The 71931-nt window shown below is 46.1% G+C and overlaps 2 protein-coding genes and 1 long non-coding RNA gene across 6 annotated transcripts; 1 reads left to right on the top strand and 2 right to left on the bottom strand.

Moving 5' to 3' along the window:
- Positions 1-5740: 5740 nt before the first annotated feature.
- LOC142775210 (uncharacterized) lies at positions 5741-8667 on the bottom strand. The gene has a single exon (XM_075876553.1). The coding sequence runs from the start codon at positions 8006-8008 to the stop codon at positions 5741-5743; it is 2268 nt and encodes a 755-aa protein (XP_075732668.1). The 5' UTR covers positions 8009-8667.
- A 19224-nt stretch (positions 8668-27891) lies between these two features.
- LOC142775213 (uncharacterized) lies at positions 27892-30250 on the top strand. Its single transcript, XR_012886698.1, has 2 exons — positions 27892-28070; positions 28389-30250. It is a non-coding gene; the product is annotated as an uncharacterized LOC142775213 (long non-coding RNA).
- A 6685-nt stretch (positions 30251-36935) lies between these two features.
- On the bottom strand, positions 36936-62711 carry LOC119176024 (uncharacterized). 4 transcript variants are annotated; one of them, XM_075876556.1, is made up of 11 exons: positions 62520-62711; positions 62335-62409; positions 62201-62239; positions 62062-62116; positions 61897-61986; positions 61751-61826; positions 61582-61640; positions 55907-56015; positions 53751-53927; positions 52729-52922; positions 36936-37102 (listed from the first exon to the last, which is right to left on the bottom strand). In XM_075876556.1, exons 1-8 carry the CDS (start codon positions 62560-62562, stop codon positions 55946-55948), a joined length of 507 nt encoding a protein of 168 aa, XP_075732671.1. In that variant the 5' UTR covers positions 62563-62711; the 3' UTR covers positions 36936-37102; positions 52729-52922; positions 53751-53927; positions 55907-55945. The 4 variants fall into 4 exon arrangements, with proteins under 4 accessions (XP_075732671.1, XP_075732670.1, XP_075732672.1 ...); XM_075876555.1 differs by having other exon boundaries at positions 53751-53906; positions 62520-62710; XM_075876557.1 differs by lacking the exons at positions 55907-56015; positions 61582-61640; positions 61751-61826; ... (3 more) ...; positions 62335-62409; positions 62520-62711 and adding an exon at positions 41207-41306 and having other exon boundaries at positions 53751-53906.
- Between the last annotated feature and the right edge of the window lie 9220 nt (positions 62712-71931).

Genomic DNA, 71931 nt, shown 5'->3' with positions numbered 1-71931 from the left:
TTCTTTGTATATTTGTATCTATCTCGATTTTTCGGTCACCACCAACGAAGCCAAAACCAGAATTTCTGCAAAACGATATCTTTAAAACTTTTGCCAGTTAGTCTGAAAATATGGCATAAATGTATGTCCAAAAATATGCCATACATGTGTATTTGTACCACTAAATCTTCAAGAGGACAACTTTTATTTACTTAGATTAAATAGATCATACTGAATTTTTACATTCGTTATACTTAGGTCTGAGCGATAACACAAAGGGCAACAATTGTTTGTTAATATGTTGCACTGCCTTGTTAAAACGTCATCGATATTTACACCACCTAATACAATCTTTTTAAACCTGAAAGTTTCCTAATTGAGGTTCACTCATATGCACCAGATCATGCCTGCACTTTACGTCAAATGCCACTTATTTGTACGGGCATCCTGTAACACTAATCGGCAAGAAATATTATAAACCCGGGACCAATGCTTTCCCACTGTGGCCGCTCTGCTACCTCAGCCAAACAGGACGCTTAAACATTGAAGCGAGATTCAACAGCCTGAAGTAGGCTATGCTGAATATGGCAATCTTAATTTAAAGTTGAGCTCGTTAAACAGCACATTTGTAACGACATGAAGCAGAACTCTGATAGAGAACCTGAAATCCTGAGCATTAGCGTGCAAGTAGTTCCACATTTGTGTAAAACAAGTTACTGATATTTCTTGTAAGCACATCCTTGTATTTTTGTCATCTAGAATTTTATTGAAAAGTATTTGATCGTGAAGATGAGCGAAGGAAACGCCCCAGAGGATGCACTGCCAGAGTGAATGATTGATTACTGCAAACTACACAGCTTAAAGGTATCCAATGAATAGCTTGTATGGTCGCACTGCCCATCACACATATTCAGTAGGGATGATCGTATACAGATATTTATAACTTGACTGCCAACTTTTTGCGCGCATTACTGTACTTGTGCACAGCTCAGTCCATTGAAGGTTTTTTGCGAATATGAATCGCTCCTTACCTGCAAAACTGCAAGCACGATTATTAACATTGCAAAACTATAAAAAAAAAGATTAACTTTGTGATAAACCCTTATAGCACAGTCTTGCGAAAAGAAACGCAATCAACCAAGAAGACTTCCCAAATGCAGTTTTTCTTTTAAAGTTTAGCACATTAACAAAATCCTACCTGCCGAACGGAGCACACACAGACACTGGCCTTCTTGACAGAGTCCTTTTTATTCGATGTTATTGCATTGACTGAGAATTTTCGCCATGGTACTGACACTTCTGCTTTCCATAACAGCTGGCCATCTGCGAAAAGGAGATAAGATTTCAGAGATCGATTCCATCACGAGCATATATATGCGAAAGTCCCACGCACGCCTCCGTCAAACGGCTTACGAAAGCCTTCGGGTAACGCCTCAAGAAACGACCAGAATATCGATAAAATCGTTCGATAAATTGATATTCGAGTGCTGCTGCCGAAGCTTTACATAGTAAATTTTCAAAGCTCACCCAAGACGACCTTGCAAACAGAAAGACAGTGGCCGGATCCGCAATGCTTCGTCATCATGGGATCCGAGGCCGCCAGAATATTGGTCGGATTCATGGCGTCTGGAAGAGATGAACAATTAAACCGTTCAATCAGTGGCCGCGAAACTGCAGCACAAAATTCTTACCGGTGTTTTCGCCCTGCGGTAGCTCGGCATCTCCCATACTTCTCAGCGCATCGCCTGAGCTAAGCGTCGTGCTTTCTTCGCATGGGATCATCGAGCCTCTCCTACCTGCCCTGACATGGCGCATGCTCGCAGTCGAACTGTTGTTGTTAGTGGTTCATGAGGAAAAGGAAGAAGGCACCTAATTTCTGTCTGCCTACAGGCGACACGGCGCAGTGCCTTTGGGGTGGGGTAGAGGGGGATGAAAGAGGATAGGAGAAATAGTGTGTGGTGTGTAGGAGGGATGTCCGGTCCGCTTCAGCGCAGGCAGCAGGCCGTCGGCAAGGGCAAGGGCACCAGGGCTCCTGGGGTCAGCGGTAGGCAGCAATTCCTGACTCCTCCACAAACTCCGCCAGGCTGCGAGTGCTGCTGGATGTGGATGAGACGGGAACAGCAGGTTTTCCAGGGTGGAGACGGGCAGACCCTGTCTCCTGTAGGCCGCGTAGGCCCACAAGCGTTCCTGTGCTAAGCCAGGGCAGGCACAGAGGAGGTGTTCGATGGTCTCTGGGTCTCCGCAACGACTGCAGGCCGGGGAGGGGCAGAGTCCCTTGGCGTGGCGGCGGGCCGCCGTCCACACGCAGCCAGTCCGCAGTCGCAACAGGGAGGCCCGTTCTCTCCTGGTGAGGCCCGTCTCTGGGAGAGGCTTTGGTCCTCGCCCGCTGGCCACCCTCGGGTCTGGGTGGACTGTGATGAGGAGCCTCTTGAGACGGGCCTGTGAATAGTCCCTGGCCGCCACGGCACAGGAGTAGGGAGTACCAGGCTGGTGGGCAGCCTTGGCGAGGGTGTCCGCCTTCTCGTTTCCAGCGATGCCCACGTGGGAGGGCAGCCAGTGGAAGGAAACGGACACCCCGGCGTCGGTGAGGGCGCGAACCTTGGCTCTCAGGAGGCAGGCCGTCAGTCCGGCACGGCGGGAGTTGGCCAGGGTCTGCAGGGCCGCCTTGCTGTCGCATAGAACCGCGGCCGGCTGAAGGGGGATGTCCTCAGCCAGCAGGTCTACTGCGAGATGCAGTCCAGCCAGTTCCGCAGCCGTGGAGCTCGCCGGGAAGGGAAGCCTGCACTGCCGGCTGTTGGTTCTGGACGGGATTACGCATGCGGCCGCTGCGGTCCCGTCTGGCATCACAGATCTGTCCGTGAACACCTGCAGCCGTCCCTCCAGTTGTTCCTGGAGCTTGCAGAAGGCCGCCTGTTGCAGTGCGGCTGCAGGCGTTCGTCGCTTGGTTGCCCCTTCCAAGCAGAGGTGGACCTCTGGTGGCTGGTGGTGAGGCGGTGGAGAGGCAACCAGAACTGGCGGATCTGGGACCATTTGGTGGTACAGCAGGCAGAGGCCTCCCATCCGTGATCCTGGCTGGCTGCGGAGACGCTCCAGGAGGGCCCTGCCGTCGGTGGCGCGGTGAAGGCGGTCAATGTGGCCCAGCGCTCGTTGCAGCATACGTAACGACAGGGGCCACTCTCCTGCCTCTGCGAGAGTTGCTGCCACCGGCGAGCTTTTGGGAAGCCCCAGGATGGCCCTCAGTGCACCCCTGTGGAGTCCCTCCAGCAGGCATCTCCTGGCCGGTGTCAGGCTCACCAGCGGGAAGGCGTACAGGAGGACCGAGGACGCCGCAGCCTGGTTGAGCCGGAGGGCCCACTTGGTGGAGCAGCTGCGGCCACGCAGCTGCAGCCTGCTGATGGCGCCCTGGACGCGCCGCACCTTGGTGGCAGCAGCCTTGGCAGCCGGGATCCAGGTGAGTCGGTGGTCGATGGTGAGGCCTAGGTACTTCACCACCAACCTCCAAGGCAGGCTGCGATTGCCAATCCTCAGCCGTCTCACGTGGGTGCGTGCTGCCGCCAGCGGGTGAATCAGCAGGGCCTCGGTCTTTGTGGCAGAGACCTTGAGCCCGATGCCTCCGAGGTAGGCTACCACTGCATCGAGGACCGCCTGCAGTGATCTCCTGATGGCGGGGATGGACCGCCTTGGTCCCCGGACCCAGAGTGCCACGTCATCTGCGTAGATAGAGCAGCGGGCCGGGAACCTGGTGTCTGTTGGGAGGGACGCCGGAAGTCCTGCCAGTGCGATGTTGAAGAGGAAGGGGCTCAGTACTGAACCCTGTGGGACACCAGCAGTGATGGCCCTGGGTTGGCTGGTTGCCCCTCCAACGCGGACGCGGAAGGTCCTCCCGGACAGGAAGGCGGTCACGAAGCCTCGGAGGCTACCGCTGACACCGAGGCGGTCCAGGGCCGCCTCGACCGCCACGTGTGGGAGTCCGTCGAAGGCGCTCTCCACGTCCAGCAGCAGCAGCATGGCCACGTCCCCGCTGCTCCTGGCGTCCTCGAGGGTAGTGACGACGTCCGAGATGGAATCTGCCGTGCACCGGTGCCGCCTGAAGCCCGTCTGCTGCTCCGGAAAGAAGCCCAGGTGATCGGCAATCCACTCCAGTCTTTCCAGAGCCACCCTCTCCATCACCTTGCAGGGCGCAGAGGTGAGAGACACTGGCCGGTATGAGGAGAGAGCCGTGGCCTTCCTCCGGGGCTTCAGGATTGGCGCCACCACCGCAGTTTGCCAGGACTCGGGTAAGGCTCCGGTGCACCAGACGTCATTGTAGTATTCCAGGAGTCGTTGACGGCCACCTCCATCCAGGTTGCGGAGCATTTGGAAGGTGATGCCGTCGGCCCCTGGAGCACTTCGTCGCTTGGTCCTCTCGAGGGCTGCCACCAGCTCATGTATCGCTATGGGCTCTTCGCACAGCTCCCGCACCTGCGCGGACACCCATCTGGGATGGTGACAAGAGGTAGGGCAAGGGAGGGCAGCAGGCGGTGGTGCAGCAGGCAGTGGAGCTCTATCTCTGGCAGCAAACTGGTCAGCCAGCCGTTCTGCCAGGTTCGCAGCCGTGGTCGACAGGTGAACAGCCAGGAACAGTCCCTGGTTCAAAGCCCGGGGCGCCATCAGCAGGCACTTCAGCAGGCGCCAGGCCTTCGTCCCATCCCGCGAGCCGTTGATCGAGGCGCACACGCCCTGCCAGCCCTGGTTCCGGCACCTGCGTGCGTGGCGTCTGCAGACGGCATCGATTCGCCGGAAGACCGTCCAGAGCTCCGGTTGGCGTTTGTTCAGGGCTTGCCGCTCTGCACGTCGCCGTGCCGCCCTCAGAGCCAGGTGCCGGATGTCTGGGACGGGCTGTCCCTGCTGAACCTTGGCAGTGACCGTTGCTGCCCTCGCACTGTGGGCCACCAGTTGCAGCAGGTCCCCGCTGCTCGTGTCCTGCTGGAGTAGTCGCTCGTAGACCTGCCAGTCCACCACGCGGTACTCGCGGTCCCGCGGAGCCCTACCTCTGAAGGGAGACAGCAGGATGGGCAGGTGGTCCGAGCCCCAAGTGTCCGGGAATGGCGACCAGGCATACTGGCAACCCTCCGTGGCAACGCTGAGGTCTATGGCAGTGCTGGTGACCTGCTGCCCACGACGGAGGAAGGTGTTGGCACCCGAGTTGAGGATCGCCAGCCCCAGCTGCTGGAGGACATCACGCAGCTCTCTGCCTCGAGCGTCAGTCCTGCGGCCGCCCCATGCTGGGTGTTTCGCATTGACGTCCCCGCAAAGCAGGAACTCCTTGCCCAGGCGATGCGCCAGCTGACGAAGGCATCTGGGGTCCCAGGGCTGGCCCGGCCGAACGTAGATGCTGGCCACAGTGGTGTCCTGCCCCCCGATGTGGATGCGGACGGCACAGCATTCAAAGGGGCCTCCAGCCAGGTCAGCCACCTTCACCTCTGCCTGCGGGAGCTCGCGCCTGGCGTAGATAGCACACCGGGAACGTCCTTGCTGGTGGCTGTCGTTCAGGCAGGGGGCATCAGGGCAGGTCGCCAGAGTGCAGCCAGTCCTGCTGCTGTATCCGACGTACCCTGGCAGGCGAAGGTCCTCCGCCTGGGCATACACCTCCTGTAGTGCAAGCACGTCGTAGTCGCTCCGCAGGAGGTGCTCTGCCAGGTCGTCTCTTCGCCGCCCCAGCCAGTTTACGTTCCACTGCAGAACGCTAGGGCGTCGGCCTCGGCTCGTTCCGGGTGGGGAGCTAGCCATGATTGGTTGTGGGGAGTGGAGAGCCTCCCGTCTGTAAGCAGATGGCTCGAAGAGGGTGGTCCAGGGGAAGAGACTCTCCCACAGACCGCAGGGTGTTCAGCAGGGTGGCGACGATTTGGTAGGCCGGGTCAGCTGGAGGCAACTCTACTGTTGCAGCAGGCGGGGCCGCAGGAGCCATGGGCACAGCAGGCCGGCCTCCGGGGGCAATAGCTGCAAACTGGGCCGCGAGAGTGGCAGCTGCAGCAGGAGGGGCCTCAGGAACAGCAGTGGCCACTGGCAGGGCCATAGGGGCAGCAGCGCTGGTGGACTGCAGTCCCTGGAGTGGCTGGCGGCGAGATTTTCGAGGCGCCGGGATGGGTCTGGCCGGAGGGGGGGGCGGCGCGGGGTGGCCCTTCACCACGCTTGCAAAGGTCCGCGCCTCCCGAATCTCTTCTCGCACCGCTGCTGCCACTGTGCGCCTCGAGAGGATGGTTGGGGAGGATGCCATGATTGTGGCAATCTTCCGCTGCTCCTGCCACCGAGGGCACTCTGGGGTGTCTGCAGAGTGAGGGCCCCCGCAGTTGACACACCGGGTCTGCTTGCAGCTCTCTCCAGGGTGGGTCCGGCCGCATCTGATGCAGCTGCCTGGCCAGCTGCAGCTCTCCTTCACATGGCCGAACCGACCGCATTGCCGGCACTGCAGAGGGCGGGGTCTGGCTGGCCGCACTGGGAAACGGACCAAGAAGAGAGACACGTGCTCCGGCGGCACAGGGCCGGCGAAGCGGAGCGTCACGGTTCGCCCCTCCCTGGCAGCAGAGAGCACCGGAACGGCCGACTGGATCCCAGGCAGCAGGCTGTCCACCGCAGGCTCCCCGTCGACACCATGTAGGTACCCAATGCTGGTCTTGTGGTCAGCGGGTTCCTTGGCAGATACGGGGATCCCCTTTAGCTCCCTGATGTTCAGGAGCTGCTCCAGGCACTCTCGCGTGGTAGCGTCAGCAGCCACAATGTTGCGTTTTTGGTTTACGCGAATTGCGGCCACCCCGGGCCTCGCAGAGAGCGCCTGTGCGAGGATGAGGCGTGGGGATCCACTGAAGGTACCTCCGGGGGCTGACGGCCGGAACGGAACTGTGCCCACAATGGCAGGGTCGACCGGGAGGGCCGCAGCAGCAGCAAGGTCCCTGGCACGGCGTCGGGCACTTCTGGTGGTGACCACCTGGAAGCCCTCTGTGTCTGGGGGACTCCCCGCTGCATTGCTGTGCTTCCTTGTGTCCACTGCAGTGGGGGCCTTGCTGAAAGGTTGGGGAAGGTTGGCAGCTGTGCCCTCCAATGCAGTAACCGGGGGTTGCTTCCTGGTGGGCTTCTTCTTCCCCTTCTTTCTGCGGTTGGTATGTGTGGCCCCCGCTGACGATGTGAGGAGGAAGTCTTTCGCAGTATAAGGGGCTTCCTTTCGGGTGGTGCCCCCTGTAGCGGTACGAGTGATAACCTCTTCGACCACCTCCATGGCAGCTGAAGCGTCAGAGGGTGGGTTGTCGGGGGATTCGGTGGTCCCTCCTGTTGCAGGCGGTAGGTCGACCGTTGAGGCGGTAGTGGGGTGTTGGCGAGTGCCTGCACCATCCGAGCTCGTTGGGTCCGGGCCGCCTGTTGGGGCAGATGTTGTCATGTCCCCTGTGGAGGACGCCCCTTCGGAATTCACCACGGTTCTGAACTCGCTCCCGGACATCTCCTCTGAGCCCTGTGAAGCGTGTGATTCCTCGTCGGGGGAGGTAGTGGCCGTTTGCTTTCGGGGAGCGTGGTCGTCCTCGTCCCCACTCTCTTCCCGCAGCCTCTCCCGTGAGTTGAAGAAGTCCATCGACTCGTCGTCCTCATCGGAGCTCAGAGGTAGGGGAACACCAGCAGGCCCCTGTGTCTGCCCAGGAGCTTCGCTCTGCGTTGGGCTTTGTGGTGGCTCCTCTGCAGTTCTGGTGGCTATGATGGCAGGTGCGGCCCCGCTGGCGCACTGAGAGGCCGGCATGGGGGCCTGTGTGGGGGCGACAGGGTTGGCCTGCAGCCACTTCTCCACTATGGCTTGGATTTTTTCGGTCGCTATCTTCTCGAAGAAGAGGTGGCGGTGTGCCTGTACCTTGTTGGTTGGGAGGCTCTCCGATCTTCGGTGAGAATAGCGACGCCTTGTGGGCTCTTCAGGAGTTCGGGCAGCAACTAAAGCGCTGTCTGCCGATGGGGGGGATGCCACGATGGGCGAGCGGGCGTCGGGGGCGGTGTTGCGCCTAGGCGAATGCATGGTTACACTCGCGCACGAGTTCCCAGGGATGCGCGACACCGCTCAGGGAAAACAACACGTCACAATTAGTGCAAGAGAGAGAAAAGAAGAAAAACGGTTGCACTAAGGAGGACTGCGAAGCATCACTGTCAATGTTCGAAAAAAAAAAACGCACACTGCACAGGAATGGTTGCCCAATAGCGTGGTCGCGCGTAATGGACACTAGTTGTTCGTTATGACTCAAGCGCCTGTGCACCGCACACACAGGCGCGGCGAAAGCGCGTCTAAGCTACGTGCAATGAGCCGTGGCCCTACACCACGACATACGCCGGTCGGCCGGGTACAACACGCGAAGTGAAAAGAAATTAATTCACTAACCGGCAGTGTAAGGTGTGGGGGGTTCCGGGCAGTCCATGGCAGGCTATTCCATAGCAGTTGCGACCGCAGATCAGTGTAGATGTCCGTCACTGTCGCAGGAGTGCGAACGCATTGCTGCGGAGGAGCCGTACTCCTGACGAGCGCGGCCCGCGAGCGACCGCACTCAGCGGGAGTTGGGGAGCGACCCAGTTAAGTGATTGCAGCCTCGACTCAGTCGAACTAACCTCGCGAACGTAAAATTAATTCTAAACCACGCGCCCGCGAGCGCTCCAGCACAGCTACCACGCGCAACAACACGTCCCCCCCCCCCCCCCCCGCCATGACAGCGTTTCTCACGTGACCATAAACACTCTTACCTGCCGGATACAGTGTACTAGAATAGAGGCAGTGTGCTCACAGGCGGCGGTGGGTGACCCACTTCGTGTCGACGCCGAGAGGCGGCGCGGTTCGCAGCGTCACCTGAAACTCCTTTGCGCGCCGAAGTAGAGAGCCACAGCGCAATTGTTGAAATGCCAGAAATTATGCAACGTTCGCGACATGCAATGCACGACACTTCTTTTGGGGCATCTTATCAGTGTGCAGGGCGTGAAGCAACTGAAATCGTATTATTTTCCGGCCGTTTAAATGTTCAAAGTGGTTTCGCTAATGCAGCGGTCATGTCGACTGCGGTTCCGAGGTGCGAAAAACACTACGCACTTTTTTTTTTCGCAATATCAGAATTAAAAATTTGGAGTTTAACGGGCCGAAGCCACACTTCCGCTATGAGGTGCGCCATAGCGGAGGGCTGCAGGTTAATTTAGATCCCTTTAGAATTTTTAACGTCAGCCGAAATGCCGACACACGGCTTGTTTCGTTTTTCTCCTCCGTCAGGAGAACAGCCACCGCGGCTAGGATCGAACACAGGTCCTTGGGTTCAACAGTGCAACGCCTTAGAAAGCCTCCACGCCGGGTTTTTCTTGATTACGTGCCTGCTGCAGGAATGCGCGCCCTAAACCCAAACTTTAACCACCATGACAACCACGCACGACGTTTAACATTCTAGCATCGCTGCTTCGAGACTTTAGGTGATGATTGGTGTGTGGCGTGATTCTTGCTGTAAACAAGACGTAGCATCATTATTATCAACAGCCTGTTAGGTCCTGCAGGACGGAGACATCTTTCATTGATTTACACCCGCTCCTGTCCTTCACTGCCAGAGTCCATTCCATTCATTGCCTCTGAATTTTCATATTTCGTGTATCCATCAAGTTAATGACGTAGCAAATTAAAAATAAATGATAAAAATCCATGTAAATTGACGAAATAATGTTTATTTACAAATAAGTGATGAAAGAATTTGCACAAGAAATATTAGTGTAAAAAAAAGGCTGAATAATGGCAAATCGAGACATTTACACATTGATATGCACCATTACTTGGAAGGAGTCTTTAAACAATAACAAAACGACAAGCAATGCTCGGGCTCCGCTGGAACGTCATCCTGTGTGAAGTCGCAGTCCTCCCCTGAATCACCAATACCAGCCCGTGGAAATTCACTACAGTCAGTCTCGAGAGCACTTCGGCTCTTTTTCTTTGCGGCTGCATGGTCATTTTTGCACATCTTCCTTTTAGCTCTCGCTTTTGGCATCTTCTTCGTGAGGTACTGCGGCAAATTTGGAAGAATCGTGGGGACGGCGTTTTCCGACAGTATCGGTTTATCACGAGGAATGCGTACCTCTTTGTCATCTATATGGTACACGAACTCCTTGATAACGAACCTCGGTTAGAAATGCAGTTCGCAGACCGCAGAAAACTCATCCAGTTTCTTATCTGCACGGTGGAGATTTCTTTCCCACTCCTTCCGCCGTTCTTCATCACGCGGGACGCTGAACAAAGACGCCTATGGTGCATCCTGCACACGACTGTACCCGGTTCGACAACCGGGCGCAAAACAGTAATTTCGACGGCGGTTAGGCATCTTCACGAACACATACTACACAATGATCCAAGCATAAAGCACAGAACACGCACACGGGGTACCCACGTTGATCCAATCGAAGTGAACTGAGCGAACCAGCCCCGTCAGCCAACACGGCCAACACGAACCAAGAGAAGTTTTTCAGGTGCGTCAAGCGTCAGCGCCCCTGGTGGGCATCGTGAAAGTCGACACAGAGTGCGCTACGGCGGAGCGCCGCAAGGATAGGGCAGTGAGCACACTGCCTCTATTCTAGTACACTGTACTGCCGAATTATCGGTGGCACTTTTCCTTCCTCCGTGATCGGTGGTTACATGGGAAGCGGCCGTCGTCGAAACTTTGGTGATGACGTCACTTAAGTAGAGGTGTCATAAAGTAAGTTTTTGCGTTTTTGGAGCTTATATGCAGCAAAAATAACGTTAAAATGTTTTTTAAAAAAACGTACACGTAATTATAATTACTCTACGTAAATGCCGCCCTTATAGATGACAGGCGTTTTGCGCTAACTCAACAGGCAACCCTTCAGTACAAGGCATAGCCTCCAAAATCTGTGCCAAATTTGCCAATATTAAAGGCTAAGTACAAAGACTGTTACCCTTACCAGAGTCCCTTAATACCGTTCTGGTCACGAAACTTCTCCGTCACTCTATGGGAGAGCTTGATATGGTGCCAAGAGCGGCCGCTACGCGGCGCAAGCCGTCCTAGGGGTGCCATCGCCCCGCTGCGCCCGGCGGAACGCACTGGCCGCGGCGGCATCCCGAAGGCGTTGTGTGGTGGCAGCTCGCGGTTTCTGCATCAGCGAAACGCGAACTTCATGTGCCAGTGCACCGTGCTCAAGGTGGACGGCATGAAAATTCGAATGAACAATGCCTAAGACGTGCTGTGTGATGGTTGCAGCTCCGGATACCGAAGCAACAAAGAAAAGGCGTCGCTCTTCTGTTTCCCAAGTAGCGCCGAACTCCGAGAGAAATGGAAGCGAGCTATACCGCGGTTGGAAGCTGGCGGTTTCAGCTTCGAAAGTAAGAACGGCTAGCACTGGCCAAGCGGCTAGCCCTGGCATCAAAAGGAACTTCCAAATTAGGCTGCTGTACTTCCGTTCCCGGAGAAATCATGGGTTGTCGGCCGGTAAATAATAATGCCCTAAACAGTAAACACAAGGAAACGTCAAGCGGCGGGTGTCCCATGTAAACTGCGTGGAAAGAAGTGATCAATCAAATGTTGGGCACGTTTAGAGCGGTCGCGAAAGCCCTCGGCATCGAAAGTCCCCGCGTCAAAAAAGTGATCGGCGCTCACAAACGTGTGTCCAAAACAACTGCGCATTTGGGTATAAACTCAATTGAAAGGTCTAGAATAAAACTTCTGGGTCAACCATTCAGTGCATTTGAATACTTGGGTAGTAGCGCGCGAGAGGCGAGCCGGATATAAACCAATGTGATTGCTCCTGTACTACCCAGTCGTGTTTCATTTCGTTCACCTTTCTCCCCCTATTAGCGGCCCTACCAGAATATAAAGCTCACCTACAGCATAAACATAATCGCCCTTTGGCCGGGCGCAAATACAAACATGTTGTCGAGCAGATCAAGCAGTAGCTGCTCGCATCAAGAGCATGGAGCATAAGCATCGTCTTTCAACACTTGCGAGCTATAGCTCGCAAGTACCGCTTCGAGGCATCGTAAGTATGCATATAATTGGGCTATGAGACAATTATTGACACAATGCGTTATCGCGCGATGTGAGAACACTTTTAATGCGCTGCTGTTTATAAGGTGGGCCCGCACTTCCAAGTAAACTACGCGTGCGTTCCAAAGTAAACAGCTCTCATTCGTCGTCGACACTCGATCCCGTTTCAACTTATTTATCTGGTGACATTGATGCATTCAGAGACGTTTAAAAAAAGGTAACAGGAAGAACAGCACGCACATAATCGCGTCGAAACGTCGGCCGCAGTGCGCATACAAGCCCAGCAGTGGCGGCGGCTTGTGGCCCCCATACGACGGGTGGCGCCTCTAGCGACAGATTTTGTCCCTATATCAACCTTCGGGCGGAGTTTCGTGACCAGTAAAGCGTTGAAGGACTCTGCCCTTACGTAGGTAGCGTCGCCATAGATGATGGGCGTTTCGCGCTCATCCGGCAGGCAAGGGAAATCTAGAAGGGTATGACATATTACCGTGCTGCCAATAGAGGTTTGCGCCGAGGGGTCCACCTAGAACATTCTAGGAGGCGCTGGGTCGCCGCGCCGCCGCCGACGTGTTTAGTCGGAGCGCCATTTAAATGAGTTCTTTTTTTTTTCTTCAGCTTGCCTACGTTTATTTTGCACCTTCTGTCACCAGTCTGGCCTTAATTCTGTCCACTTCGCAAATGCATCAAAATTGTTTCACCTGCCATTTCAACTTAAATGGGTGGACTATTAAAAAAAAAAAAGAAAACTTGTCGAGTGCTCTTAATAATGTTGGATTATATTTAAACGTGAATTTTAAGATACTTTTGAGTTCACTATATTTCAGCAAATCCCGTTCAGTGACATCGCCAACGGTGGTGTTTTGCGATTACTGTCGACATATTCTAGCTGACGAGGATATGTAATGTGTGAGGTGGGCTTTGAACAATGATGAAGGGTGGGAAAGTCGGTAGTGGAATATTCATAATTATCACTGTGCAAGCGAGTCGAAGAACAAAGGCAGTTCAAATGCGAAGGGTGGGGCCCAGAACTGCGGACGCGCAAGGTAGAAGCGCGATGTGTATGGAAGATATTGTTATAACTGAGGAAGGACTAGCTGTTTAGGGCATATTTACGGGAAAAAAAATCAGTTAAGGAACTGGACTACATGCATGGCCTTTAATGAACAAAGAGGGGAAAATGAAAATTAATATACGAAATGCTCCATCAAACAGAAACGATCTCACTGTATCGGCAGGTTGAGCAAGATCAACAATTGAATGAAATGGTGATCACCACAAATTAAGTTTGTGTAAACTGTGAAGTAACCCACAGAAGACGAATGCGGACAAAACACTGAAGCGTGGGCTTGTATTTTCAACGTGCTTTGTCCTGCACACCGTTCGGCCTCCACGCCGCGTTATCAAATCAAGTAATCTGCGTTTCCTTCAGTTATTATCTCGGACCTAAATGAACTAACTATAGATGCTGATTTGTCACAACCTTGTTTCAAAAAGGACACCACATACGTAGCTTGCTCGGCGAGTTGGTTTATAATATTTTTGGAAGAACAAACTAAGGAGCTCCAGCTGACAGGGCATCAAGCGAAATGTTTATGGCGGAAAGTCTACAAAGCCATGTACCAGAAGCGCATTCAAGAAAAATAGGCTGAGGCGTTCCACAGCTGCACACCTAACACTACAAAAACAAGAAGCATGTCAAAATGGTACAAACAGCACACTTCCATGATCAACGCCACGTGCACCCGCTATCTAGCAACGCGAATCCCTTATATAGCTGTAAGGACAACTGAAGGATCACTTATACATGCGTTGCACTTTGCCCTTTTTTGTTCTTTTTAGGTTTCAAAATCTTCGCGTTCAATCTTTTTCTTCCTTTGCCAATAACACTGATATATTGGGGACGCAGAGACTAGCGGAGAGGTCAGTTTTCTGCCAGAAGGATGTTCACACTACAGGCGTCGACCTGTCTGATCTCTGTAGACATGGCCGCATGACAAATGAATTTCTTTCGAATCATTGTATGTCATTGACAAAGTAAAAAAAAAAAGATTGAACGCGAAACTTGTGAAGCCTTCGAAATAAAAACAGAGATAAGTGTCATGTGCGATTGATCCCACAGCTTTCCTCTGAGATAAACTTGATTTGATATTTTGGTGTTCCATGGATATCGGCTGCTTCATACCACCACCTTGAGACATTTGTTGGGCAACTGTGATTAAGATAGCCTTCTCAAGCATGTGCTTCTGGTTAATTTTTGCAGGCGCTTTCTGTATTAAAATTTAGTTTTAAGTCCAGCACTTGCCTTTTCTGGTTTCTATGCTGCATTCATGTTTTTCGTTGATTTCTTCTTGCGTAAATTGGGAAATATCATCCCTATTATCGTCATGTGGGCATAGCAACCACCTTTCCACTTTTTCTCATTCTCCCATATTTCAGCATCGTGAACGCACACAAAAGGTCTTCATCAAGGAGAACGAGAGATGTATTCCCATTATAAATCGGCAAACTCTCTGATGAGTCTATCAGAGGAATTCAGAGACTCTGATTGAGGCGTGAGTCGGAGTCTGAGTGAGTCCTCCTTAGTTATACTTAGGTAAGCCTCAGTCCGAGTGAGCCAGGCTGGGTTTTACCACGGTGAGTCTGAGTTTGAGCGAGTTCCTAGTTCGATTCAGCAAATTTTGGTTAGTCTGGGTCCTTGCGAGTCCTAGGCGAAAAAAAAAACTTATTTAATAGGGCGGCATCTTTTTATTTTGCTGATCTATGGTTACAAATATTTATAGTCTCTCTTTATGACGTGCCTTGTAATTGTGTATGCGCCGGCTTGTAAAGCCACAGAATTATTTTCCAAATTGTAAATCTGTCTCATTCCCCACACCCTTGAAACTTGTTCCAGTGAAGGTCCTCAATAAAAGCCACTTGCTCATATCTTCGAATAAAATTGCTAACCTCAACTTAAATGCACGGAATGAAATGGTGACACAAAATGCACCACTGAGATTAGATTTCAACATCATAAAATGCTAACGTGATTAAGAAGCTAATGTATATTGCCTATTTCTAAAGTGCATAGCTATTTGTAAATTTGTTTGCAGTGTATTTGGTCACGGAGCCATTGCCGTTCGCGCCGCGGCGTGATTTCACAATTTGAAATTAGAATTTCCAACAAGACGTTAGGAGTATCTCCTAAAAAACTCATAATTTTGGTGATGTAATACTCATTTTATGCATCGCACTGGCTTCAACTTTATTGCCAATAGGTAATGCGTTTATAGAGTACACCGTTCACAGACTCTGACAAAGTATAATGATCAATGTATGGTCATGCATGCTACGAAACTCGTATGATCTTTTCTCAGAGAATAGCGCATATCAGATTGCGATGATAACGAGAGGGAAAACTGAATAATTATCCGTAACTTCATTATTATGTATCTAGTGTAATTCACAACTGTACGGAATAAATGAACATGGCTTTAAGAGGGCATGAAAGTGGGTTGTGCAGAATGTTCTGGCTCATGTGCAACTCCCAGGAATTTCATTACGCAACATCGTGACTTACATTGAGGTTGATCTGCAATTATGTCCCCAAACCAATGGAGAATGAACACTGTATTCCACCTTCCCAAATCATGGGGCTTCCAAGGCGACAGAGCAGCACGATTCGCGAGCATCGAGTACCCCTACGCTCTCCCCTGCATTGAACTGCTTGTCCTCAGACGCGGCTTCCGCTTTTGTATTCATAAATGTGGCGATTCAAAAAGTACGGAGCGCAAAACAAAATATTCACAAGAACGAAAGAGACGGGACGGGCTCTTGTGAAGGCCCTTTCGATGTATTGTTTTGCGCTAAAAAAGTTTACATCTCGAAGAATTTCAAGTTTTTTTAATGTAGTGACAACACATGCTGTCTGTTTTATATCATTTCCTGCCATGTGCTACGTTGAAAGCTTTCCGAGTGGATTCCAAGGAGGAAGGGGGCAGGAATTAACACATCGCTCCTGCTGTGCGCGACGCTTAGTCACTGGAGAAAACAAATTCCTTCCAACTGTAATGCTGTCAAAGATTTTGTGACCCCTTGAGGAATGGAGCAGCTTTTAAACATTTCGCCACAACACCTGCTGTTCTGGACTCCGTATTGACACAGCATAGCAGCGCCGTTTTTTTTTTCTTTTGTATTTTTTTCTTACTCAAACTCTCTTCCATTCACAGTCAGGTTTGACACGTGGAAGCAATTTCGGCGGTTCCTCACCTGCCATTGTGTTCGCCCAGTCTACTCTGAGAAAAGCTTGGTGACACGGGCTTTTTTCTAATGCTCAAGTTACTCATACCTGAGCTTTTGCGTTCTTTGTACGCCCCAAGGAATGCAGACAGGCTATATAACGCAGCAACGAGCTCTACTCTCCGGGTTTAGGGCCTGCAGCATAGATATCTGTATTATTTCAAAATTGAGCATTCGGCAGAAGCCTCTACTTGGTTGGGATAAAAAATATTTAAAAAACCAGAAAACATTAGCCAATATTCATATTAAGAAACCCGATGTTTTGAAGCCTGACCGGCTTTTCTCTTCAGGGGTGAGTAGGCCCAAGATGTTTACCACCACTCCTTGCAAGCGCTGGAAGTAGAGAAGGACAGTGTCCCCAGTGGTGAAGTTGTTGTCTCCCACTATCTGATGACTGCGCCAAGATTCAAAGCGGTGTCGCCGGCGAAGGTTTCTTTCCGTTTAGATCACCGCGGTGTCGGGACTGGTATGGCGGCCAACCCGCTTACAAGTTCTGCCTCTGCGCTCGGTCCACTGCTCATTTGACCGATGTCATTCCTGTGCTGCCACATTTTTTCAAGCTGTAGGACCACTTGATGTCTCCTGCAGCCCCACACTTCCAAGTCTTACGACTCGGGTTACCCTTCCATCGGCCCCTATCCGCTTTCCCTCTACCAGACATGGCTGTCAGATTCTTCCAAACCTTCTCCTTTAACCTACTTCGAATCCCCCCCCCCCCCAACACGCTGAGCTGTGCTCCCGCAAGGGCTTCAACCACACACATACATTCAATTTTTTCATGGAAGTTCTTGGTTTAGTTGGTGCACGCGATCCTGCACACGACAACTTGCGCTTTTCCCGCAGGTCTTTGAATCAGCGGATGGAACTGCCGATGGTGGTGGAAAGCTTGTTGGAACGTCGACTCCTCCCTTTTTAACTTCTATGGCGCCCAAGATGTAGGGGATCCACACGTGGCGTTGTTGCGGCGCGGTGGTGTCACATTTTCCCCTTTTCTCTTACGGAGGGCTCTGCGAATAAACGCCTTTCGAAATAACCGTTAGTGCCGAGGTCACGGATTATTTTCTCCCTTCCTCCGCTATGGTGACGAGTGGTGATTGGATGATTGGTTATTTTGATTGGAGTTTTCACGTTTGTTCAATTTTTTTATTCTTGCCCGAGAAAGGTTATTTCGAAAATTTTTGTACGGGTATGGTTGCTTTTCATGGGAAGCCAGCAGTAACTGGTCTGTGAGGCTGGTCATCATCATCATCATCATCATCATCATCATCATCATCAGCCTGACTACGTCCACTGCAGGACAAAGGCCTCTCCCATGTTCCGGCAGTTAAACCGGTCCTGTGCTTGCTGCTGCCAATTTATACCCGCAAACTTCTTGATCCCATCTGCCCACCTAACCTTCTGTCTCCCCCTAACCCGCTTCCCTTCTCTGGGAATCCAGTTAGTTACCCTTAATGACCAGCGATTATCCTGTCTACGCGCTACATGCCCGGCCCATGTCCATTTCCTCTTCTTTATTTCAACTATGATATCCTTAACCCCCGTTTGTCCCCTAATCCACTCTGCTCTCTTCTTGTCTCTTAAGGTTACGCCTACCATTTTTCTTTCCATTGCTCGCTGCGTCTTGCTCAATTTAAGCTGAACCCTCTTTGTAAGCCTCCAGGTTTTTGCTCCGTAGCTAAGTACCGGCAACATACAGCTGTTATATACCTTCCTCTTGAGGGATAGTGGCAATCTACCTGTCATTATTTGAGAGTGCTTGCCGAATGTGCTCCACCCGATTCTTATTCTTCTAGTTACTTCAATATCGTGGCTCGGCTCTGCGGTTATTACCTGCCCTAAGTAGACATAGTGTTTTACAACTTCAAGTGCACTATTACCTATCTCGAAGCGCTGCTCCTTTCCGAGGTTGTTGTACATTACTTTCGTTTTCTGCAGATTAATTTTATGACCCACTTTTCTGCTCTCCTTGTCTAACTACGTAATCATGAGTTGCAATTCGTCCCCTGAGTTACTCAGCAATGCAATGTCATCGGCGAAGCGTAGGTTACTAAGGTATTCTCCATTAACTCTATCCCTAACTGTTCCCATTCTAGGCTTCTGAAAACCTCCTGTAAGCACGCGGTAAATAGCATTGGGGAGATTGTGTCCCCCTGCCTTACACCCTTCTTGATTGGTATTCTGTTGCTTTCTTTATGAAGCACTATGGTAGCAGTTGATCCCCTGTAGATTTCTTCCAGAATGTTTATATATACTTCATCTACGCCCTGATTCCGCAGTGTCTGCATGACGGCTGATATTTCTACTGAATCAAACGCCTTCTCGTAATCTATGAAGGCTATGTATACTGGTTGGTTATACTCTGAGCATTTCTTTATTACCTGATTGATAGTATGAATGTGGTCAATTGTTGAGTAGCCTGTTCGAAATCCTGCTTGTTCCTTTGGTTGATTGAATTCTAATGTTTTCTTTACTCTGTTAGCAATTACCTTTGTAAATAGCTTGTATACTAAAGAGAGCAAGCTGATCGGCCTGTAATTCTTCAAGTCCATGTTATCTCCTTTCTTAGGTATTAAGATGATGTTAGCGTTCTTCCAAGTCTCTGGTATTCTTCCCGTCAGGAGACACCTCGTAAACAGGGTGGCTAGTTTTTCTAACACAATCTGTCCTCCATCTTTCAGCAGATCTGATGTTACCTGATCCTCACCAGCAGCTTTGCCTCTTTGCATGCTCTCCAAAGCTTTTCTGACTTCTTCTATCATTACTGGTGCGGTGTCATCTGGGTTACTGCTAGTTCTTATAGTACTGAGGTTGTGGTTGTCTCGGCTACTGTACAGATCTCTGTAAAACTCCTCCGCTATTTTAACTATCCTATCCATATTGGTATACCAATAACTATAGTTATTTTGCCTTCTTTGTCCCTTAGTGCATACATCCGACTTTCGCCTATCCCAAGTTTCCTCTTCACTGCTTTGACGCTTCCTCCGTTTTTCAGAGCGTGTTCAATTTTCTCCATGTTATACCTTCTTACATCGCATACCTTACGTCTATTAATCAACTTCGAAAGCTCTGCCAGCTCTATTTTGTCTGTTGTACTTGATACTTTCAGGATTTGACGCTTCTTAATTAGGTTCTTCGTTTCCTGCGAAATCTTGCCAGTGTCCTGTCTAACTACCCTGCCTCTAACTTCCACTGCACACTCCGTAATGATACTCGTCAGATTATCATTCATTGTATCTACGCTAAGGTTGGTTTCCTCACTAAGAGCCGAGTACCTGTTCTGAAGCGACACTCTGAATTCCTGTACTTTCCCTCTCAGTGCTAGCTCATTGATTGGCTTCTTGCGTATCAGTTTCTGTCGTTCCTTCTTCAAGTCTAGGCGAATTCGAGACCGTACCATTCTATGGTCACTGCATCGTACCTTGCCAACAACTTCCACATCCTGCACGATTCCTGGGAGTGCACTCATTATGAAGTCTATTTCGTTCTTATTTTCGCCATTATGGCTCCATGTCCACTTGCGGTTTTCTCGTTTTCGGTAGAAGGTATTCAAAATCCGCAAATTATTGCGTTCTGCGAATTCTACTAGTAGCTCTCCTCTGGCGTTTCTAGTACCGATGCCATAATCTCCTACTGCCTGGTCTCCAGCCTGCTTCTTCCCTACCTTTGCATTAAAGTCGCCCATCACTATAGTATACTGTGTTTTAACCTTACTCATTGCCGATTCCACATCTTCATAGAAGCTTTCAACTGAAGCGTCATCATGGCTGGATGTAGGCGCGTAAGCCTGTACTACCTTCAGCTTGTATCTTTTATTCAGTTTAATTACGATACCTACCACACTTTCATTAATGCTATAGTATTCCTCTATGTTGACAGCTATATTTCTGTGAATTAGGAACCCCGCTCCCAGTTCTCTTCTGTCTGCCAAGCCCCGATAGCAAATGACGTGCCCATCCTGCTGCACCGTATAGGCCTCATCTGTCCTCCTAACCTCACTGAGCCCTATTATATCCCATTTAACACCCTCTAGCTCCTCGAATAGTACAGCTAGACTTCCCTCACTAGGTAAGGGTCTAGCGTTAAACGTTGCCAAGTACAGGTTCCAATGGCGGCCTGTCCGGATCCAGAGATTCTTAGCACCCTCTGCTGCGTTGCAGATCTGACCGCCGCCGTGGTCAGTTGCTTCGCAGCTGCTGGGGACTGAGGGCCATGAGTTATTTGACGTATGCATGTGGGAGGTAGTGGCCAGATACTGCACCAGGGTGGCCAATCCAGGGTGAGGCTGGTGGCATCAGCCAAAACTCGCCTCAGCCACAGCTGGCAAGCACAGAACAAAACTGAGCGGCGGGTTATGAGAAGGCATGGAGATAGCATAGGAAGATGAAAAGACGGGATCTTTTGCGCAATGAAACGTTGCTAAAGCGTTTGCGGCAGACATTTAATTTACAACCACCCCCACTTTTAGCTGTACATTACGCCCACTCCCCCGCCCCTTGTCCCCAACACATTGTGATAGGAGATAAGACTGGTGCGCGTCATAAATAGCCCCTATTTTTTGGACTATAAGGCAAAAGGCACTTACGCAAAAAATGTCGCTTTTTTTTTTGCAATGCACGGCAAGAAAACTCGTTTGCTTGAGCGCGCGGTGTTTATCGTTGAATTCTTGGTTTCACAGAGCGAGGTTCCACAGGCGGGACCCTGAGGGATTTTCGCCTAGAGGAAAGGAATCCTGGGTGTTCGTGCAAAGCTAACTGGCTAGGTGGACGCACAAAACAACGTGCAAGTGAATCACCGCGTCGACAAGTCTTTTCAACTAAGGTTTTGTTGCCGCTCCTGTGATCTCCTCTCTGGCGATGTAAATGTGCGTGACCCGTTCAAAGAACGTCGCTGAAGCTCGAACACCAGCCTGTACAAGTCTGCCCCTTTTTTCGCTGAAACGGGACTCACTCGCTAGAATCCGTACCGCCCGGTTGTGCCTTCGCGATCTCAGACGACAGCGCAGCTCTGCCCGACTGGGCTGGTCCTACGTCACCTCCTGCCGCCGGTCCCTTACGACGACGTCAGCGAAGCTCTTTCCGACTGGATGAGCCCTACGCCACCTCCTGTCGCCGACAAGAGCTCTCGCAAGTGATGCCCCGTCCTCGGACTCCCGTGACCGTGTTCCCATCTTTTCTGTCTCTCCTATCTCTCATATGTCGCCACTCGCTGGCCTTGCGCATCTTTCCCTCTCGCTATACGTTTAATCCTATCCTTTCAATCCCTCCTCCCCCCATCCCTTGTGAGCTATTGTTGAGGTGTCGCACGCTGAGGCAGGCAATTACGGGGCTCACATTTCTCTTATTTTCCCTCTTATAACCACAATGTCGTTGAAATGGTTCGTCAGAACCAGCCATCACAATACTAGTGACGCGGGGGTTGGTTGTTTGTTTACCCGGATGACGAAGGCATAATTAGTATACCGTTGGGCGACACGCGATTCAAAATTAATTTTGTATACGTTCTGGGTGAAAAGTTTTGTTTACATTTCGTAGATGATGTGTGTATCTACACAAATCTATTTGACAGGTTATCTCGCTTTCAAAATTTTGTTGCAGTGCTCCTTTTAAGAGAAAGAAAGGGGGAAGGCGTATGGGCTGGTATGTAGATAAAGAGGGGTCTCAGAATCAAACGAGACTCAAGCACCGCTTCCCCTCTGCCGCTCCTCCTTGCGTCTTACAAGAATGGAGTCTTTTTTGAAAATGGAAACGAATAAAAAGCGCATGTAGTCCCATATTAATTTCGCTCTTTTTGCATTTGTTGCTTTGTAGCACTTGCATGATAAGTCGCTGAGCAGTGTCCCCTTATGGGAGACGAATTAGCGCCTTTCTCTTGTGTTTCATGAATATGCCACTGTGACCTACATAAATTCCCCACTTGTCTGTTAAAAAAAAAAGCAGTACATTACACACGAAAACTGCGAACTCCACTTGCCCCTATATACCCGTAGAAAAATATGTCGTCGCTCTCTGACTTACCACATCATGCCTCTTTTTCTCTCTCTCTACACCTTTATGCCTATCCTTTTAATCCCTCCTGCCCCTTTCATCCCTTGTGAGCTACTGTTGAGGAGTCGCTCGCTGAAGCAGACAGTTACGGGGCTCACTCTTCTCTTCCTTTCTCTCTTAGAGCCACTTTGTGAGGCTCAATCATTAATAATTTATGCATTTGTAGCCTCAAAGCCGGAAGGCATTACAGAGGCAAGTGGCACATTTGATAATAAATATAAGATTAGCAGTTACTTAAAAGTAAAAAACAATATAAAGTACAAGTAGCTAAGAAAAACTACCTAGCAGATATAATAGCATCGCTGTGATAGTAATAAAAATGGAATTTCTCGTGATACAGTGTTACCTATGTGAATAAATGGGGCGCACTGAAAGAACATATTTAATATGTGTGCTCAAAAACAAAACATTTACGGAACGTTTGCCAGTTCTCTTGCATCTTCAAGGTGTTCTGTCAGGGATTACTGTTAAAAGTAGTGAGTTTCAGCTAAATAAGCAGAACAAACACAGTAAAGTTGCTTTTTTTTGAAATTGTAGTTTCAGTTTCCACGCCGCCGCCGCCGCCACCGCCGACGAAAAGTGGCCGTGCCCCGCCGCCGATCACTTTGCACGGCATGCGCCGCCGCCGCCGCCGCCGACTCGGAACGACCTCCACGCCGCCGCTGGTCGAAACCGCCTTGGCCCACACCTCTAGCTACCAACCTGCGGAGTTCCCTCTCTGGAGAAACCTTGGATGAATGGATGGATTGATGTGACTGTACCCTTCTGATCGGGCGGCGGCTAACGCCAGCTAGCCGTAATACTTAGTGAACCAACAACTAGATTTATCTTTTTTTATAATAGTGAAGTATAGGACTTTTACTTTGCAGTAAATGCATCGTTCAATTTTCACTTGTGTCTTGACTTTAGCCACCAATCAGATAACCTCCTTCTAGTTAATTCTACCCGCTTAAAGTCTATTTTGCCCTCCTTGTCTTAAACCCCAGTGCTTTGAAAAACTCTGCGCCATCATCCTGAACTATAGAAGGAAACCCTTTACAAAACATCATAAGTGTTCGGCAGTTTCCTCCTCTCCGCATGCACTGCATACCGAGTCTACCCCTTCGTATTTGGCCCGATATATTTTGGTTCGCAATACTCCTGTCCCGACCTCAAACAGTAGAGAACTACCCCGAGTATTATCATAAAACCTTATCTTGGCAATTTCCTGCTTAAAAGTTCGATAGATCTCTAGTGCGGACTTCTTAATCATGCCCATTCTCCACATGTCAGTCTCCGTTTCCTTCACTTTCTGCTTAACCGATAGTTCTTTTTGGTTTGGCCACCTGCTGTTTTCTAGGTATTTACCAGTCAACTTCCTGGTTCGCTTCCTCCATTTTGTATCGACATTCTTCATGTACAAGTAGCTGAAAACCTTCCTAGCCCAACGCTCTTCCCCCATTTCTCTCAATCGCTTCTCAAATTTTATCTTGCTGCTAGCTTCCCTGCCCTCAAATGATGTCCATCCCATATCACCTTGTACTCCCTGATTTGGTGTATTCCCGTGAGCTCCTAAAGCAAGCCTACCAATTCCACGTTGCTTAATTTCTAATCTTGCTTGAACTTCTGATCTCATGCACAAGACCGCATTGCCGAACGTCAGCCCAGGGACCATGACCCCTTTCCATATTCCTCTCACAACATCATACCTATTGTAATTCCACAGTGCCCTATTTTTCATGACTGCTGCATTCCTGTTACCTTTAGTCGTCACGTATATTTCGTGTTCCCTCAGATACTCGGTCCCATTGCTTATCCATACGCCCAGATATTTGTATTTATCTGTTATCTCTAGCGTGACCTCCTGTATTCTAAGCTCACTACCTTCGTTGTCATTGAAAATCATGACTGCTGATTTTTCCTTACTGAATCTAAAATCTAACTTATCTCCCTCATTACCGCAGATGTCCATCAATCTCTGCAAATCTTCCTTGTTGTTGGCCATTAGCACTATATCATCTGCGTACATTAATGCTGGTAGTGCCTGATCAATAAGTTTTCCTTGTTTGACTAAAGAGAGGTTGAAGCCCTGTCCACTTCCCTCTAATTTTGCCTCTAATCCTTGTAGGTACATCATAAATAATAAGGGTGACAGGGGGCACCCCTGCCTAAGCCGCCGTTTTACCTCTGCAGGCTTGGATACCTGTTTTTCCCACTTTATAACTACCTTGTTACCTTTATAGATACCCTTTAAAAGATTAGTGACCACATGCTCCACGCCTAGTGTGTCCAGTATTCCCCACAATTCCTCTTTAACCACGCTATCGTACGCTCCCTTGATATCCAAAAATGCTAGCCACAGGGGCCTGTGTTCCTTTTCTGCTTTTTCGATGCACTGCGTCAGTGAGAACAGATTGTCTTCCAACCTCCTGTGTTTCCGAAACCCATTCTGCAGTTCCCCCAGCACCCCCTCATCCTCTATCCACGCCTGGCACACGTGCAAACGTGTGCCAGCGCCATCTGATAATTTCCTCCCAAGGCGTTACGCGCTAGTCGGCGCGCTCATCACACTTCTCTATTCTAGCCACTGTACCACAGCTCCAAAGCCGACATCAGCCACATCGAACTTCAAAGAATGCCCGTAACAGTAACTACATTGTGAAAAAAAAAAATTGAGTGTGTCAGCCTCCGGTCAAACTTCAATGAAGATGGTCATTCTTAAAGCAACTCATTTTTATACTTAAAAAACAAAAACAAACGTATCAAAATAAAATTTTAAACAAATAAATAAACATCTGGCCACAATGTTCAAAAATTGTCACAAAAAACAGGCAACACTGAAAAACATATTATTGTTCAGAAGAATGTAAAATAACAACACAATATTAAAACAATTTTTGTTATAAAAACTGTTTTAACGTTTTTTTAAAATTTTGTTAATAAACATATTAGTATTTCATGTGCTCAATAGAAATCTGGCAACCAACAAATTTTGAAAATCTGGCTACATTGAACATATTTTACAATGTTTTTTTTGTATGCTTACTATTATCTTGCCTAGTTATTTAACGCGTTTTCTTTTTTTAAAACGTTGAAACTATTCACATATTTTGAGTCATATCTATATTTGCGACGACGGCCACGAGGTGTTCGCTCGTTAGCGTATAGGTTGCGGTACAGGTACATGGTAGTGTATAGGTGTTCTGTGCAGAACAACAGTGGAAGTTGGCACCAACATGATCTTCGTCTGTGTACTGGCTCGCTCCTTGTGTGAAAACTTGAACGCATGTATGTGGAATACAGGCTGTTGTGCAGTGGACAGTGGAAGTTTTGTCAGCTCGTGGTTGGTGGCGCGTCTCTGTTGGATGCAGACTAGGTAATAGGCCTGTGAATTTCTTCCAAAAACATCAGCGTCATAGGTGGCCGTACATTGTAGCTGCCGATACGCGCGGTTTCTGTAGCTTAAACTACGCCATGCGCTTTCCGTTCTGTATCGGAAGTTCCCGCACTTTAGTGCAAACTTGCTTGTCTTTCGCATTGTACGTGTCATTCCCTAATATTGACTCGTGCAAGAGAACTCGCACAGGTGCCAGCACCCGAGCTGTAATGCTACATTATCAATCAGCGCACAGTGACGCTAAAGCAATTGACGAATCGTTCTGTGCAATTGTGATTCTGCGGCTGCTTCTGTGCGAAGTGATATCGACGCGGCATTATATCGACCGTGATTTACATCACACACGTGTCATGATTTTCATGCTATGGCCCGTCGCAGGTCATAGTACATGAACTGAGGAGTAAAAATAATAAATAAACCTTTGTGTTTATCAGCTTCAGGAAGGTTTCCACTAGAGATTGCTGGGAAAATACCGGTTGCACACAAAAAGCTTTGTGTGTGTGTGTGTGTGTGTGTACCTGTTATTTTTGCGTACATCCAGTAATATCTGCTATTTTTTTGCCTTCGTAACTGTGCCGTTTCTGATAGTACACCCTCATTCCGCTACACCGAAAAACCAGCGAAAAGACAGTTTGCATTCAAACTTACGTCAAAAAGCGGAAGTTCCCGCACTTTAGTGCAAACTTGCTTGTCTTTCGCATTGTACGTGTCATTCCCTAATATTGACTCGTGCAAGGGAACTCGCACAGGTGCCAGCACCCGAGCTGTAATGCTACATTATCAATCAGCGCACAGTGACGCTAAAGCAATTGACGAATCGTTCTGTGCAATTGTGATTCTGCGGCTGCTTCTGTGCGTAGTGATATCGACGCGGCATTATATCGACCGTGATTTACATCACACACGTGTCATGATTTTCATGTTATGGCCCGTCGCAGGTCTTAGTACACGAACTGAGGAGAAAAAATAATAAATAAACCTTTGTGTTTATCAGCTTCAGGAAGGTTTCCACTAGAGATTGCTGTGTAAAAACGTGCTTCACACAAAAAGCTTTGTGTGTGTGTGTGTGTGTATGTGTGTGTGTGTGCGTGTGTGTGTTAATTTTGCGTACATCCAGGCATATCTGCTATTTTTTTGCTTTCGTAACTGTGCCGTTTCTGATAGTACACCCTCATTCCGCTACACCGAAAAACCAGCGAAAAGACAGTTTGCATTCAAATTTATGTCAAAAACTTATGCATAGCGCAGCGCTATCAACAATAAATTTAAATAAATTAAAAAGTCAGTTTTGCGTAAGGGCGAACCAATGATCGGGTAGCAACAGCTTTGCGACGACAGCAAAGCACGCACGCCTGCTGATCTTGGAGATGGCACGCTGACCACGACCTTTTGATCTACGTTTGCAGTTTCTGCCCGAGCGGACGCCCAATGCCGATGAAGCCCTGGACGTAGGTCCCCAGCCATAGAGATTCCCATTTTCTTTTAATAGAGTTTCCACCCTCCAGCGAAATTTCCCCTTTCTGCCATTGCGTGCTGTTTCGCGTCTTGACAAGTGTAGGCATGTGGTAAAGTAAAACGCAACGGCAGGGGTATGGTATCATCTGATGAGAATATCTAACCTCTGATTAATTTGCACCATTCATAACTATTTTAGATGCGGGGCATCTCTTGCTCGGGTCTATGTCCCGCGGCGTCGGCGTCAGCACTCTCACTTCCCATGAGCAACTCTCCTCCTGCCCCCTCTCCTACGCTCTCGCCTCGCAACGCCGATGCAGGGAGCGTCTGCTGACCTATGCTCGCTCCCCCCTCACCTCAAGGCATTCCTCCCCACGGTGTTTACACCGCCATTGCGCAAGCGCGTCCCCCCTTTCTCCTCTCTTACGCTCCCCCTCTCGCCTCGCAACACCAACGTAGGCAGCATCTGCTAGCGATTTTCTTGTTTGAAAAAACCGACTGCTCCCGCTGCATAATCCTTCACTGGTAACCCAATATATATATATAGGCACTGGATGTTAATTAACCTCCATGGTAGTGCTGGTGGGAGCTTTCTCCTCTGCGTTGTTAAACAATAAAAATTCACAGCATAAGCGTTAACTAAAAGCGGACTGTAGGTCTCTGTGCTCAAACGGGGTCCTCTGTCTCTCACTGGCTATTAACCCATTATTGCCCCTTGTTGCATATCTGCAACACCCATGTCCGTGCCCTGCCGATTGCAAGGATCCTAATGCACCGGTATAAGTTGTTCATACTATGTTATTTTGAGGGTTCTTCGTTCCACGCAGTACAATTTTCAGCCGCTTGGGGGCCACATTCGTCGTATCTGCAGTTTTCAAAATGGCAGCATCCATGTCGTCGTCGAGCTCCGCAAACAAGGTACTGTAAATGTTTTTTTATGAGCCCTCAAGTTAACCTGCGCTGCTTTTTTCACTGAATGTGTGTTCGAAACACTCTTGACAGTAATCTAGAATCCAAAAGTTAGTTTTTTGCTTGCTCTGTTCGAGAAAATATTTTTTGCACGTGGTGTGTTGCACATATGCAACAGTTGGCACTAAATGCCACAATTTTCTTTGTTGCAAATATGCAACATGACTTTTCTGGTTAAAACGCGTCTTACATATCGTGACACGCATTCGTTTGGAGTGTGTGAACGGATGTTTGTTTGCTAATTTTGCTGTTTTAACAATTTTTCAGGGACATACTGCAATTTCAACCTCAACATTCTATTCTGTTCTAAAAGAGAGGCCGAAGCGTTTTGTTCATGCAAACCTGCTGGATGTTATCGACGCTAATGAGAGCGATTTTTCCGCTGATGAAAAAAAAGTGACGAAGAAGTGTCTGGAGACAGCAGTGATGAAGGAGATGCCATCCAAACTGAGGTAAAAGAAGCTGAGGAAGAGGTTGCTACCTCGACGAATGCGCCTTCTGTAGATCGGACACCGCGGAACATGAAAAGGCGGTACACATGGGTGAAAAAGGATTTTGATATCGAGGCAGGTAGTTTCGAGAACAACTTTCCGCTGGCACCTGCAGAGCCGCTGAGTGCAGTGGAATACTTTGACGTGTTTGTTTCTCGATCCACGCTAAAGGCTGTCGTTGATGAAAGCAATAAGTACTACTTTCAAAAACATGGAACCACTCTAAACCTCACCGTAGAAAAACTTACACCTGTGCTGGGCATGTTTTTCAGGATGGGACTTGTAAACATGCACAGGGTTCGTGCGCATTGGGAAAATGAAAGTAGATATGAATTAGTAGCCCAGGTAATGTCCCATAACAGATTCGAAAAGATCACAAGCCACCTGCATTTTTTCGATAATGAAGCGGCCAATGACAAAGTAAAAGAAGACAAATGCTGGAAAGTGCGCCCATGGCTCAGTTCCTTGCGCAGCAACATGGTTGTCTTGCCTCAAGAAAAAAAATCTGCAGTGGACGAAATCTTGATCCCTTTCTGTGGGCGGTGTTACGTTCGTCAGTACATGCCTAATAAACCAAAGAGTAAATGGGGTCTAAAACTTTGAGCACGTTCCGGGGAATCAGGTCTGTGTTAGGATTTTGATGTCTACCAGCGCTGCAACAAAGGTTTTTATGGCAGCCAGGGTGGCTACCAGCTTGGGTTGGGAGCTGCTGTCGTGCTCCAGCTGTGTTCCAGCCTACCGAAGCGCGACGACAACCTAGTCGTCGCTGATAACTTCTTCACAGGCCCTCAGCTTGTAGAGGAGCTTTCAAGAATGGGAATTTTCTATATTGGTACAGTTCGTGAAAACAGACTGAGCTGCAGCAAGTTGATGGAGGAGAAATTGATGAAAAAGCAAGGTCGGGGCACCTGTGATACTTCAGTCACTTTGTGTGACCAAAAGACAATGGCGGCAGCGAAGTGGCATGACAACCGCACTGTTACTCTTCTTTCGAACTGCATTGGTGCTGACTCGCTTACATCAGTCAAAAGGTGGGACAGCAAGGAGAAAAAGCACATTTTTGTCGATTGTCCAGCGATCACTTCTTCCTACAACAGATCAATGGGTGGCGTGGATCTTCTTGACAAAATGGGCTTCTCCTATCGCTTTTCTAACAGGTCTAAACGCTGGTATGTATATTTGTTTTGGCACACGCTCAAAATATCAGCTGTTAATGCATGGTTCATGCACAAGAAAATTCTCCAGCAGCACAAACGGCCGCCTACATCCTTGAGAGAATTCCTCTCCGAGCTCGAAACAAGTCTGATCTTACTCAACAAACGACCACCAGGGCGCCCTTCGATTCAGAATGTCACACCATTCAAGATAGTGTGCCTAAATGTCCCCCGGGATGTCAGAAGAGACAGCAAGGAGCACTGGCCCACATGGAATGCAAAACAGAACCGCTGTAAGGCATGCCCAGGAGGGTACACTTATGTTTCGTGTGCCAAGTGTAAGGTGATGTTGTGTTTCAACAAAGACCGTAACTGTTTTGTTAGTTTTCACCAGTAGGCACCAAACAGCTATGCTTCAGTTTTGTGCTTTCTTCAATTTGAAAATTCGCCAAAATAATTGGTGGCAATAAAAAGTTTTTTTTCACTTGGCTTGGCCTCCATTTTATACACTACTGCCCATTGTTGCACATATGCAACATCCCATTAATAATTTACAGACTATATCTTCAAGTTTTTTATTGAACATTTGTACTCCTAGTGACTCTAAGAGCATGGCCAAGAAATATTTTGAAGTTTGAAGAAATGTTTCTCATACTGGGAATTATTGGGTTAAGCAGCAATTGGCATGTTCTAGTAGGAAACACCGGTTCATCACTGCGTGCTCTCCGCCTCTTCAGGTTTTTCTCCTGCACAACACTGCGTCGAGCGCCACGGTCAGCGTTGCTGCCAGTGTAAACGTTAGCACCCGCTGCTTTGCATCTACGCATGGTTCCTTGTAGCAGGAGATGGTATAATTTTTTGGCTGTTGCAATGCTCGACCGAGTGATGTAATACTTATCGTGACCATCATGAATTGGCGTACATACATACACAAAAAGCAATAGAGCAATTCTTTTAAAAAAGTATTTTTTTTTTTGCCAAACGGAGATGCAGCCTTGAACCGAACGCGCTGGAAGAATGCACTGCTCAGCCATGCCCTCGAAGACCAACTGTGGGCCGTCCAGCGGGCCGAGGCCGCCGCCAGAGCTCAAGGGCTCGTGGCCGATACCTAGGTGATGATATATGCCCAGATTCCTGAATAACTCGCCGGACTTTTTTTTTTTTCTTGACTGAATAAAGTTTCATCTCTCTGCCTGCCAGGGTGAGATTTAAACCATGTATGCACAAGCCAAAGGTGAGCATAGCAAGGGGATCGGAAAGGGACCGTAAGGGAGCAGAGGATCAAAAGAAGGCGAGAATAATAAGAGTGATAAATATAGAATTAGGAAGAAAATAACGAAGTCAGAGGTAGAGATATAAACAGAGAAAAAAAAGATGGAAAAGAAATGGGATCAAGCATATAGTACAGGAAAGTGTTGTAAGAGAAAGGTGACAGGGTAGAAGCATAATCAAGCCAACATCAGCAAGGTGCTCGCCAGCTAAGCTGTGTTATGAATCGCCTTGCACAACTTTTTGCATGCAGCGCTAACTTTTTAACTTGATTTTGAAGTGAACAAAATTTCAGTGGTGAATGCAGTACTACAGAACTGAAAATGTACATAATATACTATTTATTTATTTATTTTATTTAGCAGTACTGTAGGCCTTTGTACAGGTCCATACAGGAAGTGGTTAGAAAAAGTATACAAGAGCATGTACATATTAAAATCACAAACGAAAGCAGAACACAGAATGCCTCAGTAGATAATGCTACAGTAATAGATCAAGAACAACACACAAAAAAAATGAAGAAATGGGAAAACACATCAAGAAGCACCATACATTTGACAAGCTTCTGCAAACATTTATCTCATGAAGTACGTGCCTATATACAATCGAGAAAGAATTCCAGTTTGGCAAGAAATTCATCCACAGATCGGCATTCAACAATTTCACATGGTAAAGCATTCCAAGTTTCAATAACCCATGGAAAAATAGAATATTTAAACGTGTCTAATTTGGCCCTATAAGACCTGCTGTGTTTGTTGTGACAAGTTCTGATGGAGTGACGATGCGGTCTCTGCACGTAATCTTGCTTGTTTATGTCTATGCCGTTGTGATAGAGCATAAAAAGAAACTTCATTGCGGCCACAACACGCCGACAGCCAATGGTAGGCAATGCTGCCTGATTTCTAAAGGCACTTACGCTTTGATGTCAAAAGCTCTACTTCGAATATATAAAGCCTAATGCTTTATTTTCTATACTTTCTAGTTTTTGTATAAGTTTTTTCTGGTCTGTGTTCCACACAATATTACCATACTCAATCAGCGGCCTCACTACTATTTTATATGCGGTTGATTTCACATTTGATAGAGCTAAAGACAGTTTTCTTCGCAAGAATCCTAATGTTCTGAAAGCCTTTGTGCACATCTTTTTAATGTGAATATTGGTCTTCATGTCTCTTGTAAAGGTCCCGCCCAGATATTTAACTGAACCTGTCATTACTAAATCGTTACCCATTAGCCTGTATTTGAAACTAAGAATTGTCTTTTTATGTCATATAATCATGCATGTAGTTTTCTTAACATTAATTTCCATGCTCCATCTGTCACACCAATGAGCTATCTTGTTAAGTTTATTGTTCAATTAGAGTTGATCATCGACTCTCTGTACGCAGTGTAAATAACCAAGTCATCGGTGAAGAGCCGTATCTTTACTCCTTCTTCTGCGCAATCAGCGATGTCATTAATGTAAATGTCGTGACACCACGGACAATCGTGCCCATACAAAGTTGGGTGACTTAGAAGTGTGGCAGGTTGGGCTAGTTGGTATGGCATGACGATAGTTATAGCGCGAGAACAAAACGACGACACAGAGACAAGAAGGACACGAAAGACACGAGCGCTAACTTCCAACTGAGTTTATTGTGCAGAGCACGAAAATATATAGAGGAGACAGTAACCATGTGATAAAAACCATATGACACAAAGAGCAGAACATGAGTAAAAAAAACAAAAACAAACAACGCAAAAACAAAAGCACTGAAAAACAGCAAAGAAAAATCTAGAAGAAATCGAAACTGAAAGGTAAAGATAATATAACTACCTGCCCGCACCGAAACCTTCGAGGAACCTGCGTTCCTTCTCGGACAAAGCCACGGAGGGCTTGCTAATACAAGGCACCTGTTCGCGTGCCATCTGCGCGGCCTCAACAATGACTCGGGTGCTTTCATCTCTGTGTTTGTACAGCGTCGCTGTGTCCTTGAAGAGGGGAACACAATTGCACTCAGTGCAGTGCTGAGCAAGAAAACCATCTTTCCCGTTTCTAATATTGTTCGCGTGTTCTCTCAGCCGATCGTTCAGACACCTTCCGGTCGTTCCGACATAACAAGCACCGCATGAAAGGGGGGTCCTATAGACAACTTCCCGGGAGCAGGCCGCATACCTGTTTCGATGTTGAACTCTGCATTCAGTTGATGATTGCGTTTTCAGGGGGTTTGTAGATTTGGTGAGGCTGATTAATTTGAACGGTGCCGAGAACAGGACACGAACTCCAACACATTTTCCAATTTTTTTTTTGAGCCTGTGTGATATCTGGTGTATGTATGGAATCACGGCTATCCTTTCACGTTCTGTATTCGTGTTGCTCAGATTCTGTCGCTTCCTCTGTTCTGCCTTATTAGTCCGCAGGATCGTCTCAGCAACAGACGCGATAAACGCCTCGGGGAAACCTGAAGCCTTAAGCCGGGAAACTTGAGCTTTGAAGCTCGCAGAGATATTGTGGGCGCACGACCTATTTAAAGCATTCTCCTTGCTGTGAGCGGAAGAAAAGGGAAGTAGAGGTTTCTGCGCACGTGGTTCATAACACCACTAGATGTGCTGTGAGCTAAAAACCAGATTTAAATCCAAAAAGCGTAACTTGTCATTATCGGGCATTTCATGTGTCAACACAAGAGGCTTTAAACAATCTTCAAACACACCTATAGTTTGAGTCGCAAACGAGTGAAACATAGAAGAATTACAATTTAGAAGAACCAAGAAATCATCCACGTATCTGAATATTTTGACGACATGCGAGCCTTCTAACTTTTCGAGCAGTTTTTTGCCCATTTTCGCCAACAGAACATCACTGAGGAGAGGTGCTATGCATGAACCAATTGAAACACCCTTTTTCTGCGGATAAATGCAACCATTCCATTGAACGAAAGTAGACGTAAGGTACAGCAAAACCAGGTCAAGAAAATTTCGCGAACTAATGCCAGTTTTTAATTGGAAGTTCAATTCCCCGAAAATTTCTATGTTATCCCTTATACATTCTAATACCTCATCGTGAGGCAGAGAGTAGTATAGGTCCTTTATGTCAATTGAAAAACCGAAAAGATTAGATTGATTTGACTGTTTGAAAAATTCTATCAGAGCCTGCGAGTTTTTGATCACAAATGGGTCATCAATTTTTAGACACTTTAGATGGGTCTGAATAAACAAGCCGAGTTGCTTTTGCCACGTACCACTTTCTGTCACAATGACACGGAAGGGCATGTCAACCTTATGTGTTTTGGCAGAAAAAAACATGCTGAGCCCATTTTTGTCACTTTTGCTAATGTGCTGCGCTAACTGTTTTAAGTCTAGTTTGGTGGTAAACTACATCTGGGGTACCAGTATATAACACTAACCCAGACCAACATAAGTTACCCAGACAGGTTGGAAATTACCAATTGTGTTTTGAGAAACCAATTAGAAAATTTCGGTGTCTAGATCTATAATGATTTTTTAGGTTTTGTGTCCCTCAACCGCAATATGATTGTGAGGGACACCGAAGTGAAGTACTCTGGAAAGTTGCACCACCCTGTGTTGAGAGGGACCCACCCATGTGCATGTGTGTGCGTACACGCACAAACACACACATTACGCGTTATTATGCGTAAAAGTCAATTTCATCACAATCCGCAGGCCACAGAAGTTGCATTTCGGACAATCATAGGGTCGTAAAGCTAACTGTCTTTGAAATTTAAAAAAAGTGTGTCAATGAAATGAATATATTCATCCAAGTGCATTTTCGGCATTTGGTCAATGCATCGATCCAATCAAGCACTAAAAAGTATCATGTATGATATAACTTTTTTAAAATAACTCCAGATGTAGAGGGTTGAAGATGTGTGAGCTCAAAGCAAATAACTCTAGGAGAAGCTCAGAACATTCATTAGTTGACTCACTGCATTGAGAACCTTAGGCACGGCAATTCTATAATTTATTTTCGGGTCCAAAACGGTGTTAATGGAGCCCACATCTCTGCCACATCTATCATCTCCACGTTGGAACTGCTGTTTTTTTTAATCAGTACATTTGCGACTGTAGAAAAGCGTAAAAAGCAGCTTTGCTGTAATCCAGGAATCCAGTGAGATGAAGCAAGTGAAAAATATAATGGAGCTACTTTTCATTAGATGTGTACTGTCTGAGAAATTTGACTATAGTGGGGCGTGAAATGCCACGTTGTCTTCATTTGTTGGAATGTATGTTTACCAGTGCATGTATAATATGACAATTGCAATATTTAATTTGATGATCACTCAAATGATAATATTTGCTGGAAAGCTGCAAGTAACTCTAAATAAATGCGACAATCAAGTGAAGAATTCTACAAGGGACTCGGTGAAAAAGAAAGCCCAAATTCGCTCATTACGAGTGGAACTAACAACTCTGGGTCAGGGCAATTTATTTCTATTGTGCATAGAAAATATATTCTAGGCACTTTACAATTACATTGCCATTAAGAGTCCGACTTGTTAATCTCATTAGAGATGAAAGCTTTGAGATGTTTCACCATCACGATACCAGAAACCATGTTGTTGAATTGCATGAACTTCACGTTAATAAAGATTACCTGTGGACAAATACATAAAATGAAAAATTGCTCCATGGATGCCACATTCATTTCACTAAATGCAAATCATGCTCACCATGCTGGCAATTTTGGCCTAGTAACATGTACCAGGTCTTGACAACAAACAGGTAGTGTTTGCAGCAGTCTATAATGCAAAGATGAAACCAATGCTACATTTCAGAGATCATTACAGTACAAGAATATCTTATCTTGAAAGCTATTGTGTAATTGTAAATATATATTTTGATGCGTTATTATCTTTACCAATTTCTTAGCCTTACCAAGTTCTGTGGTGTTCAATTCAAACCATGGTATATCAGCAAATCTAATTTGTGTAATTTGTTTGAATTACCATAATAATCACTCTGTGTGGAGTTCATATCAATAAATTTTATCATGAAATGATCGATTGATCAGTCAATCAACCTGACCCCCTCATACATATCTGTTGAATGGGGCACCAGATGGGACAGATACCAATTGGGCATGTAATGAGGCCCAACTGGAGTTTTCTTATAAAGCACTGATGCAATGTTCCCCAATTGGTCTCATATAACAATGTCAAACTTGAATGCCTGATGTATTAACTAGACTCGTAATAATGTTCAAACATTCCGATCGAAAGAGCAAAGTTCCAATATTAGTTGACCCTGATTGCCTAGTGAAACACAAAAAGCGTGCATACATTTAGGGTAAATTTTTCGTGGAAGTTAGTAACGTCTCTTAGATATCCATAGAAATCTAAATTGTCAATGTTACATGTACCTGCAACTATAAAAAGCTCCACCATGTTAGGTTGTACGTACGGTGTACAAGGACACTGTGGACATGTAATAGTCATACATAGACATTGTCGTTGAGTAAATGAAAATATTTTCTGTGCACTTCGCAGCCTCTCTGCATGTTGGTGTGTCACACCTGCGGCCACACTGTAATTTTGCTCACTGCCCATGTAATACATTACAGATAGCATCAATAGTGCGAGGCTACATTCCCACTGATTACTGTAGTGATTATATTATATGACAACAGCAATTAGTAACATCACATCTTTGATACTTTCTATAATGTATAGCACAGCAGCAATGAGAAAGACTGCAGTGGGTCTGCTGGTCTATATCTAATAGACCAACTCCATGCAGCAAGAATGAGAAGTGCATGGGAAAACCCTCTCATTCACAAAATTTTAGCAATGTTTGGCATGTGCGTCCCAAACATCTTGATATTATCATCACATGCAAGCTTCTGTTCAACCGGCATGCTTATGCAGAATCAATAAGATCTACAAGATTTATTGCAGCGTATAGAATATTGTTTTCAAACACATTTATTAAACATAAATTCAGTCAGTCTTCGAATGTTGAGGCAATGTAACTGAAGTTATAGGAATGAAATAATGCTGAACAGAAGTGTTCAATGCAGTTTCCTTTGAAAGCTTCAAGCTGCAGCATAGCTACTCATCAAAGCCACTTGCCCCTGGAAACACAGCAACAAGAGAGTCAGTGTAAGCTGCAGAAAAACAGTCTAAAGAAATACTATAATACTTTCCCAGCAAGAGCGGTACTGTACTCATGTTTACTATGGAGGAACTTAGGTAATATACTCACTGCTCAACATAATAGAAGAAATTAAGAAAGGTGGCGATCCATATTACAAAAAAACACTGTAAATGCAGCTGACTAATGCATCGAAAGCAATATCAACATTACTAATTTCAGCATACTTTAGTATGGCTATTCTTAAAAGCTAAAGAGCACCATGGAAACAAAATCCTCAGATAAAGTACAAAAACATTAATGTTTACTTCTATGTCTAAGTAAAGAAAAAGCGTGTATGATAATTCAGCCCCATCAGTAAGCAAAGAAAAATTTAACGAAGTGTCAGTAAAACTTTTTACTTATATTAGCATTTCACTCTGTCATATTCTTGTGCTTTGAGGGTATTAGTTAATAAATACATAAAAAATTCGTGCTTCGCTCTAAATTTTAGCTTCGTGACATCACACTACAAAGCGTAATGATTTCATACCAAAGTGCTACAGACAAATGGGCTCGGCCAACTACACTATACACACGTGTGTTTCCAGTTTATGCCTAATTGTCTGCCCCATTGTGCCATATCGTTATGGGTAACAATTAACTTGCTGAACAGTACCCAGAGGCGAATTATTGTTCAAGTATAACTTGAGACAACACTATACTAAAGGGACCAACAATCATTCGGCACGTGTCACAAGATTCTAGCAAAAATGGGAGGACAATAAATTATTCTGAATATATTATTTATGTTGCTTTTCATTAGGTAGAAACTATATGTTTAAATTGCCACAGAAGTTTAAAAAAAAGCACTTCATGGCTTCTGTTCAGAGGGCTAAGTAGTATGTGATAGAAAAGTAAGATCACTATGTGAGGTAATCTCGTCATTTAGTACAACATATTTCTTAAAAGCTGCAATCTTTAAGCTATGAAGCCATCTGTACTTTATTTTATAAACATCAAAAGGTGTAAACATACTACGAGACGCGAAGCTGCTATGGCAGTGAGTGGAACAGCACACATGTTGCAAACTGTGGTGTTTCTCATTATATAGAAATGCACTTGAATGCTTGAATAGGTAGGTTTATGAGCGAGTTTGCATAGTTCTGTGTTCTTTCTAGAAAACACCAAAGACCATTTCATTTTTGTGTGAATGGGTGCTAGCACTAAATTAGCACCACTGCTGATTGATGTATGCTACCATATTCCACAAACACTGGCACATGATCGTCATCACTCACATGCCTGTTTCACTGATCCTACCAAGGTCTTCTGATTTTGGAGCAAATTTTGTCACAGAAAAATGTCCCGCATGGAGCACTTTGAAGCAAGTAATTTTGCATCTAGGAGCACTCTGGTACAGGTAAACGCACATCATAAAGTACAGAGGAGCAGCTATAGTTGCATTCACATTCAAGAACATGAAAAAATATTTTGAAGCTCTTGTGAAAGGATTAGAATTATTTTCATTCATTAAACATATTGCTACAAGCCAGTGCATGGAGTTGAACAAGACAAAGCAGATAGACTGGAGCGAGCTAATATGTGTGGCTGGCACAGCTCGCTTAACCGGCTGTAAATACATCAGTGACTACCCCTCCGAGTCGGTCTCCTTCTCGTAACATATTTGGTGGAGTTGTGCGGTCCCCGTCCTTGCCACGAAACTTTGAAGCGGACGCTCTCTCGTGGCTTTCAACATGACCACTCAAGACTCGGCTACACCCTCTCCAGTCGCCCGCCCTTCTGCCCTCCTGTCAACCCAGCGCCCGCAACAACTTTCGTGACGCTGTCCGTGCTCAAAGACCCCGGCGTGTTCTCGAACGCGAGGGTAGCAACGTCGACCAGTGGCTACACCTCTACGAACGTGTCAGCGCCACTTACAGGTGGGATCCCACTTATGCTCGCAAATGTCATAATTTATTTCGACGGAACCCCTCTTGTTTAGTTCGACAACCACGAGCATGACATAACAAGCTGGGACAGCTTCAAGGAAAAGATCCATGACCTTTTTGGCAACACCTCTGGTCGACGTGAAGCTGCGAAAAATGAGTTGTCGATTCGGTATTACATTAACGCACACCATTCCGTCCATCGCAGGAAATTCTACATGTCTCCCAGTTGTCAACTTTAGCTTGACACCTCAAGTGCTGCCACAAGGGATCTCTTTGCTGTTGCTCTGCACCTTAGAAGACAATGCGGTAGATGTTTTCACGATGGCCGCTCCTTTTGACCCCCACGCTCAACATCAATCTGCTACTTGCTCCAACAGCGCTATTACATCGATGATCGCTTCCAGCTTAACGCCGCAGCAGACTGATGAGCTCCACTGGGTTCTGTTGTCCTACATCAAGTTTTTGACCTCAGCGGCTGTCATGTTGGGGAAAGCTACTGATATGACCCACCGCACAAACACTGGTAATGAGCATCCTATTCATAGGTGTCCATATCGGGTGTCGGCGGCCGAGCGTTACATTATCCAAAGTGAGGTCGACAAAATGCTCGCCAAGGACATCATTGAGCCATCCTGCAGTCCTTGGGCTTCTCCTGTAGTGCTAGTCTGCAAGAAAAACGGTGCATGGCGTTTCTGCATTGATTATCGACACCTCAACAAAATTACCAAAAAAGACGTGTACCCTCTGCCACGAATAGATGATGCGCTTGATTGCCTCTATGTGTGCCACTATTTTTCCTCCATAGACCTTTGTTCTGGCTACAGGCAGATAGAAGTAGATGAAATGGACCGTGAAAAGACGGGATTCATCACCCCCGATGGCCTATATCAGTTCAATTGTGATGCCCTTCGGCCTTTGTAATGCTCCAGCCACCTTCGAACGAATGATGGACTCCCTGCTCAGAGGATTGTACAGAAGAGAGCCGACTTTACCACTGGACACAGTCATCTCAGCTCACACCTTGTCCACCAGTGAGTATGCCCCCGACGCGATTGCGCGAGCCGATCATGCCTCTCAGCTCGCTCACGCTCGGCTGATGGCGTCGCAAAGCAACCAATGAAGTCGGTACGATGCGGAACATAGAGACGTACATTTCGCTCTTGGTACCCTCGTTTTACTCTGGTACCCTCATCGTCGGCTGGGCCTATCAGAAAAACTTCTGTCTCATTACACGGGACTCTACCGTATATTGCGTCAAGTTACACCTGTCACCTACGAGATCAGCCCCAGCAGTAAAATTAGAGTAAGTGTATATTATCATCCAGCACCGCTCAATTTTCTGCTGCTCATGACGTAAAAGGAGTAGAACCGTGAAAAACAACACTGCGCTTGCGGTCATCAGTGAGCCAAGCCGAGCTGTGGTACATGCGCGGTAATCCATCGTGCTCTAACACAAACCACCTGCATGCTCACTGTTTGAAGCATGTGAGCATACGACTTTATATTCACTGCAGATAGAAAAACTCAGATTACATGTGGTTTAAGCATTTTACACTTTACCATGCCAGGATCAGATTCACCACCATGCCACGATCAGATGCCAGGTAAGATTTCCTTCCCGTTAAAAAAATATAGGCACAATGAAAAATGGCTGTTGGTCCCATTGCCATTAGCAGACTGTAAAAGTGCTTCTGTTCCTATAAGCGGCCATATAGGGGGTATGCACTGAACCTTGATCACAAAATGGCCACACAACCGTCATGCCAATTCGGAGGTTCATTCGTGTGTGCCGTGCGTGCTTTACCTAAGTCAGCCTGCAAGAGGTACTCTGGAGGAGACGCTCCCAAGTGCAATTTTGGCGCACTTGTCGTTGGCATTATCAGAATGGCTCAGTAAATCTGATTTGGTGCACTTTCGCACAGGATTAGAATAGCTTCGGTTTACAGCATGCTTTTTAAGCACAAGTTCGTCCTCACCGCAGAAAGGAAAGTTCTGATAAATATTCTATGATGCTTTCTTTTACAAAGCACAGTTCCATTGTATACTCTGATTAGTGAGCTTCAATCATAACAGGAAAAAAAAAAAAACAGGCACTGCAGTAACCAGCTTTCAGGTCCTTCAAGGTCATTGCCAAATTAACCAACGTTTATTACTGTTTGTGGCATTTCTGTGCCGTTCCGGGGCATCATGCTGCCATTTTCAAATTGCTGCTTCCATGGCAGTAATCGGCAGCATGAAATTTTTGCATAGCACCTTCAAGAAAGAAAAAAGCAGTAATCAACACATAACAGATGATACCGATATCACCAGTTGATCAAATTCATAGCCTGGTTTTCTTCACACTGACAACACCCAAAGACTGATACAAAATTTTGTCCACGAAAGAAGAGGTCAGCTTATGAGAAGTGTAGTACCTAAAGCATGAGGTCTGCAATGAATTTTAATATGTGAGCGACTAATTTAATAATATTTTGTGCACTGTGATCACTGTAAAATCTGAAACAAGCACCCCCTTTACAATGAAAGATAATTTGACAAGATCGGGAAGGGAGGCCTTTTCTCATTCTGGATGAATACTCGATATGGGGGACAAATAGCCATTATGAATGTAAAAATGCACACCCATGCTTCTAAAGAAGTACCCTGTTAAGTACACACGCAATAACTGTTTCAAAAGCAATCAATGGAACAGTGGAAATGGTGGTAGGGGAAGGTTGAAGGGTGCTTGCTTTGTCATGTGCATATAGTTCAAATTTCTCTAAAAGAGAAAACGGGGGCGGCACTTACTCGGTATTTGACGGTATATTCTCTATCTTGCTCCTGTATTGATATCATTTCTACATGTTCAAAACTATGTACCCAATAATATTGTTACGTCTACGAGGGGTTTATTCGAAGCAGACGAAACGGTCGACTCGATGGTATACCGCGGTGAACGCGAAGCAGCGAGCTCTTGCCACCAACCGAACGTCCTCTTCTTCTGCTACCACCATGTTCCCCGCTACACAGGTGCACATACCTAAATTACACATGTGGTAACACTTCCCTCCGCGCAGACGAAGCCCGCTGGGCGAGTCAAACAGTCTCTCGAGGAATAAAGCGCTCCAAACGTGCAACATGGACAAGTTCAGTTTTTGCAGACCGTCGGCCGTTTGAATGGAGGCGCGCTATGCGGTAAACTAAATCACTGATACGGTCTACAACAAGATAAGGTCCCGCATAGTGCGCTAGCAGTTTCTCGCTCAAACCACGTTTTCTAGTTGGTGTCCAGAGCAACACTAGGTCGCCGCAATTGTACGTCACGTGTCGACGTCGGCGGTCAAAATGTGCCTTCGAGCGATCTTGCGAAGCAAGAGAGCGCGAATAAGCAAGGCGTCTAGCTTCTTCTGCCCGATAGATGATCTCGGATATGCAGGGATCATGGTGGTCCAAACACGGGAAGATGGTATTCAGGGTATGACGAGGTGGTCGAGCATATAGAAGAAAGAAAGGACTGTAGCCGGTAGTTTCATGCTGAGCGGTGATGAATGCATATGTGATAAAGGGTAGAATACTATCCCAGTCCTTGTGATCGGATGCTACATACATAGACAACATGTTCGAGACAGTTCTGTTCGTTCGTTCAGTTAGACCGTTCGTTTGGGGATGGTATGGCGTAGAGTGCCGAAACCTTGAAGCACAGACACGAAGCATCTCTTCCATCACGTCTGCTGTGAATTGTCGGCCACGGTCACTGATTACGATTTTTGGAGGTCCACGTCGAAGAATTACAAAACGTAGCATGAAGGAAGACACATCGGCTGCAGTTGCCAATGATATGGCAGCTGTCTCGCAGTACCGTGTTAAATGGTCGGTGCAAACGACTATCCAGCGATTTCCATAAGAAGACCGGGGAAAGGGTCCAAGGAGGTCAATCCCGACTTGCTCGAATGGAGTTCTAGGGGGCGGCACCGGATGTATTCACCCTAAAGGAGCACTTTATGGGCGCTTATGACGTTGGCACTCGTTACAGCTAGACACGTACTGTTCCGTCGTCTGGCGCATTTTGGGCCAGTAGAATCTTTCTTGAAGACGGCACAGAGTTTTCGCTGTGCTTAGATGACCGGATGTTGGGTCATCATGCATAGCCTGCAAAACATAAACGCGAAGACTCTTCGGAACAACCAGAAGATATCGTGAGCCGGTGTTGGTGTAGTTCTTTTTGTAAACTAGCCCGTCTCGGATGCAGAAGCGCGTAGGCGATGATTTTGGTTTGGTAGCAAGAAGCTGTTGTATGGTGCTGTCCCTTTGTTGCTCATCCTTAAAGGTCTTGTTATCGGGAAAAGGTTGGTCGAGTGATGCAATGTAGGTATCGAAGGTGTCCGCGTCACATTCCATTGTTGGAAGCGGTAGTCGCGAAAGACAATCTGCGTCAGCGTGACGTCGGCCGCTCTTATAGGAAACCATGAAGTCATATTCTTGTAGACGAAGTGCCCAGCGCGCCAGCCGACCAGATGGGTCACGCAGGTTGACCAACCAGCAGAGAGAATGATGGTCTGTCACGACGGTAAAGGGGCGTCCGTACAGGTAGGACCGGAAGCGCTGCACTGCGAAGACTACTGCAAGGCATTCTTGCTCTGTGACAGTGTAGTTACGCTCGGACTTGCATACGCTACGACGTGTTCTTGATTATCCAAGCGTTGAACTAGGACAGCACCTACACCAATACCGCTGGCGTCTGTGTGAATCTCAGTGGGAGCGAGAGGATTGAAGTGTCGAAGAATCGGATGGGACGTCAAAATAAACTTCAACTCCGAAAAAGCAGACTCGCATTCCGGGGTCCAGTCAAACTGCGCCCCTTTCTGAAGCAGACACGTGAGCGGGTATGCGATATTGGCAAAGCCAGGAATGAATCGGCGAAAGTATGAACAAAGCCCCAAAAAGCTGCGCAGTTCTTTCACCGAGCTTGGCTGCTTAAATGCCTCCACTGCGGCCGTCTTGGCGGGATCCGGTCGTATGCCTTCTTTGTTTACTAAGTGTCCAAGGACAAGTGTTTGGCGCTCTCCAAAACGACATTTCTTTGAGTTGAGCACCAAGCGTGCTTTGCTTAGGCAGTCCAGTACGAGGTCAAGGCGTGTGTTGTGCTCACAAAAAGTGCGCCCAAAAATTACAACGCCGTCCAAGTAACACATACACACTTCCCACTTCAGTCCACGCAGAATGTTGTCCATGAATCGCTCAAAAGTTGCGGGCGCGTTGCAGAGTCTGAACGGCATCACATTGAATTCAAATAGTCCATCTGTTGTAACAAATGCCGTTTACTCCTTGTCTTCCTCGTGTATTGGAATCTGCCAGTAGCCTGACCTCAGATCCACAGACACAAAGAGGCCGATGATAGACAGTCGATAGCATCACCAATCCACGGGAGTGGGTATACGTCTTTTTTAGTGATGGCATTGAGACGGCGGTAGTCAACACAAAATCGCCATGTCACATCCTTCTACTTCACTAGAATTACTGGAGCGGCCCACGGACTACATGATTCTTGAATTACATTTTGCTTGAGCATCTCGCAAACCTGTTCGTTGATCACTGCGCGTTCCGAAGGCGATACACGATATGGTTTCTGTCGGAGAGGTCTGTGAGATGTCGTGTCGATTCGATGCTTTATACGAGAAGCAGGGAATGACGGTGAATCATGCTGAGCGAAATCAAAAATACCGGCATGTTTGCGCAGAATACTCGCCAGTTCATTACGTTCCTTGGTGCTGAGTGACTTATCAATCATAGCCATAATGGTGGTGTCCCTGGCGTGCAGATTATCGCAACGGGTCTTATACGGGGAATCGTTGCTTTCTGCGAGAATGGCAAGCGAGAAGACTTGGTGTTCACGAATCTCTGCAAATTTCAGACCCTTCGGCAGCACTGTAGGTTCATTAGAGCAGTTAATCGCTCATAAACCAGTATGCCCTTGCACAACCGATAATGTACAGTAGGGTATTAAAACTGTCTTCTTTATGCAACTGAGATGCACGGGCTCCACAGTTGCGTCAAATGTTTTCTCGCTTGCAGGTGAACAGGCAACAGGGACACATTTTGCAGACAACGGCGGCACAGTTGTGTCCACAGACACGCAAAGAGCACTTTCTTGAGAGGGCGAGTTTTCCAAAACGAAACTGGGATATCAGAATCTACTGTAATTTGTCCTGTGCGGCAATCTACAGTAGCACCACATAGCTTCAAGAAATCGAGTCCCAGAATGACGTCATGCGTAGTATGAGGGAGAACAGCAAACTCTGCGACAAAGTTCTGGCATGCCAAACTAACAGTCACAGTGCAGACACCAACAGGTTGTAACACCTCTCCGCTCACTCCACGAAACGTATCAGGACGGTCCCAACGAAACATAACCTTTCGTCCGAGAAGGCGGGTGAAAACTAAACTCATCACTGACACGCTTGCACCTGTGTCCACCAACGCCATCGTCGGTACACCATCGATAAGCACTCGAACCTTATTTCTAAACATGGAAGCTAACGGAGGTATATCTGTTGAAATCGAAGACTGTCCGGCGACCTCACCTCCAACGGCCGCGCCGGCTAGTTTTCCGTAGGAGGCGAGAAGTGGCGGCGCCGAGGAGACGGTGATCGGTTGGCGCGAGGGGCAGGTGGCAGTGTCAGACTGCGGTCAGAGGCCGGAGATTGGTTTCGTAGCGGTCCTGGGATCTCGTAAGACGCGCTTCCCGGGAATGTCGGTGCTCGGGTAACGCCAGAACGGTTAAATCTCGGTAATCGGTCGTACCTTGGCGGCTGCCGGTAGTTGCAATACCTGGCAATGTGTTCTTCGAAGCCACAGTTGTAGCAGACTGGTACAGGATGCTCGCTGAACCAATGCTGAGACTGCTCAGCTGTGAAGGGTCGGTGACGAGCTTGCTGAGCGGGGGCTGCCCACCTCTGTGTGGCGGGGCCGTGCCGAAGGCGTTGGCCATATCGCTGGTCGGCCGCGAATGAGTCACGACGTGGCCTCGGATTTCCAGTTTCGCTGATGTCTGCCACACATACCGATGGTGGCAAAGGAGCTGATGGTGCCGCCGTGTAGTAGCGTGGATTGGTAGGTGGATGAGGAATGGTTTCGTCAACCCTACCACCTTGTCGCTGCAGTTCTTCATGCACAATTGCCCGAATAGTAGCCGCAAGGTCGGTGGGCGGGCTCACGTCGACGCTGGCAACCGTTGTCACATTTGCCAGCCTACCAAATTTTGGGGCGATGCGACGAGTCTTCAATTTTTCAAACGTGCGGCAGTGATGTTGGACGTCGGATGCAGAGGTGAGGTCATCTCTGCCTATCAGAAAATTGTAAACGTCTTCCGCTATGCCTTTCAATAGGTGTCCAACCTTGTCTTCTTCAGACATCTGCGGGTTTATAATCTTGCAAAGCTTAAGGACGTCCTTTATATAAGCAGTGCAGGTTTCTCCAGGAGTCTGGGCTCTTCCAGCAAGAGTCCGCTCCGCGCTTTTCTTTTTTGAGTCGGAGTCACCAAAACACTTCTTGAGTTCTTGAGCAAAAAGAGCCCATGTTGTCAAGGACTCTTCGTGGTTTTCATACCACGAGTGCAGTGTCCGTGAGAAACAGCGCGACGTTTTCTAGCTGATCGATAGAGTTCCAGTGGTTGTACCGGCTCACCCTTTTGTAGTGCGTTAGCCACGCGTCCACATCTTCTCCTGCCATTCCCGCGAACGGGCGGGGTTCCATGTAGATGCCTAGGTGTAGCCAGTGTGGATTGGCGCGAAGTCGATGCGGTTGATTCCTGACCTTCGCTCTGGGCCATGACGACTGTTGTCGGCGGCAGACCGGCAAGACGACGGCTCCGGCGAACTCCGAACAGCTGTGGCGCCGTGGTACGTCGACGTGTCTTACCCCGGCACCTCCACCACTCTGTTACATCTGCGAGGGGTTTATTCGAAGCAGACGTAACGGTCGACTCGACGGTCTACCGCGGTGAACGCGAAGCAGCGAGCTCTTGCCACCAACCGAACGTCCTCTTCTTCTGCTACCACCATGTTCCCCGCTACACAGGTGCACATACCTAAATTACACATGTGGTAACAACATTGTAGGCATCTATAATGCGCTTCATCCTCATCTGAACAGCAGTTAATCATCATCATCTGTTCTGGCTGACAATCATCATCGCCTTTGAATGTGCGCTTCATCTCCGGGTCCCTTGCGCTTGTTCGTTCCAGAGTTCACGGCCAATAAACCTCGTTGCAACCGAGTCGTCATACGTGGTGGAGGTTCATTGACGATCCCAGTACCTCTCCTCACAACGCCTACTCGCTGGAGCTCCGTTCAGGCCGCCGCTTGGACCCTCAGTCCACCAACATGTCTCGGAGTGAGTGGGTGAATGCCCTTTCTGCTCCCGTCTCTGCGCCGCAAGCCCCTCCTCTTTACATCGTGAACCACCAGCGTGACCCTCCGATCTTCGCTGGTCTCCGCGGCAAAGATATGGAGGACTGGCTCGATAACTACGAGCGAGTAAGCGCAACTAATCACTGGGACGACTCTAACAAGCTCCGCCGAGTATCGCTTTATCTCACGGTCGTTGCCAAGACATGGTTCTTGAACCATGAGACCGAGCTCACCGACAGGCCTGCTTTCAAGTAGCAGCTTCGCCAAGTATTCAGCACACCAGCCGTTCGATTCGCTCTAGCGAGGAGGGCCCTAGATACTCGCCAACAACATCCCGGCGAGTCATACACATCTTACATCGAGGATGTCCTTGCGCTTTGCCGGCGCGTCAATTCTTCGATGTCCGAGTCGGACAAACTGCACCACATCCTGAAGGGCATCGGAAGCATTGCATACAATGCCCTTGTTGCCTAGAATCCTTCTACTGTCGCTGACGTCGTCAACGCCTTCTACTGTCGCTGACGAATCCTTCTAGAAGAATCCTTCTACTGTCGCTGACGTGGTCAATGCCGGTAAACTGTGCCGCAGTATTTGTAGTATTTACATGGCTTTGACTCGATCAAATTTTCCGAAACTTCGTACACTTAGTCTATGCCAACCACAGATTACAATGTACTTCATTTTTATCGACAGAAATCTGAGAGTACACGGTATATACCTTTAAATTTTCCTACATCATGGTGTTTGGTGCTAGAATCTCAAGGTGGCGTCGCCACCTACATTTTCTCCCGCGCCTTTTCTCACTTACTATAAGCATCAAGACACAATAAGAGTACTAATACTTGAAAAACCATTTTGCTCGTTAGTGTCCCTTTAAGGGGGGACGTGGCAAGTAAAACTAATTTTTTTATTAATGTACTGTTTGTGATGAAATTTGGTGTGTGTATGTGGATGATTGTGAGGATTCCAAATATGAAAACCGTTTTCAAATACCTCTTGTACTTTTTGAGTTACAAGCATAATTATACTAATTAATGCTCTTCACACTTAAAGAGATAATTATTGCTAAATGAAATTATTTTTTCATATTATTATGTTCCCAAAGCATCAACTTGTGCAAAGAAGCTATTAGTTGATTTTTCTAGTTCTTGTAACCATAAATAAAATTTCCAAAACATGGATGTTGTTTTGCGCACACATCGCAGTAATTATAAAATGTGTTCTAAAAATTTTAAATGATGAGTAAGAAGAGAGATAAAGCTTTATTGCACTGCTAAAGGCCTCCTGAGCCTAGTGCAAAAAACGGAACGACTCTATCAGTCTTTGTTAAAAAATGACAGATGTTCTAGCGAAGGCACATAGGCGAAAATCAAGAGTTGAGAAAACTGACTTTGAAAGTTCACTCTTGTTTGGAAGTTCACAACATGCCTAAAACACTCAGAATCCTCCTGGGCAGTAATCCTGAGATGCTGTGGCCTTGGCCTCTGTAGAGCGCAACCCAGTTTTGCGCTTCTTTGTCGTGGAACAATGCGCCTTTTGAGCCCTCTTCACCCTTTTGGCATCCTTTTCGGCTGCTCGCCGCAAAGAGCAGTCTCCTGGATTGAAGCCCAGTTGAGCAGTGATCTCTTGCAGCGCACTCTTGCAGCCACCATTGAAACGGCAGACTGCATCTGCAACTGCACTTTCCACACTTCGAAGGGAGGCGAACTGGCTCTTGGACTGGAGTGACCAAATGAGGCTGTTCATACTCTCCACAGCGTTCTGGGTTTTTCCCTGCGCACACCTTTCAAGGAGCTCTTTGTTCGAGAGGCGCTTGTAGATTGGCAGCAGTGCCACTCGCACGTGAGGGGGCAGTTTATGTTTGTGAGGCGGCAGCGGCTCTCCCTTGGCCAATGCCTGATTGTGCGGGCACCAGGAGTCAGTCCCACTTGGGCACAGGTCGTGGTGCGGATCATGGTCTGTGGATGTTACATGGTAATAAGTGGCCACGATGGCCCTCTCCATGCCAGGAACATCGTTGGGGTGGCTCTTAATGGCCCAGCCATAATAATTCGTCAACTTCTTTATAAGGCCCTGCGTCAGCCGGCCTTTGCCACCCATGCTCAGTCCTCGGCCTTTGGATTTGTGCTCATCAAGAAGGTTGCGCAAGGAAGTGCCCATTCTTTTTTTCACATGGTTCACACACTCCTGTTTCTTAATCAACATGTAGCCATACACCTTGTCTTGCGTGAGGGCAAGGTACGTACGGCTGTCACCGTCGCAGAGCACATTGATGTATCGAAGCTTGTACTTGGTAAACGATCTTTCAAACATGATCCTCGCTGCTTCTACTTCCATTTGGCCTGCATTAGCATCGGTGTTCTTTTGGCACTGTGGCTTGTGTTTCTCAAGCCACTCCTCATAGTTGTCGTCACCAGGCTTGGGGCCAACAGCACAGCCTTGGCAGTAGTTGGACAGGACACAGTGGTCCAAGACCAAGCCTGTGTACAGCTCGATTACACAGCCCACGCCAATATGACTTCTGTGCCCCCTCGTCATCCACGTGCCGTCGTAAATGACGTCAATGTTGCCTGGCACTCCTCCTAGGTCCTTGTAAATGTCATGCACCTTCTGTGCACTTTCTGCTTCAATGCGGGTGGCAGCTGATGTGGTGGCAGGGTGGCTGTACTTCCTTTGCAGTCTCTGGTAGGACTTGTGGTGCAGTGCTCGATGCGAAATGTCCATCGCAGAAAAAATGTCATTTATGGCAGATTGTTTTCTGCCAACTGACTGCACAGCCCTCAAAACACGCACGTTTACCTCAAAGGGGTTCGTTTTTTGTTGCCCGGAGCACCTCGGGGACGACCACGCACTGTTCACTCTGCCACAATTGTCACAAAAAAGTTCCATCCTCGCCGCGAGTCCAAGGCAGTGCGTAGTCTCGAGGCGTATCGACCCTTCGTCGCACTTGTTGCACTTTACTGACGAAAGCAGACCGTTCAGCATCTTCTTATTTACAATGAAGAATGTGGAGTCCTTACCGCCGTCATTTTCGTCGCAGCCTTCGTTCAGAAGCTCGAGCTTCCGCTTTGAAGCGGATTTCGATGCTACGGCATCCAAAACATCCCGCCTTGTCTGCGCCCGCTGCGCGATTTCTTCACTGCTCGGAATCTGGGCCGAAACTCGCGATAGAATGTTCGACGCGCGCACGCCCGGAGTTGCAACGGCTGCCGACGCGGTGCCACCGCAATCGGGTTCGCGAGAGCGTCCATTACGGTCGACGGCATCCGGCGGTCTGACATACGACGATGTGGCACCTTCCACACTCTCGGCCTCACAACAATCAGCGAAGGGTCTGAGTAGAGGCTCCGTGACGCTTGAAGAGCATGCTCCGTCCGGAACTGCGACTGGGACGGCAGCCGCAGTCGTCTGCCCTTTGTTCCAAGCTTTCCGACGCTTGCCGTACTTGTGGACGCTCCGGAACTTTTTTTGCGACAACATAGCACCGCAGTATGAGCAAGCACTCAGAAGAGACCACCGATGTAAACAAAGCTTGGTAAAAAAAGCACGCGAACTATCACAAAAACAGCCAACTGGCAAAAAACGAAGCGCACGCCGGATGATTCTCGACTCGGCGGCCGCAGATGCGCTCGCGCTTCCAAGGTTGCCAAGGTGCGCGGCGCAGCTTTGACCAGTAAGAGGTCGCGCCTGCTACCACGTGACCCGCGCAGCCAATTGCCGTTCTTCGTTTTCGTTTTTTTACTTGCTCCTCGCGCTTTTATTTTCACTCGGCGAAATACGAGACCGCGACCATCGGGAAGCCGGCTTTCTCCTCTTTCCAAAGCTACCAAAATGGCGGCCCACGGTCAACAACTTGGCGCGTTTGTGCGGCGTGAACAACACCGTTTCAGGGGCTTTTTTTTCGCACTTTTCGGCGACTAGCCTCGGCAAAAACACTATTTGCGGGATTTGTAGCGCACGTTTCGCTGTAATATTTTAGAACAAGGAAGTTGAAGGTCTGAAGATTACGAAAAAAAATAAATCAGAAAATCGCATATTTTGACCAAAATCGGCACTTTACTTGCCGCGCCCCCCCTTAAGCAATGGTGGCCTTGTGTTAGACTTGTGTTGACGACTGCAAGACCATGCAACGTATGGCAGTGGATGGGCAACAAACGGGGCCCTTTTAAAGTGTTACGCACTTAGGACAAATAATTCTAGGCTTCACACCCAAAAACTTATCCTCTTTATCATAGCAGCATCTCACACGACACAAACTAAATTATGATAAGTTGAAAATCGCAACAGAACAAAGTTCTTTTGAGAAAACAGCGGTGTGTTCACATTAAGATAAGTGCGACTATAAGTGAAGTTTGAACGTCACAGCCACATAAAAAAAACATGTTAATAAATTGCCTTTCCATACTTATTTTGCTTTTTATGCTATGTTTTAGATTACGAGCCATGAGCAGGCCAAATATTTCTTCCATTTCTGGCAAAAGCGCGGTGGCGCTCACGTTTTCGGTTTCCTTGCAAAATTAATACAGACATGAGGTGTGGGCAACTGAAGTTCCTGTTTAGTTCGTTGTAACAACTAATTCACTACGAGTGTTTGTTATGCAGTTCAGTTGTGTGCTCGGCAACATCTTGTGACAATACTCAGCAACAACCTGTTCTCGATGACAACACGATAATTCAGTACGAGCTTTGCCAACAAAGCCAACACTAATCTGGCCTACTTCTGCCAAGAGAGCTGTGCAACCAAGAGTCCACATTACCTTTATGCCCTGCTGAACAGAAGTTAGACTTATTAGAAAACACAGGTTTGCTGTTTTATGGCTGAAATATCTATGACGTAATTGAAATTGGCTGCAAAATTTGGCAGAACGTTCAAGTTTCCATTCTTAAAGTAAAAATTTCATGACTGTTCAAGCATCCTGCACAGACTATTTTAGAAAGGGGTTTCAGTGTCGCCATGTAGGGCTATTAAACTTTGTGTTTTATATCTTTCACAACTTAACTAAAAGCGTTATGGTAGACACACACACATGAAAGCGGTTGAGTTGTTGCATACAACGTTTCCCAGCCTTATTGACATCGCAGTCTATGAAAACAAGAAAACATCAACTTATCAGCCCAAGATAGAAGCACCCACATGTCCTAGGTATAACAGTCAATCCAGAATTTAAAACATTCCGTCTCAGCATTTGCAGTCACATATAGCTCATCTGGTGTACAGCGTCATGCACATCTGACACCCATGTCAAACCATCTAATGCCCATGGCAGAACTAATCGACAAAACCAACCCGGTGGAGGACTTGCAAAGATCTTTTACTGCCCTTGGTAATCGAGACGGGAGTGCAGGGGTGAAATTCATTCGTGAAACTTGGCCGGCGCTCGCTTGCTTCGCAAGCGTGCACATTGATCTCGTTCCAGCTGGGCTTATCTCCATGAGGTACACCAAAACGTCGGGCACAATTTTGACCGGGTTGTTACGGCTCTGGAGGGGACATACCAAAAGCACCAACAGTTAGAGTATAATGCCGACAAGTCCCGAAAGGCAACAACACATGTATAAAACGTTCATCACTGATAACATAATGTATGTGTTTTTGATGTACATTATAGTATCTAATAATATTCACGTTGTGCTGAAAACTTTTCCTAAAGTGTGCCTAAATAACAGAGAGACAGCTTTGTCTACTACCTGAAGTATGGTAGTTGACCTCAAAGATGAATTCATGCATATAGTGTAATTGAAATCAGCCCAAAAACTAAAAAACTCCACTTAGTTTTATCAGATTTACCCACAAAATAAAGAAAACACCTCAGCCTACATACCTCTGCAGGGAAGTATACATATATTTCATAGAAAACTTTTTACTAGTGCTACACGCAACAATATCAGCTTTCCAGGGATCATGCATTTCTTTTCCCTGGTACCCTTTACTATTCAACAATGATGTTCGACGATACACCACCCTAGAGAAGGAAGAAGTGATGAAGAGACAGCACCATTTTAATGATTCGAAGAAGTTTAGCACTTACAGTCACTCACGGTGTTGCTTGCAGGATGTTTTAGCTTTGCCTACGCAATGATGTGAAAAAATGTTCAGTCGCCTCTCTTGATATTCTAAGCACTCATAATAGACAAGCCCCAGCACATTGAACTAGGACCACGCCTCCGCTTGGAGCAAGACAGGTGCAGCCATTACTTGTCCAAATAAGCAGTGAAGAGAAGTGCACTTGCAAATTACGAAAAAGGCCCGTTCATGAACGTTTTGCATGAAAACAGAACGTCCACCCAACTGTATGCGCTGCGCCATACCTTTTCTGATGAAGCTTTGGTAATGATTTTCCCTGCAAGGAGGTCTTCCAGAAAGACCTGGTTGATCGGATGCATTCTTCCTGAAATCCTGATGATGGGGGCATCGTCGAAGTAATCGGAAAACTTTTCAGTGACAGTTGCATTCATAAGAATCACCTGCAGGAGGGAAAGAAAAAACTAAAAACAATATAAATTTCCTTCATGAATTTATTAACGATACCTTAACGGCCTTTTTTCATGATAGTTTTGAAGACAGCACTGCATTATAGGACATTTTGAAGATTACAAGATGAAAAAATAGCACCAAATTCAAAAATTAATGAAAATGCAATATTGTAGGCACTTGAAACAGCACTGCATCGCTAGCGACGCATGAAAAAGAAACGCCTGAGAAAATGCATCAGGACCTGGCCAGAAGGTACATGGGCAGTACAGTGATCAATGCACAGTGTGAAATGTATACCGCATGCAAGAAACATCATACGAGAAATTTTGCATTGAAAAGTACCTTCTGATAGCTGGTATGCTGGCAGTGCCCGACAAAATAACCACAGTGTAAATCGAGCTTGGCAAGCCCCGCCGCAGTGGTCTAGTGGCTAAGGTACTCGGCTGCTGACCCGCAGGTCGCGGCTTCGAATCCCGGCTGCGGCGGCTGCATTTCCGATGGAGGCGGAAATGTCGTAGGCCCGTGTGCTCAGATTTGGGTGCACGTTAAAGAACACCAGGTGGTCGAAATTTCCGGAGCCCTCCACTACGGCGTCTCTCATAATCATATGGTGGTTTTGGGACGTTAAACCCCACAAATCAATCATTACATCCATCCATAGCTAGTGCAGCATATCAGTGCTGGCAACCTAGCAAACATATTGTTAACGTCGCTCTCAGCGTGTAATGGTGTACGGCGACGCATCAGGTCAGTCAAACGGAGTCCGAATAATCAAATGGCGCACAGCGGGGCGTCCGAATTTTCGGTCGTTAGTTTACATTAGGATCAATGGGAAGTGTGGCGGTGCCATGAATATGTCCGAATAAACGGTCGACGACTGTACATGCTGCTGGAGGCACCGCTCCTATTCTACATTTAGTTTTTTTTTTTACCTGAATCAATAAAGTAGTGCTGATGCGAATGCATATTGGCATTTTGAGCGGTCTCAAATATTCATCCGTCACTATTAAAAGGGGCCCTGCCACACATTTTCAGGATGGTCAGACAACACTGTAAATTGGTAGTTGTAGCTCTTGAGAATGCGCGAGCCAAACAGTAGAATGCTCACACGACCCGGAATAGCTATTCAATTTTCAAAGTCAGCTATAAATCCCTCCCTCCTTCTTTCTACAAATGACGCCATATGCCCAAATTCATGGCCATAGGATGATTTGAGCATCGCGAGATGCGTAGTTCTTGAGGCCGCCACAGGAGGCTGCCATGTGGCCATGCCCGCACTTGCAATTGCAGTAAGTGAGTCGCGTGTTCGCAAAAAAAAAAAGGAAGGAAAGAAAAAACGTGCGCGACGTACCTTCCTTCCTTCGCGCCACCTATTTTCATTTAGCCTCCGGCACACTTGTCGGAAAGTGGAAGGAAAAAGAGCTATTGCAGCGTGCTACGAATCTCTGCGACTCCGCCCGTACACAACGGATTCTAAAAATTTTTGCAGCAGTAAAATTGTTGGGCAATGAACTTCTTTAATAAAGCGTTACAACGGTTACTTGATACATGTAGAAGGGCCCCTTTAGAGGAATCACGAACTACTTGTCCAGGTAATCATCAAATGAACTGAGTATTGGAGTTTACTGCTTAGCCAATACACTACTACGAAAATTTCTTGAATCCGTGAAAAATGGGTAGAGTTAAGAGGACTTGTTGCACCCTTTGAGTGCTCTCTTCTCATTCCGACGAGTGTCCAGGAAGCTACCAAGGGAGGGATGACACAGGGGAAAGGTGTCATGACTTGAGTGCATCATCGTGAAACTTGACCTATTCGTAGCACTGTCTGCTATCCGCAAAATTTGTTTCCCCACTAAGCTGGAAGGGTGGTTAATGACTCCTTCAAATTATATTTGCCTTTGGTTCTCATTTCAAGAAGTTTTTAAAGAGAGCCATGAGGCAGCGAAACCTGTGCTCATTATAGGCCATTATGACACCGAACATCACTCACAGCAGTACTTGGTGTTCCTCAGCTCTGAATGTGACATCTTCAGTTTTGGCGCTCTGTCCCTGGTCCAGCTTGGCCTTCTTGCTTTGCAAACTCGCATCCAGCTCTGTCACTGCAGAGATAAAACAAAGAGCAATATGACTATACACACCCTAACTGCCCTAAGACGTACAACACATTAAAGTAATAATACGTAGAAGGATTCTGCATCATCACTCAGACAAAAACCTTCAAAAGGCCTAAAATATGCCCAATTTCACATCACCTAAAAAGCCACTTGTCTTCAACAATGAATATTCCCTTCAGGCGTGAATGCACTGTTTACGAATATGTCGAATTGCACCATTATTCCAAGGCACTCAATATTACATTTCAAGAAAGAAAACAAAGCAATGTGTTTTTCTGTGCGAGTTTCAGCCATTATTTATAATTATTATATAATTGTTTATTTTTTGTAAGTCAGTCACATTCCATAGTGACAAGAATGAAAGCATAGGTTCCAAATGTGTGTGCAAGTAGTTTTTGGTTACACTCATTGCGGAAAAAAAAAGTACTTATGACTTCAGTTTTGAAACTTAGCACGTTGAATGACCCATCAAACATCGCAGCACCTTCACCAAAGCAGTTGATTACAGTGAGACACAGCGCACTGAAGTCAAGCCGAGACATACTGTGCAAAAGGTTCAGTTCATTCAATGAGCAATGTATGTTGCTCTCTTTTGGTCACAAGTTGACACAACTTGCAGGAAAAAAAAAAGAAAACAAGTTGCGTAAACAGACTTAGCCATCGCCGCTGGAGGGAATACTATCTCACATCCTGCCTTTTTTAACGCATTACTAAGGCTATCAGTCCCTTCAACATCACCGTGCCAATAGTACCATGGAAGGAGAGAGCTAAACAGCCCATAAGCAGTTGCTCAAGGAAGACCCCTGTTCAATTTTGTCATACGCAACACTTAATCCACAGTTTCCTTTAGGCGCACTTTTCATCACTTTTTAACGTGCAGTATTGATCTGGAATCTGAAAACATTCACCAGCTACGTAAGCAAGACAGAAAGTTACCGAGGGCAACTAACTGGCCAGCACAGTCTGCAAATACTTGTCTTACTCCTTCTTTTCTCCTTTTCTCCATTTCTCACACAACAAGATCAGCTATAAGGTACTTCTCTCATTGCATACACTAGCTCATGGCCATAAAACTGAGCATCACATGAGACATAAGTACCATCAAACTCAGTGCAACTTGCTACAGTGGAGATAATGGTTAACAAGCTCCCATTTTGGACAGAATTATCATGAAAATGAGGGCAACTGAGCACCATGCACAATCTAGGACCAATACTCCATCCAACAACTACCTCGCAGCACTGTCGAAGCTACAAGGAGCGCAGAGGCAATATCCTTGCAAAGCATGCAACATAGTACAGAGCAGGGTTGCCACTGGTGGATAATTTTCACTAGATTGGCGAATTCGAAAGGCGCGTGGCAACCTAATCAGAATTGGCGGCATGGCAATTTTTCGGCAATTTTCGCCTTAGGTCTCAACTGAGTTATGTTTTCTATTTTCAGCGTCTTCAAAACAAATGAGACACAACATTTCCTCTATTTTTCGTAGTTTTAGACTCCCTGGTATAGGAGGTGCACTTGACGAGTAATTCAGTACGTCTGTCTTGTTTCTCGTGTGTAACTCCTCAATTGACCAAGATCCTGGAGGCACTGTCGCACTGGTGCTTCCACCAGCAACCTCCAAGCACTGTTTATGTAGGGACTTTTCCCATGCCGCGAGGTGGTGGTGTGTACCAAGTTCTTTACAGGCTTCAAGCGCTTTATTGCTTTTAAAGTTTGGCGTCTGAATGGCTAGGTGAGTTTAAGTCGTGTGTTCCAACCACAGCTCCAACTGTTCTAAATATATTGTCGACTTATTCCCCGCTGTAGTACCCCATAATTTTTTATGTAACGTTTCAATTTTTTATTAACATTCTTTTCAGGTTGGCTAAGAAGTCGCCTTTTTCGGACAGCCTTCAGAAACTGCACTGAGGTGAATGTTTAGCGTAAGAATGACCGCACAAAAAACATGGTGCGTGCATTGTGACGGTGCAGGTCAGGTTTTGAATTTATTACCAAATATCAATCCCCAGATTCCACTCAATGAAATTCTCGAAATTTGCAAGACGGCTACGCACGCTATTCCTCTCTTTTCGTAGCGACTGCTTCATCCTGGATTCACTACAACTAATACAGTCGCAACCTTTCCTTATGAGGCAATACCATTCAGAGACGTTGATGGTGCATGCGTGCCCTTTCCAAGTGCTATTATGATGAAGGGGGCGATGCAACTGGCATTAAAGAATGTCAATATAATCAAGGGGTTATGGGCAGTATTGTTCTTCACGGGGCTATACATAAACAGCAATATTTATTACTAGGCACGCCTCACATATATAGATTGACGACTTTTCTGGCGAAATACGATGGTTTTTGGCGACTTCTCGCTCGTTGTTTAGCGAATTTCACTCGAAAGTCAGTGGCCCTAGTACACAGCATAACTCCTTCATTATCAACGAGATACAAGTGTTTCAGCAGTGCTTTTTGCATGACACGTTACAGCAATCCGTGGTACATAAGGCTTTCCGTGAGTGCACTTCGCATTTTCCAATTATTGTAGCGATTACCTGCTGGTAACCATAATGGTCCCCTTAACTGTGATGACGCACACCAATATAGCAGCCGCAGTGACAATTGGGCGAGTAAGTATGGGTTCATAGTTAAGAACGGCGTAGGAACACGAGACAAACAAACAAAGAAAGCGAAAGGACGGACATTGGACTCGCAACTAATCTTTCTTCACGTTGACTCACAAATACATACAGGCATATAGTCACACCTGGAAAACCTGGAAAATAACGAGAAAATAGCTGTAGCACCGTATGTGCATAATATGTCACATGGATTGAAAAACATGGCGGGCTGATTTCGTGTGAAGGCAGTTTTTTCAGAGCCTAACCAGCATCAAACAATATGTGCACGTGTAGTCAAAAAAAGTAAAGGAAAGAAATGAGAAGACGGCAGGATGAGGCATCAACCAGTGATTCGAAGCTGTTGATTCCGCCACAGAGATGGTGTACAAGTTTCCTTTATCTTGCAGCGCTGTATACATAGGACAAACTGATAGGTGTGTCAATCTAAGAATGAGGGCACATGAGGCCAATAGTTGCACCTACGCTTTCTCAGATATCGGTGCACATTGCAATGTGTGTAGGTGCGTTCCTCAATTTGAAAAATTTGGCATCATTGCCAAGAGTAATAAACAGACAACTCGAGAGATAATGGAGGCTCTGCACATTTCTAACAGTAACTCATGTATTAGCGTTGTGTCTCTCGCCCTGCAACAAAAAGAGGTATCGTATTTGAGCAGGCAGGCATGACAAAACTTCGCGTGACGTATTACCCTTTTTTTTTTTTTTGTGACCACACGCCTGTATATATTTGCGAGTCGACGGTAATATAGGTAAGTTCCTAGTCCGGCGTTCCTCCTTGTACGTTTTTTGTTTGGCGTGTCATGTTCTTGCGCTGTTCTTAACGAAAAATATAGCAGCCCCCATACAGCCCTGACCATTTATTTTCATCTAAATGCGTGCCTATTACTGGTTTGTCTGCTCTAACAGCAAGAAGTAAGAAATATAATCCGCCATTGCTTAGTCTCATCTAAAGCTGCGGACTCTTGCTATTATTTAAATCCCTTGTTTGCCTTCATAATACTATGGTGGTGCCAAACAGTAAAAGTGGTCTCATGCCAACTGAGCATATGGAGCCACAACACTAGTATCAGTGATGCATTGATTGATGTGAAATGCCTTGAATGCCTATATTGTTTCCTGTGCCAACAATTTGCTAGTCCTCTCAAGAACAGTATGTTACGGCTAGTAAAAGCGCACTGATAATCTCTGAAACACTGTAGATCAACAACAAGTATTTTACTAAAGAAGCGAAGTGAATAACATGAAATTCATTTGGTGCTGTCAAGAAAAAAAAAAAAAAAAACTGAAAGCGGCAGTATGAATGCTGTTATAAAAAGAACTGCCTTCCTCACAAATGCTAGCAAACACACCCTGTACAAGTGAAAATTGCAAGCGGAAATCTGAACACTAAAGAAACTGAGAGATGGCCTTCTCAAAAGGGCTTCCGCATAAAGGATGGTTGGAGAAAGTACTGACACTGCAGGAGAGCTAATGCCGGCCAGAGAGATGACGAGCAGACAACGCGATATGGATGAACACATTTCGAGGGTGTTTTCACCTTTTCTATGGCCTGGCTGTTTCTACATTGCTGCAAGGTACTACACACATGTAGTGTAGTTCAAGCACATGCTGCCATGTTGAAAATGCATACTGAGCGCAACAGTACATGCTGTACAGTTAGATATTTAATCCAATTGCAGTATACAGAATATGGTGCAATTATGACATCCAAGACATCGCAAATCTCAACTTATTTACCACAGAATGACCAGTGTACTGAAGCCTACTCATCACAATGCTTATTGAGCACAACAGTACATGATGCGTAGTTATATATTAAACCTAACTTGCAGTATACGAAATATGGTGCAATTACATCTAAAACATCGCAAATCTCAACTTAGTTACCAGAGAATGGCCAGTGTACTGAAGCCTACTCAGCACAATGCTTACTGAGCACAACAGTACATGATGCGTAGTTATATATTGAACCTAACTTGCAGTATACGAAATATGGTGCAATTACATCTAAGACATCGCAAATCTCTACTTAGTTACCAGAGAATGGCCAGTGTACTGCATTTCTGCTATCACCAGCTGAAATGCACTGCTTGTGCTCATGACTAAACCAAAACACGCCTAATCTGGGAAATGCAAATGTGGATATACAATAGCCTGTTTTGTGTGGCTTTACACCAAAATCAGCAACTTGAAAAAGCTATTCCTCAAAAATCACAGCAAATAAAAGAAAAAGTACTAGCAGAAAAATGAGTACGGTTGGACATTTACAGCAACTTAATTTGTTCGGCTTCTCAACCTTTATCAGTAATAAAATTGAAGAGCCATTCCACTTTGAAGGTGGGCGACCAGAACAGCTGTTTTGCACATGACATAGAGGTGACACAGAACTTTGAATCGTATGCAATCATTCACCTCGTAGCTGAATCCGAAATCTACCAAGAATGAAGGGAACACACGGGCAGCAAATGCTATCGCGCACAATATTCTAAGCATACGCAGCAAGTCACACAAGACTATGCATGTGGAGAAACAGTCAACGTGGTTAAAAGGCCTACGCTACTCGAATAGCTCCTCAAAATTGTACACAAACGCCAAGTGCATGCAGCAAGCCAGACAAGACAATGTATGTCGTGATAGAACGATGCATGCTACCCAAATTAAAAAACTTTAAATGGATTTAGTAGTGAGGTATGCGATTGACTGTTCGAAATTTTCCATCACCTGTGTTTTGTGCTCACCAGCTCTACTGGTCATCTACCTTCCCAGAGTGGGACAACGCTTCCATTTTTATTCCGCATTTGAAAAATATGAAGCTCCAAATTAAATTGCTGTGAAGTTTGTTTATCCACCCTCATCCTTCTCTATCTTGTATGTTGCCCATTGCACAAGAAATGTATAAAAATGGTCAGCACAGTTACCAATACATGCTACAGCGCTGCTCTAGTGTTGCTTCCAAGCTTTCCATCTCTTCTGGATTCTGTGAACATGAACAAAGAAAAGGTAGTGTCACAAGTGAATTCAGCATTTTCGCAACAAGCAAGAAAAGCATACAGCTCGGTTATGTTAGACAAGGTTACACTTTCTCACCCCATCAATTCTCCGCAAAGCTGCACGAACTCCACTCAGGTACTGCAGGAGGCCATGGCTCTGCGTAGCGCTGGCACTGAAATGGGAGAGAAAAAATCTACGCGTTACCGTACCAATCGGAAGAATGGAAGCAAGATAAACCTCACTATCTCTCTAGCCTCGAAATTTTTTCGTCGCAAATTTTCGTGGTGAGCTCTGAAATCTTCGCGGTCAACTCGTCATACTCTTTTGCGAACCTGCAACGTGAGAATCAGACATTGGTGTATTATGTTATGATGTGGACGCGTTCTCAAAACGTACAGCAAACTTACTGAACGCATTGAGCGCGCGCACTGCTCGCAGCACCTTGGACCTCGCTAAGCTTTTCTGAAATTTTAAAAGACACAACACCTCGATCAGAACAAGACTAACAGGGCACACTATGAAAGAATTTTAAAAATGTAGCATTACCTGAAGCACACTTTCTAAGAGCACATATTTCTTTTTTAGCTGCGGAAAGTAAAAGAAAAAAAACAATAGTAATAAACTGTATCAAGTATGCAGTAAAATCTTCGCAGCATGCTATTCCAAGAATAAAACTATACCGTTGATGACATCTTCCCTCAGTTGACTCGAATTTCTCCGCGGCGCCCGCGATTCCCGATCCATGGCCGCAGATTCTTAAGGTAAAAGTGATCCGACAACACGTCAAACAATGCGAGCGACGCACAATAGACGTTTTGAAGGCGCGCCATCTAACAGAGACAACCAAGTCGAGCGTTGAACGCACCGGATTCAGCTGGTTGCAGATGACTAGGCTTGCTCTCCCTCATGTCTGTGGTTTAAATGGGCGCAAGTCAAGCTCCACAATCGGCCACTTAAGCTAGTACATATTTAAAACTTTATCCCACAGGACTTTGCCGCAGAACACCTTGCACTGGACCTCGTCAGAGAACGGCCACACTATAGTGTACTAGAAGGGTACAGTGGAGTGAACGAGGTGCCCGCCCCGCATCTCAGCTGATTCTCCGGCGGGTGACAGTAGCGGCAGCGCTGCTGTCCCATGGTACTAAAAATCTCGAGAACATCTGCATTGGGAGTGCGCGCGCCCGAGCCTGCGAAAGCATGTAATTGCTCGTTTTTAGCACGTTCAATGCGTTTCTGAGCCTTTATCAGTGGACAAACCTGCTACTCGCCATAGCGCTCGAGTGAATATGCAGGCATGCCAAAATTGCGTCGATACATTCACCGTTTCAAGAGCCTGCCGACCCCCCCCCCCACACACACACAAATGTGTCAATCGGAATTCGCCCGGATCTGCCTAGCTTCTTACTCAATCGGCGCTTTGAGCTGCGCTACTGGCGAACTACAAAGAGAGAAGTGTAAAAACCGTGATTAAATCATACGCTCGTTTTGTCGGCAGTCTCTACGATATACAGAGTACAGTGTTACTTATATGAGCCTACATGCACTCGATTGTTTGACGAGAAACCCGAGTGTAAGTAACGTTGTCACAACGTTTATATCGCTGACGACTCTGTTTTATCATGCCAGTTTTGTGGTAGATAATAATTATTGCTTTTCCGAAAGACTAAATACATGATAAACTTATTAAAACAACACACAAACATATTAAGAAAGGCCAATTGCATATATAGCCTGTCTGTTAATCTGCGTAAATTCATTGTAACCAGTTCTCATTTTGTATTGACAGCTTAAATTGTGCTGCTTTCGAAATATTGTATTGGGGTAACGCCATTGCAAGCGAGCAAATTTATGACAATGTTTTGTATTATAAGCGTAGTTCTAATATTAAGTATCAAAAGTGTAGGCAGGCAGTGGTGCATCTTGTTTTGAGAAATTTACCTTCTTTGTATATGTACACAGTAAACACACACACATAATATATATATATATATATATATATTGCCGCTTAGTTAGTACAGCTACCATTTTTAGGCGGTGCATTCCTCGTCCGACTACGTTAGACTTGGATTAGTTTTGACACCTCATACTGTCGAAAAGGTGAAATATACAATATACAGTGCGCATTTATAGAGACACGCTATATGAAGCTTGGCCAACTGTGACCTATTGGCGCAGGCTACCCATGGCAGATGTTTTTTTTTTTTTTTGGGGGGGGGGAGGTGGGGAGTGCAGCAAAGCTTTGGCACTTGGTGGTCGCTGTGAATGCGTGCAAATATTTTACTACACCCTGAAAAGTTAAATTACGAAAACATTTCGCAGTGTAGAAGGTTCAGATTCCCTTCCTCTCCTCTCTTTACTTATGCCTTACTGGTTCTGCGTGCGTGTTACACAGTATATGTTTTTTAATCTCACAGCTTTCTGAGCACAGCTAACTTCCAATAAATCGGCTCAGTTATTCTGAATATTGTAGATGCCTAATCAACGAAGAAAGAGTTGTGTGAGAAGAAATCAGTATAAGACACATCCTTTCTGAATTATTTTCGATCTCTCATAAAGGCTTTTATGGAGCTCGAAATCAGTAGGTTGGCTTGTCGTACTTCCAAGGCGATAGCATCATGTGATAGACATGAATAATGGGCAGGTACGAAGAAATTTGCATCAAGAAAGCACGATGGAGGAGCCGGAGCACCTAGCAGTTCATGCACGCATCGCGCAGCTCCTTTAGTACTTTTCGACTGCAGCGCCGCCACTGCAGGCAACACGGAAGTAGAGGTGTGCGCCGAGCGGCCGAGGTGATTTCGACCGGCGGCGGCGTGGGGGTCGTACAGAATCGGTGGCGGCGGCGTTGTCGGCGCACGCCGGTTAATTCATCGGCGGCGGCGGCGCCGGCGGCGCGGAAACCGAAACTGAAAGTTCTAAAGGTTCTTCTGCCAGAGGTTGCTGAGTTAGTTGAAATTCAGGGATTTTCATCCAAATAGCACTAATGACACTACAAAGATGTGTCGATATCACGATGAAGGCAAAGTTTTTTGTAAAATAGTTTTTATTTTGCTTTCATAATAAAAAACGCGTATTTCAATTTATGTTCATGTTCTACCACGAATGTGCAGCACTTTGCTTGTTTTTTTTTTTAATTTACGATGCGGCAGTTTGTTTCTATTGTTGGCTACGTCATACTTCATGAAAATTTCTTTCATTGAACATTGAGCAAGCACCGACGCACGTCACTCAGTTCGCTTTTTCCGAATTGGATCTCACTTTTACATTGTACGCTGCACGAAAAAAGAAGCACCTCTGCTACGAGTTTTCTTAATGCGATTGCAGGAAACCACTCTTTTGAGTATCTGTCATGCCTTGAAGTTTACTCTCCTTCAAACGAATCGAAATACCTACTTTTCACAATATGAGAATGTTTTATGAAGCGGTATAAGATGCGGAAGAAAACAAATCTGCGAATTTAGTCAACTAGTCCTCACCGTTGTGTTCAATGAATGAAGTGTAGACATAAGCGTGGTGCAAAAGGGGCACTTAACCCCTTCAAGCTGCACCAGCACTTGCTACCCACTCTAGCGACAGCAACACGACCCCCTCCCTCAGCCATGATACAAGTTGCAAGAAGGGTTTCCTTACCCCAAGGACAAAAACCTGTCGATAGCCATATGTGAAGATGAGAGCAAATGCAATATTTTCTCAGATGCACAGTCCATACTGGTCATGACCTGGACGCCCGTTGACCACGCCTGCAGAGAACGTTGACTCCCCGACCCCTTTGTGCTTGGTCAGGGGAGGGGGACACCCCTTGCAAGTGGACCCCATCAAAATTTCTCTTAAAAACGTCACAAATAAGAATGCTTGATAAGTATGTATAAAACATTCAACTCTTTTGTGCTTTTTTGTAACGTGTACACGTGCTCAATACCCATCAGGTGTGTGAGACAATTGAAATCGCAACTGCCACTCTCGACTGGTTCCGGAAAAGACTCAATAGAAGAATGCAATTACGAGTGCTAGGAACCTACGTTCGTTTGTCAATTTGAATTTCAGGCATGATTTTAATTCTTATATAAACAAAAATAAAACCTGCAAAATATTAAAACAAAATGGCTGTTATTGCAAGATGTGTGTCCCCCTTCGTGATTTTTCTAGACTTACGCGTCTGCAAGCCACATTTGGTGTCACAAGCTTGCAAGTGTCCCCTCTCTTCCCCAAGACATCTCGCAATACTCCCCCCTCCCCAATAAAAAGGCACCAATGTAGTCCTCCGTGATTGCCTACTGGCGCGTGGCGGGCCATTTCGGTTGCTAGGAGCAACAGTACCGATTTCGACATGCTTTATTGAAGGTGCTGAAAGATCAAGAAAAGGCCGATTGTTGTAAATTTCTTCAATGATAGCTTCTTTACTCAATGATAGTTCAATGATAGCTTCTTTGTGAATACCATAGATTATCGAACCTCACTTTGTGTATAATGCTCCAATGAAAAAAAAAAATGGTTTCACCCTGGGTCACTGCAGAGTAAGAAGCCATCACATTGGCAGGCGTCATTACGCCTCTATATAACATTGATAAGGTTCAGCACATTTGTACAAATAATTCTTGTTAATTGAACATTGAGTATAATCCTTCCTGAGGTTAGTATGTGTGAAACATAACTTTGAAATTTAAAAATTCTCATTGTGGGTTTCTGCAGCAAAGATACGTTGATTAAAACTGATGATTCCGGAGCTACGGCAGAGGTAACATTCGTTATGTTTTTTTCGGTTACGGTAATTGTAATGCGTTACCTTTTTTATGTATATATAAAACGTGGAGCCGTAAAACGTTCCCCCTTTTTATTAAAGTAACGAGTAACGTATTTAGTTACTTTTTACTGTAACGGATACACCCCTAAATATATAGACTTACAGGAGTGATGTCGGCCCACACCGTCAGTTGCGGTCTATAGGTTGGCTGTAAACATTACATAGATATATTCCTTTCATACAGCACGTTATAGTGAAGGTTCGCTCGACCATTGATGTTCTCAACCTTTGAGGAATACACAACAGCTTCTTAATAATATGCATATCATCCAACCGAAGCGTGCACTTCGTTTCGCTAAAATTTGCAGTCAACGTGAGTGCTGTCGTCACGCCGTATGTTTTAGGTAGCCTACTCGAAATACCCAAAGACGTCGATCCACCTAGCAACGCGTGGCTACCCGCTGACGGTTCTGTATGAAAATGGCATCCACAGTGGAGCCTGTCGCATCTTCTGAAATTTTATCGAACATTATTATACTGCCACTTCACTTGTATTTTTATGTGACTGTCTTGCACAAAGACACCAACATTGTGGTTCAGTAGCTAAGGTACTCGGCTGCTGACCCGCAGGTCGCGCGATCGAATCCCGCCTTTGGCGGCTGCATTTTCGATAGAGGCGAAAATGCTGTAGGCCCACGTGTTCAGATTTGGGTGCATGTTAAAGAACCCCAGGTTGTCATAACTTCTCGAGTCCTCCACTTCGGCATCTTTCATAATCATAAGGTGGTTTTGAAACGTTAAACACCTCATATTAATCAACTGCTTTGCGCAAAGCACGCTTGGCAGTTTGCGAAAATTCTAGATTATTTTAGAATCTTCTGATAAGCTTGAGACACCTGCAATATGGATGATGTTCGATGCCACGGGTATATATGGCGACGTACCTTCGCGCAAACCATATTACCGACGACCAAAGATCTGGTCACCGCTATCATCGTAAAGCGTGAATTTGTAGCACTTTGTACTTTTCTAGGCACATGTTCACGAAATAAAAAGTGTCGTCTTGAGCAACCCAAGTACCATATTTTTTGCCGTCGCAACCACGTGGCAATAAGGTAAGTAAGATGAGAACGGTGAAATGATTGATACAAAACAGTGAGATGGGGCGTAAGTGCACGGCCAAGTTTTATTTAAGATGTGTATACCACAAGCTATTTTCTTCTATAGAACCAATATAATGTGGATTTGTTAAATTACTGTGAAGTTGAATGTCAAGAAAGGAAGAACACGAACTTGGAAAGAGACAGTGGAGACGAAAAGTGATAGGTATCGACGTAAAGTTTGATCAGTCATTCCACGCCAAACGTCCAAGGCGTTTTGACGGCTATCTTTGGTGTATTAGAAAAATGTCACGATGATTTACTCCATTGAAAGCAGTCGATTGCGGAAATGTTTTGCAGAGAAAAATATTTTTGGTCACCTATATGTGACCGAAATACCGGCTATAGGCTGGGCCCTATATCGAGTCCTAAGATAAAAGCACATTTACTGAGCGAGTCTATGTAGGCTCCATTTATTTTGCCGACCCATGGTTCCGAATATTTAAAACCTCCTACTATGGCGTGCATTGTTGTCGTATTGACATTCCGGTTCATAAAGCCGAAAACTTTATTTTTCAAATGATGAAACTGTTCATATCTCTCCCTCCCCGGAACTCATTCTAGGTTATTTGATAAACACCAGTCATATATATTTAAAAAAATGCTTGGATATCAACTATTCATAACTCTAATTTAAGGATGTGGAAATGAAATGACCGTCACTAAATGACCGATGAGGTGAAATATTAACACTAAAAAGCATAGTAAACGTGACTAAAAAGCTAATTTTACGCTAAAACAATGTAACCTGAACTAATGATGTCACCACACATCTAAAACCTCATTCAATTTATATTGCATACCTGGAAGGTGCAGTTATTCAAGCGCTTTTTGCAGTGAAATTCGGCCATAGAGTCAATCCCGTTCATGGTGGTGCTATTTTTAAATTTGACGTTTGAATATATAACGATGCATTAGGAAATTTTTTTCCGTGAAACCCCTATTTTCTTTTTGGCGATGTAATTGAGGATTGTATGCATTGTGCTGGCACGAAGTTTAATGTAGGTGATGTGTTTGTAGAGTACACCATTCGCTGACTGTGGTGAAATAGAAACAGCACTTTATGTTAATTCATCACGTGATCTGCTCCCAAAGAACAGAATACATAACGAAGTGCGTTACTAACGAACGGAGGAATTGAATATTTCTCGGTCTTTTAATGTTGTTTCTGTAATCCAATCTACAAACGTTTGTATTAAACGAGCATGACGGTACGAAGGGATGGGTCTGCAGCTTGTTGTGACACATGTGCCACTCCAGGTCACCTTTATTACGTGACATCGGAATCTACACTGAGCTTGATCTATGATTATGTACCTAATCAACGGAGAAGAAGTGCTAAGCTCCAGATTCATTAATAATGTGGCTTCAAAGACGAGAAAGCAGCACGATTCGTGAGCAATCAGCACCCGTTCTCTCTCTCTATTGCGTTGAACTGCTTGTGCCCTCAGATGCCACTTCAGTTTTTTCTTGAAGAAATGTGGCAATTGGGAAAGTTGTGAGCGCTAAACAAGACGTTAAGAAGAACGAGAAAGACAGGATGGGTGCTTGTGAACGTCGTGAGGAAGCATTAGTCTGCGCTAAAAATTTCCCGATAGCAATGCACCATCTGGCTGGATTTCAAGTTTTGTTAAAATGTACGTTGACACAGATCATGGGCTTTTGTCATGTCATTTGCTACCGATTAAACAGCGGCTGCGTAATTTAGGGTACCACGAAAATTCTCACGGCCATATTTCAAGAAGGAAAGAGACAGAAACGCACCGTTCATACCGTACCTGATCCTTCATCACTCGCGGAAATAAATTTATTCAAGCTGAAACGTAGTCGAAGAATTCTTTTACCTCTCGGCAATCAGAGAGGTTTTATAATTCTCGAGTCTCTTTATCAGATATTGCTGCCATCTTTTTCCAACAGGTCTGCAGTTCTGCTGTACCGACACAACACAGCAACGCCCGTGTTTTTGTAGATTTTTTTTTCATTCCCATTTAAACACTTTTCCATTCATATTCATCTTTGAAGCGCGTAGGAACTTCCTGTCGTCCCTCACTCATCATTGCGTTTTTCCAGTAAACACTGCAAAAAGCTTGATGGCAAGGTCGTTTTCCACGCTCAAGTTTCTCGTACCCAATCTTTCGCGCTCTTTGTGCTCTTCAAGGAATGCAGAAAGACTACAAGTTGCAACGAGCTCTACACCGTGCCTTCGGGACTGGTATGGGGCAAACATGTTGCGAGTGGTGTCACAGTGTTCTGCCATTGTGCTCCGTTCGCTGTTCCCTGCGCTCAAGTTGGGTCGACATGGGGCGTCGTTGCAGTGCCATTGGTGTCGTGTTTCCCGTGTCTTTTCTTATACACAGTGTTCTGCGAATAAATGGCTCTGTGTAGCCGCTGGTGCCGAGGTCACGGATTACGTTTTTCCTTCCTTCCGCAGCTGTGGTGACAATCAGTGGTTGGATTATCGGTTGTTTATTTATTTTAGTTTTCTCGTTTAGCTAGTTTTCTGTATTCTTGCCCAAGAAAGGTGATTTAGGACATTTTTTTTTCTTGTGGGAATGGCCATAGGTATGTGCGTACGTGGTTGCAGCTCCACATTTCCAAGTCGTAGGACTCGGACGGCCCTGCCAACGGCCCCTATTCTCTTTCTGCTCTGGCAGCCATGGCCGTCACGTTCTTCCAAACCTTCTCCTCCTTCCTACTTCTAAACTCTTTTCTCCACTCCCCCCCCCCCCCCTCCCTTCAAGCCACTGAGCCCTGTTCTCGCAAGGAAAGACATCGTCTTTTTCCTGTTCTTCAACCACAGATTCACCCATTCAGGGGAAGCTTGCATGCAGTAACTGGTTTGGAATGCAGGTAAGGTTCGCGGAAACTCACCTCACCCTGAGCTACCGAGCACAAAACAAAGCTTAGCCGAGAGTCATGAGAAGGCTATAGGAGATTACACAGCAAGATGAAAAGAGAAGATATTTTGCCTAATGAAGTATTGCGAAAGCCACTGGGGTCATCCTTTCCTTTACCACCATCCCCACTTGTATTCGTACATTGAAGTAATGAGAAAAGTCCAACCAAAACATATTAAAAAAAACGACGTTTTGAAGCCAATCTCTCACCCCTGAAGAAGAAGCCGGGCCAGCTTCGAAACATCTGTTTTTTTTTCCTTAAATATATTTTGGTTGGAGTTCTCATTCCTTCAGTTTCTATCCAAAACAGACAGGCTTATGTCGAGTGCTCACCTTTGATTCCTGTCGTACATTATATTCTCGCTGCTCCGATAACTCCCTCCCACCGAAACATTTAAAGAAGCAATGACAGGTGCGCAACCGTAAACAGCCCCTCTTCCTTCTTGGACGCTTATAGCTCTGGTGTGCGTGTGTGTGCGGGGGGTGGGGGGCACAAAGAGAAGTACTGAAACAAAAAAATGTTGCATCTTGTTTTTTTTTATTTGTTGCAGCAGGTAGCTAACGACCTAGTCATTATTTTCCTTTTGAGGAAGCAGCATACAATACAATAAAATCATGCCCACCTAAAAAGACGCAAACACAGGCGCTGTATTGCAACTGATGAGTTATTGTAGAAAGACTCAGCCTATGTAGGATAACACGTACATGTGCACTAATCACAGGTCCTTCCAATGAAGACAAGTTTTTCTTGCAGTGTTTTGCAGGAAGACTTGATGAATAATGAACCATGAATGCACCTTAACAGACTTTTTAAAGAACGCGACTCTGTCAAGTCATGGTTCTCAGATTTTCTGCTGACAAAAATTTTATATTACAGCATTCCACACAATGACGATATTACAAGCGTGGGCGAATGTATATATACCAGCATAGTATCACCAAATTTCAAAATAGCACAGGTATTTACAGCAGTCAATTCATATGGTACTTATTGTATCTGGTACTAATGGTACTTCATGGTACTAATGCTATCAGCGCGCATGTGCCTATCGCGGAAATTGCATGTATTGTGAACTTTCTCTTCAATACTATTATTTAGAGGAAGTAGAAATAACTTGTTTTTGTATGTAGAAAGCTAATATATATATATATATATATATATATATATATATATATATATATATATATATATATATATATATATATATAGGTTGCTTGGCCATTGCAATTCTTTCACATGTGTTTTTCAATGGTGCTCCTTCGACGTTTCTTGTATGAGCCGGACCAAGTCAAATATCGCTCATTTTCAGTCCAAGTGAGCCCGCTGGAGGAACGTTTTGATCAGTCTGAGTATGAGTGGGTATATTTAAGGAAAGTATTAGTGGATCCGGCTGACAAAAACATCGGTGGGTCTGAGTCTGAGTGAGTTCAAATAGAGAGAAATTTCGTTAGTCTCAGTCCGAGTGAGTCCAAAGC

The sequence above is a fragment of the Rhipicephalus microplus genome, chromosome X, assembly GCF_043290135.1.
Source record: "Rhipicephalus microplus isolate Deutch F79 chromosome X, USDA_Rmic, whole genome shotgun sequence".
Classification (NCBI taxonomy): Eukaryota; Metazoa; Arthropoda; class Arachnida; order Ixodida; family Ixodidae; genus Rhipicephalus; species Rhipicephalus microplus.
The sequence above is the reverse complement of the archived record's forward strand: the minus strand, read 5'-3'. Positions and strand labels throughout refer to the sequence as shown.

Bases quoted from the DNA above. Each gene is read 5' to 3' on its own strand.
- LOC119176024 (XM_075876554.1), bottom strand. From the start codon at position 50,921: ATGTTGTCGCAAAAAAAGTTCCGGAGCGTCCACAAGTACGGCAAGCGT.
- LOC142775210 (XM_075876553.1), bottom strand. From the start codon at position 8,008: ATGCATTCGCCTAGGCGCAACACCGCCCCCGACGCCCGCTCGCCCATC.